Here is a 72089-nt window from a genome sequence, read left to right as displayed (position 1 = left end):
ATTAATCCTTAAATCAAATTATCCTACTAAATTAAGTTAATTAACTCTAAATAATAATTACCACAACTAATTAAATACCAAATTATAAGAAAAACTACAAAATTCGAAGCTAAAAAATTAAAAAATGCAAAAATGAGTTATTTTTTTTTGATTTTTCCATTTTTGTAAAACATTAATTTACTAATTAATCTCAAAAAATGTAAAATTAACTCCTAAATGCAATGCGTGATATTTTTGCTATTTTTCATGATTTAAATAAAATTAAGTATGCGCACAAAATGTAAACAAACACGAAAATTGAGCAATTAATTCCTAAAACCTAAATAATAAAAAGAAAATTCCTAATTTTGGCGATTCTGTAGGAGTAATTCATGCGAGGCAAAAATTACATTCTCACAGCCCGCCCGGTCTCTGATTCTCATACTTTACCTGTTGACAATTTAAACACCGAGCTACAAACCCAACTATGTCTTTCTTCATTTTTCTCCACCAATAATGCTGCCTCAAATCTTGGTACATCTTTGTGGCACCCGGATGAATAGAATACCGCGAACTGTGGGCTTCTTCAAGAATCAATTCACGTAACCCATCTATATTTGGAACACAAATTCGACCTTGCATCATCAATACCCCATCATCTGCGATAGTAACATCTTTGGTATCATCGTGCTGAACTGTGTCCTTTAAGACAAGTAAATGTGGATCAACATACTGGCGCTCTCTAATGCGGTCATATAAAGAAGACCGAGAAACCACACAAGCTAGAACCCGACTGGGCTCCGAAACATCTAATCTCACAAACTGATTGGCCAAGGCTTGAACCTCCAGTGCTAATGGCCTCTCTGCTACTGGTAGATACGCTAAACTACCCAAACTCTCTGCCTTTCAACTCAATGCATCGGCCACCATATTGGCCTTCCCCGGATGATACAAAATGGTGATATCATAATATTTAAGTAACTCTAACCACCTCTGCTGTCGCAAATTAAGATCCTTCTATTTGAATAGATGTTGTAGACTCCGATGGTCAGTATAGACCTCACAATGGACACTGTACAAATAATGCCTCCAAAATTTAAGGCATGAACAATAACTACTAATTCGAGGTCGTGAACAGGATAATTCTTCTCATGCACTTTCAGCTGTCTGGATGCGTAGGCAATCACCCTACCATCTTGCATCAACACCGCTCCAAGAAAAAACGCGATGCATCACAATACACAGTATAAGAACTGGTACCTGTAGGCAAAACCAATACTGGAGCAGTAGTCAAAGTTGTCTTGAGCTTTTGGAAGCTCTCCTCACACTCCTCGGACCATCTGAACGGAGCACCCTTCTGGGTCAACCTGTTCATAGGTGCATCAATAGAAGAGAAACCCTGTACAAATCGGCGATAATACCCTGCCAAGCCAAGAAAACTCTGAATCTCTGTAGCTGAGGATAGCCTAAGCCAACTCTGAACTACCTCTATCTTCTTCAGATCCACCTTGATTCCTTCACTAGACACTAGGTGTCCCAAGAATGCCATAGAACTAAGCTAGAACTCACACTTAGAGAATTTGGCATAAAGTTTCTCCTCCCTTAGCCTCTGTAATACAATACCCAAGTGTTGTGCATGTTCCTCCTGGCTATGTGAGTACACCAGGGTATCATCAATAAATACCACGACAAATGAATCAAGATATGGCTGAAATACACTATTCATTAAGTGCATAAATGTTGCTGGGGCATTAGTCAACCCAAAAGACATTACAAGAAATTCATAGTGACCATAACGGGTCCTGAATGTCGTCTTTAGAATATTCGAATCATGAATTTTCAACTGATGATAGCCAGACCGCAAATCAATTTTTAAAAATACCTTGGCACCCTGTAGCTGATCAAATAGGTCATCAATATGAGGCAATGGGTACCTGTTCTTCACTGTAACCTTGTTCAGCTGTTGATAATCAATACACATGCACATTGAGCCATCTTTTTTCCTTATAAACAAGACTGGAGCACCCCACGGTGATATACTGGGCTGAATGAAACCCTTATCAAGCAACTCTTGTAGTTGTTCTTTTAATTCTGCTGGGGCCATACAATATGGTGGAATAGAAACGGGCTAAGTGCCCGGTATCAAATCAATACAAAATCAATATCTCTGTCTGGTGGCATACCCGGCAAATCTGTAGGAAACATATTCGGGAAGTCTCGCACTATCGGTACAGAATTAATAGTAGGAGTATCTGCATCAACATCTCTTACAAAAGCCAAATATGATAGACACCCCTTCCCAACCATTCTATGGGCCTTTAAGTAAGAAATTACTCTACTGGGAACATATTCTAGAGAACTTTTCCACTCGACCTTGGGAAATCCTGGCATATCTAGTGTCACAGTTTTTGCGTGACAGTCCAGGATCGCATGACATGGAGACAACCAATCCATACCCAAAATCACATCAAAATCAACCACACTGAGCGATAGGAGATCAACTCTGGTCTCCAGTTCCCCAATAGTTACCATGCACGACTGATACACATGGTCCACAATAATAGTATCACCCACCGGTGTAGATACACGAACAAATAAAGTTAAGGACTCATGGGGCATATCCAGATAACGAGCAAAATATGATGAAACATATGAGTACGTGGAACCAGGGTCAAATAATATAGAAGCTTCCCCGTGGCACACTGAGACAATACCTGTGATCACTGCATCTGAAGCAATGGCATCTGGTCTGGCAGGAAGGGCATAGAATCGGGCCTGACCTCCACCTGATCGGTCTCCCCCTCTAGAGCGATTTCGATGCTTTTGCAACTGGCTGACCGCACAGTTAAAAGGCCGACAAGGATTCTTGATGATGTGCTGGTACAAGTGGGGATATTTGCATTCCCTGTAGACTTTGTTATTCAGGACTGCCAGGTAGATGAGAAGATACTCATTAGTCTACGGAGGTCATTCTTAGCCACTAGAAGAGCATTGATTGATTGTGAAACTGGGGAATTAAAAATCAGGTTGAGCGATGAAGACAACGTTCAACAATCCATGAGGAGACCCAGTGAATATGCTAATTGCTTCTTAGTGGAGGCAGTAGATGTGATCCTCCATGAAGATGATGAGATCCTGACTTCTAAAGATCCATTGGGGGATTGCTTGACAAATTTAGAGGAGATAGATGGTGAAGGGTTGGCAAAGTGGGTCATGACACTCGAAGGCCAAGGATTCTGGAAGAGGGAGCCTCAGTTCGAGTCCCTTGAGTTATAAAAGAGGGCTACACCACCAGCAAAACCATCAGTAGAGGAACCACCCAAACTGGAGCTGAAACCGCTTCCAGCTCACCTTAGGTATGCTTTCTTAGGGCCTAATTCTACTTTACCTGTTATTATATTATCCGGTTTGCTAGCTGTGCAAATAGAGCAACTCCTACAAGTGTTACAAGAATGTAAGACTACCATTGGTTGGACCATGGCAGACATAAAGGGTATCGGCCCAGCTTTTTGTATGCACAAGATTCTCTTGGAAGAAGGTCACAAACCTTTCAGAGAACATCAATGAAGGTTGAACCCAAATATGAAAGAGGTGGTGAAGAAGGAAGTGATCAAATGGTTAGATACGGGTATCATCTTCCCCATCTCTGACAGCAATTGGGTCAGCCCTGTTTAGTGTGTGCCGAAAAAGGGAGGAATGACGGTCGTTCAAAATGAGATTAACAAGTTGATCTCAACTCGTACAGTAACGGGATGGCGCATTCGTATGGATTACTGGAAATTGAACACAGCTACTCGGAAGGACCATTTTCCCTTGCCATTCATTGACCAAATGTTGGACAAGTTGGCTGGGCGATCTCACTTCTATTTCTTAGATGGATATTCGGGGTACAACTAGATCTCAATAGCCCCCGAAGTCAGAGAGAAAACATCATTCAACTGTTCGTATGGCATCTTTTCCTTTCGGAGAATGCCTTTTGGGCTTTGTAATGCACCAGCGACATTTCAACGGTGTATGTTAGCCATTTTCACGGACACGGTTGAAGACATTATGGAGGTATTTATGGATAATTTCTCCATGGTGGGGGATTTATTTGAGGACTATCTACACAACTTAAGAAGAGTGCTCAGAAGATGCGTGGAGACAAATTTAGTGCTGAATTGGGAGAAGTGCCATTTTATGGTACAAGAAGGGATAGTCTTGGGGCATCGAGTGTCCAGTAAAGGAATCGAGGTTGACCATGCTAAGGTTTACGTTATTGAGAAGTTGCCACCGCCTACTTCAGTCAAGGCAGTGAGAAGTTTCCATGGGCACGCTGGGTTCTACAGGCGATTCATAAAAGATTTCTCTAAGATTGCTAACCCTTTATGTAAACTCCTTGAAAAGGATTAGCCCTTTGTGTTTTCTAATAATTGCAGGTTGGCATTTGAGGAGCTGAAGAAGATATTGGTGACTGCACCCATCATTGTTGCACCCAATTGGGAGCAACCGTCCGAGCTCATGTGCGACGCAAGTGACTATACTATAGGAGCAGTCTTGGGGCAGCAAAAGGATAAACTGATGCACCCAATTTATTATGCAAGCAGAATGCTAAGCGGTGCACAACTCAATTACACTGTGACAGAAAAAGAGATGCTGGCTGTCGTTTTTGCATTCGACAAATTTAGGTCATACTTGATTGGTTCAAAAGTTATTGTTTACACTGACCATGCAGCAATTAGGTACCTGATAGAAAAGAAGATGTCAAAGCCATGCTTGATTCGCTGGGTTCGTTTGCTACAAGAATTCGATCTGGAAATCGGGGACAGAGAACCAAGTAGCTGACCACCTCTCGAGATTGGAAGGAGATGAAAGGAAGGTAGAGGTTGAGGATATAATAGAGATATTCCCGGATGAACAGTTACTAGCAGTGACAATGGAGGAGATGTCGTGGTATGCTGATATTGCTAATTATTTTCAAGTGGTATACCTTATGAACTCTCCTCAATTCAAAAGAAAAAGTTCTTTCGCGATTGTCAGTTTTATTATTAGGATGAACCTCTACTGTTTGAAATATGTGTAGATAACATGATCCGGAGGTGTATCCCCGAGAAAGATCAACATTCCATTTTGCAGGCTTGCCATGCTTCACCATATGGTGGACATTTTGGAGGAATTAGGACATCAACTAAGGTGTTGGAATCGGGGTTGTATTGGCCAACTCTATTCAAGGATACCCATGCTTGGGTCAAAAGTTGCGATGAATACCAAAGGACAGGCAACATATCTCGCCGACACGAGATGCCAATGACCAAAATTCAAGAGGTGGACGTTTTTGACATGTGGGGGATCAACTTTATGGGGCCATTTTGTCAGCGCGTATGGTAACAAATATATATTGGTAGAGGTTGACTATGTCTCCAAGTGGGTCAAAGTGGTGGCTCTCCCAACCAATGATGCAAAAGGGTTAGCAGGCTTTCTAAAGAAAAACATCTTCACACGTTTTGACACCCCGAGAGCTATAATCAGTGATGGTGGAACCCATTTTTGCAATAGAGCGTTCGCATGGCTGTTGGAGAAGTATGGATTTCGTCATAAAGTGACCACCCCTTACCACCCACAGTCGAGCGAGCAAGCTGACCTGTCCAACAGGGAAATTGAAAGTGTCCTTACAAAAATAGTGAATGCGACAAGGACTGATTGGGCGAAGAAGCTGGATGATGCATTGTGGGCGTACCGCACAACCTTCAAAACTCTAATTGGTATGTCACCATACAAGTTGGTGTTTGGGAAGGCATGCCACCTTTCGGTAGAGCTCGAGCGTAAAGCACTTTGGGCATTGCGGCAGTTTAACTTGGATATAGAGACAGCAGGCACCGGCAGAGTCATTGGGTTATATGAGCTCGAGAAATTCAGGTTCCAGGCATTTGAGAGTGCTAGATTATACAAAGAGATGATGAAACTACTGCATGATAAGCACATCTTGGATCAGAACTTCAAATTCAGAGATCTAGTGTTGTTATACAACTCGAGATTGAGATTGTTCTCGGGTAAGTTGAAGTCCCGATGGTCAGGACCCTTCAGAGTGGTGCAAATGTTCTTAAGTGGAGCTGTAATGATTGAATCAGAAGATGGGACGAATAGGTTCACAGTGAATGGGCAAAGGTTGAAATATTACCTTGGAATGGCAGAAGAGAAAGGGGATAGAAAGATAATAATGTCGGAAGAGCCCCAGTACACGAATGAGGAGTGATGATCCGAGCCTGCATCGTACCACAACGTTAAATCAAGCGTTGTATGGGAGGCAACCCATGAATGTTTTCTTTTTGTTTTCTTGTGTAATCTTAATGAAAAAAATCCTCGTGACCGCGACCACGGTCAATGATGAGTATTCTACCTCCCAGTTGCTCGACCCACCGTGACCGCGGTAAAACGAAAACATTCTGCCTCGAGGTATTTCACTCACTGCGGCCGCGGTGGAACCGCGGTCGACTGCGGCAATTCGCTGAGTTTCATCGCCCATGTAAGTAAAATTTCATTTTTTTATTTTCTTTATTTTCTTTTCTTTTCTAATTTTTGTTTTTCCCCCCTTTTAATTTCATTAAAACACTCGCCCCCCTCACTTTCCCCATCTTCTCTCTCTCTCTCTAAGAACCCTAAGTCTTCCTCCTCTCTTCTTCTTCTTCTTCTTCATTTCTCTCACAACCCCACCCATCTCCCCCAACCTCTATTCTTCTCACTCTCTACTTGTCCCAGGTATGGAATGCTTCTCTCTCTCTTCTCTAGTATTTTTGTTGTAGTTTTTATGTTAGTTCAATGTTTTAATTGTGTAGTATTTTTAGTAGATTTTTCTTTTGATTTTCCTGTTTGCTTTTTAATGGGTTATGTGCACAATGTTGTAGAGAGGTGTGTACTTGTGGGTGTTAGACTAATTGTTGTGGGGTGAAATGGTGAAGTACAAATTGTTGATTTGGGGGATGAATTGATGTATCCATGAGGGCTAATGTTTTTGGATAGTGCCCTGCTCATAAGGTGTTTGTGGAATTGCCCCAATGGAGTTCTAAGGGCTAATATGACCATGGTAGTGGTGAAGTCTGAGTAACTACCCATGGTTCACACAACTCACACCCTCACTAATAGGAGATTCTGTGTTTGGCAGGTACAATGCATCTATCTAGGAAGAGACGCAACACAGGGTCCTCCGCTAGTGGACCGGGCAGTTCTTCGAGAGCTCGGGGTCAAGCTAGTGCGGAGCAGTTTGATCATGCTAGGTTTGTCTCCAAACCTGCCGAGGACAGGTATAATGGCAAGGCATTAAAGAAATTGTTATAGGAGGTGCATATTGACCGGGAAGCTTTGCAAGTAGAATGCCCAAATATCTTTGCTGAGTTGAGGAGGTGTCAGCTGGACATCTTCTTTATTGTTGTTTTAAAGGCTAAATAATAACAAAATGCTCTAATTGGTTTTCTTTTGCTTCGCAGGGACTAATCCAAGTTAGGAAGATCCCATGGTGTGTTTTGGAGTCAAGAAGGTGGATGAAAGGCCAATCAAGAAGAACCCGAGCGAAAATAAGCAAGAAAGAGGCAAAGAGGACTGGGCTTGAAGCCACAGCGGCCGCGGCTGGACCGCGGTAGGCTAAGGAAGCGAGGTAGAATGTTTGTCTCTCACCGCGGTCGCGCCGCGTTCCTACCGCGATCGCGGTAGACTGTGTAGCTGCCCAGAACTTTTGGGACCAAAGTGTAAATCGGGGAAAACTTATTCCAAACCCTTATAAACTCAAGAAGCTCGCCCAAGAAAGTTTTAAGCTTGTTTTTAGACTAATTTGGATTCAAGAACAAGTGTGAGAAGAGCAACCAAACATTAGAGTTTTTCTATCTTCTCATTATTATTGCAAATGTACATCATGAATACTTTTGTAGTTTTATCTTGCTATGTTATGAGTAGCTAAACATTTGATTTAGGGTTGATGGAATCAATTGTTGGATGAAGTTTTGACTCAACTTTGTTATAATCGAGACGGGTTTATTATATGATTGTTCAACTATGTTTTGTATGTGAATAATTGAATGAGCCCTTGATTAATCGTGTCTAATTGCTTTGTGTTGCTTGAGAAAGAATACTAGGTTAGACTACTGTTGAACAACACCACTTTTGGGTAATTGAAGAGATTCATTACTTGAACTTAAAAGTGGGGTGAGAGATAACAAAACTTTGGTGGGATAATTCAGAGTTGCATAAATTATCAGCTGGAGTAGTTCGAGAGAATGCTCTAGTAAATTATCGTAGTTGATCGAGAGATAATTGCGATAACCCATAGCTCATAATCCTCATAGAGTATTACGGCGAGATTATAGCAAGAGAGTTAAGACTTAAGCTAGCAATTGGGAAAATCAATACCCTAGACCTTTTTACCATTGAATTATCTTTGATTCAGTATATTGTTAGTTTTAATATCATTTTGAAGTAGTTAAACAAAAACCCAATATTTATTGATAAAAATCTTGCATCTGTAAATCATTTGGGCTAATAGCATCACCAAGAGTTGTAATAGATAGGTTAGTTCCCTGAGGATTCGACTCCGAACTTAAAAATCGGATTATATTTGCAACGACTGCTTTGTCTTTTATAAGGCATAGTTGGGCGTGATCACTTTTAAATCGGATGTTCATATAGTATTCTCTCTTCTTGTGGAGCGGGCTGAACGCCTCGGCAGTATAATAGATTCATCTATGGTTGGTGTCGCTCGACCTTCGGCAATGTACACATTATTCTGGATCGGACCATACAAACTCGACATAAATCATGCGTGTTAATGCTTGGAGCCCGAATACACTTGATATTATTTTTATGAATTGAGAGGTTAAAATTTATTTATTAGCCCAAAATTTATGTGGAGTTAATATGTGTTAGTTGAAGACTTTTGGAATTTACTATCATCTAAAGTATCATTTAATCACCGCTTGCTATTGTGTTATTATTATTATTCACATATTCCATGCCTATTTAACATTCCTGTATTTTATTGTTGGTCTACAGTAAGTGTCGATGTCGACGCCTCGTCACTACTTCTTCGAGGTTAGACTGGATACATACTGAATACATATTGTTAATGTACTCATGCTATACTTCTACACTAATCGTGCAGGATCTGAGGCAAGTGCATCTGGCAGTCATTCCGGCGTGCACCCCCGTTACCCAGAGGCTTAGTAGTGAGCTGCTTTTTTGAGTTCGTTCTGCAACACCCGGAGTCTCTCTTTTGTATTTACTTTCTGTCTACTCTATTCCCGACAGTAGCTTAGTGTTTTGTATATTATACTAGTTGTTCATATACTTATGACACCGGGTCTTGAAAGCATGCTAGTAGACATTTGATGGTTTTGGGGTATTTATATCACTATACTTGCTCCTTTATGAGCTTTTGCTTACTTTACTCAATTTTACACTTCGCATTTGCTTAATAAATACAAATAAACTATTTTGAAATTATTAAAAAGAATAAATACATGGCTAGTTCATACATTGGCTTGCCTAGCGGTGACGTTGGGCGCCATCACGGCCTATAAGAGAAATTGGGTCATGACAACACGGTATTAGAGCACTAGGTTCACGTAGGTCTCACAAGTTATGAGAAGGCCTAATAGAGTCTTGCGGATTGGTGCAGAGATGTCCGTACTTATCTTTGAGAGGCTATAGGGTATTAGGAAACTACTCCTTTTTCATCTCCTATTGTTTAGTTGATGTTATGCTAAGTATCTTTCTCTTATTCTCTCACAGACGGTGAGAACGCGCTCGGCAAATGTACCCGACCATGGAGGAGCTGCTCCCCCTGTTGCTAGAGGCAGAGGCCGATGGAGGGTTCCAGCTCGTTGTAGTGGACGAGGATGTCCTAGAGTTGCTCTAGCTGTGCAACCAGTAGATCCAATGGAGGATCCTGCTATTGAGGAGCAGGGTGAGGTGCCTGCAAGCGGAGCTAGCCCCAATTGATTTCATGTCCGCACCAGGATTCCAGGAGGTCATGGGTTGTATGCTGCGGTTCATGGATTCTATGACTCAAGCTAGTTTATTTCTAGGAGACCTAGCCACATCTCAAGAGGGGACGGGGAACACAGACCCCTCCCGCTCAGGCTCCAGGGCATGCAGCTGCTGTATATCATACCCCGGATGCACTACCCGTGGGCGGAGCTCAACGAGTTGCAACAACTATACTTGAGCCCAGACCAGTGTGGCCTGTGATAACTAGGGATTTTAATGCATTTTATACTCCTTCTTGCTTATGCTTTGATTAGAAATTCATACAAAATAGTCCCAAAAGGCTCACAAGTTGTGCTTGATTGCAGGTTTGATCAACAAAGTGACAATATGTCAAAGATCAGCTCAAAAAGGAGTGAAACTTGCACAAGTCCCAATACAAGACAAAGCTCAGGCAAAAGACGCCCAGTGCGGCCGCACTACATTCTATGCGGTCCGCACTGTGAGGTTCAGAGTGCATGATTTTCAAGGCACAAAGGCAATGCAACCACACTAGGATTTGTGCGGTCCGCACTGAAGGCAATGTGGTTGCACTCAATTTTGTGCGGTCCGCAGAACCCAAGATCAGAGAAGTGCCAGTTTCAAGGATTCAAGTCAATGCGGTCCGCATTCCATTTTGTGCGGACCACACTAGAAGCCTCTGCGACTGTAGTCCATTTTCTGCGGTCTACAGTGCCTGTGTTCAGAGAGTCAGATCTTCAGATTCATAGCCCTAGTGCGGCCGCACACCATTTTGTGCGGTCCGCACTAACCCCGTAGGGGCAATTTTGTCCAGAATTTTCAGCTTAGTATAAATAGCTTCTTTTCCCCTTTTTTAGGGTATCAGATATTATAATTAAGCAGCTGCACTCGTGGGTTCGAGATTCTTAGCTATTTTGGGCAATTTTATCTACTTTTCATCATTGAATCTTGTTATTTAGTTTAGCAATTAATTAACATGAGTTGTTCTTCATCTATTTCTTGTTTTTCTTCTTTAATTACGAGTAACTAAACCCATAAGCTAGGGTTGTGGCTCACCCTAGTGTGGGTAATTGATGGGTCTTGTATTTTAGGGCTAAATTGACTATGGGTGTTTGATATTTGGGCCTATTTCATGGTTAATTTCTGAATCAGTGGTTGCAAACACTAGTTTGTGTTTAGTTGACTTGGGTTCTTCTTGAGAAAGAGAGCCTAAGTCTCCGAAATTGGTCCAACAAGGAATTGAGGCGTACTCAAGAGATTGATAGCCCCAATTAAAGGGTTAAACCTCGAGAGAGTAATACCCGACTTGAACCCTAGTTGCTTGTGCAAATTTGCATGCCCAATTGGTCTTGAGAAAGTCAATTCGGGCAAAATCACTCGAACCACCGAGAGGTGTAGAGTGGGTAAAATAGTGCAACGGTTATATCATACTCCCCAATCATGTCAAATGTGCCTTAGACTCAAGTACCCGTCAATTGACCACCTAGGCGGAAGTCACTACCCTAGTGCCTTTTAAATCATTTGAACAACCCGTAACATTAACTCTTAGCTTAATTTAGTTGCATTTACCATTTGTAGTTTGATAATAGTAGAAGTAAAAAGAAAACCCCAAAAATGATTAGAAGTGTAATTTGGAATACATACGCAATCTTAAACTAGATAGATACTCGATTTTAAATTCTAGCTCTTTGTGGAAATCGATTATAACCCAAAATCAGGTAAAAGCTGCTCCGACCCTCTCTCGCTACTCAATAGTAGTGCGGAGTAGGCTGCGATCACCTTTTTGGCGCCGTTTCCGGGGAGCTAACGGCTTTAGCTATCTATTTAGTTAGTTTTGTGTATTGTTCTTCTTTCCTTCTTTGTTACTTACTTGTTTGTGTCATAACTCATGTACCAAATGGCAGCGAACAACGCTAATAACCCTCTTCGAAACGTGATTGTGGGGGATGAGGAAGATGATGTCGGGGAAGATGAGGTGCCTCTTGTACCTCAAGGACAACGTAGAGGCCGCAATGCCAATGCTAATCCGAATGGTGATATTCCAGACCCTCCTCTGCCACCTCCAAGAGTGTCACCCAGAGTACTTCCGAACCAGGGCTCCCAGAGTACTTTCGGGCGGGCAATTTTCAGATAACCAATGTGATGTTGACCTTACTTGAGCAGCGTGGGTATTTCACGGGCACTTCAAATCAAAATGCCTACAAACATCTCAAGGGGTTCATGGACACATGCTAGGGGAGCAAGCAGACGAATGTGTCCGAGGATGCTCTTAGGTTGAGACTTTTCCCATTCTCACTTCGGGGGAGGCATTAGATTGGCTCGAGCGACTTCCCAGCCATTCCATCACAACTCTGAATAACTTGGCGGATAAATTTATTGCTAAATTTTTCTCGCCGGGGCATATGGCGGCGTTGCGTGATATGATATTGGCTTTCAAGCAAGAGCCCACGGAACCTTTGCATGAGATTTGGGAGCGGTATATAACGATGGTGAAAGAATGCCCCAACAATGATATGACCAATGCTATGATCCAACAAACCTTCTACCGGGGCATTAGCACCACAAACCAATGCATAGTGAACCAACTTACCGGGGTCAATTTTATGAAGCTATCATATGATGAGGCATGTGATGTACCTGACGAGATGGCTGACACTTCTTCCGCATGGCAAAGTAGAGCCAATGTGCCTTAAGGTGACCCCACAGTTATTCATTTGCACAAGGAACTACATGATCATGGGCAAGCTATAGCTGAGCTTACAACTACTATGAACCAATTGGCAAAGGCACAGTTGCAACAAGTTCAAAATCCTCGCCAAGTGAATGCCATGGAGGGTGTTAATATGCTTGTCAACAAAAAAAGGCAAAGAAGGCAACAAAACCAAGGGAATTCTGAGCAATTTGATGATGAATGTGATGGGTTTCAAAATGATGGTTATGATGAACAAAGTGAAGAGGTTCAATATGTGAACAATTATTAAGGCTAACAGGGCAACTCTTCCAACCAACAATAGTGGAGACCTCAAGGTAATTGGGGAAATCAACAACAAAACAGTGGTAATTGGGGGAACAACAACCAAAACAACAACTGGGGTAATTAGAACAACAATCAAAGCAACCAAGGGAATTGGAATGGTAATAACAATAACCAAGGTGGATGGAACAATGGAAATCAAGGAAACCAGGGGCAAGGCTTTCAAAGGCCCCTAATGTACCAACAACCGAACAATCCACCCCCATTTCCATCTCAAGGTCCTAGTTCTTCTGGCAATGATATGGGTCGAATTGAAATGATGTTCGAGCAGATGATGAAGAAGAATGCGTATTCTTATGCACAGTTGGCTTCCCATAATACCTTTATCAGAAATTTAGAGGTGCAATTAGGCCAAATCTCTCAGTCTTTAAATACTCGCCCGAAGGGTGCTCTACCAAGTGATACGGTAGTGAACCCGAAGGGTGGAAACAATCATATGATGGCGGTTACAACAAGAAGTGGGAGAGGCGGTGATGTGAATGCCTCTAAGAAAAAGCAAGTTTTGGGTGATGATGTTGAGTTGCAAGAAGAAGAAGCCCCTTTGGAAGTTGAAGATGTGGTTGATGAAAATGTGAACAATGAAGTGAGGATTGATATTCAAGATCGAGGTGGAAACTCAAAATGACGTGAACCCGTCTAGGGAACACGTAATAGACATGCCAGAGCCGGTTGTGCCTAAAGCCAAGGCACCTTTGCCAAGGACACCTCCACCTTATCCTCAAAGGCTCAAGAAGCAAAAGAATGATAATCAGTTTAAGAAGTTCATTGACATGATGAAGAGCTTGTTCATTAATGTCCCTTTGGTGGAGGCTCTTGAACAAATGCCGGGCTATGCAAAATTCATGAAAGACTTGGTCACAAAGAAGCGTTCTATGGATTGTGAAACTATAAAGATGACTCATCAAGTTAGTGCTATAGTGCATTCAATGGCCCCGAAGCTTGAAGATCCTGGTGCCTTCACCATTCCTTGCACCATTGGGAGTGTGGATTTTGCCAAGGCTCTATGTGATTTGGGAGCTAGTATCAATTTGATGCCCTACTCAGTTTTCAAAACTTTGGGTATTGGACAACCTAGGCTGACTTTCATGAGGTTACAAATGGCGGATAGATCGATGAAGAGATCTTTGGGTATTATTGATGATGTGCTTGTCCGTGTGGAAAAATTTATCTTGCCAGCTGACTTTGTGATCTTGGACTGCGAAGTGGACTACGAAGTTCCAATCATATTGGGAAGACCTTTCCTAGCTACGGGGAAGGCATTGGTAGATGTGGAAGCAGGGGAACTCACCTTCCGGGTGGGTGATAAAAAGGTGGTTTTTCATATGTGCAAGTCTATGAAGCAGCCCAACAGTACCGAGGTGTGCTCTTTTGTTGACCTCGTCACAACAGTGATAATTGATGACACCAGCGCAATAATCAATGTGGAGGATCCATTGGAGTCCGTATTGTTGAATCTTGATGTCAATGAGGATGCAAGCCGAGTGGAGTGTGTGAATGATTTATATGGAATGAGCTCTTATTCTTATGAGCCTAGGAAATTGTCTTTGGATCTCGAGAATAGAAAGACTCCACCAACCAAACCGTCAATTGAGGAACCTCCGGTATTGGAGTTGAAACCACTTCCTCCACACCTCAAGTATGAGTTCTTAGGCTCAAATTCTACTTTGCCAGTTATTCTTTCTTCTTGCCTTACTAACATGCAGATTGATGCCACATTGGCAGTGCTTCAAAAGTGGAAAAAGGCAATTGGATGGACTTTAGCTGATATTCGGGGAATAAGCCCTGCATTCTGTATGCACAAGATTATTCTAGAAGATGATGCAAAGCCCTACTTGGAGCATCAAAGGAGGTTGAACAAGGCAATGCAAGAAGTTGTGAAAAAGGAGGTGATCAAGTGGTTGGATGCCGGAGTTGTGTACCCCATCTCTGATAGCTCTTGAACTTCACCAGTGCAATGTCTACTGAAGAAGGGTGGCATGACCGTGGTGACAAATTTTAAAAATGAGTTGATTCCAACAAGAATAGTTACCGGTTGGAGGATATGCATGGACTACCGCAAGTTGAATAAAGTGACCCCCAAGGATCACTTTCCTTTGCCATTTTTGGATCAGATGTTAGATCGACTTGCTAGGCGTGCCTTCTATTGCTTCTTGGATGGGTATTCTGGATACAACCAAATCTTGATTGCTCCAGAAGATCAGGAGAAGACCACATTCACTTGTCTGTATGGCACATTTGCTTTCTCTAGGATGCCTTTTAGGTTGCGTAATGCACCGGCTACATTTCAGCGGTGTATGATGATCATTTTCACCAATATGGTAGAAGACTTTTTGGAGGTGTTTATGGATGATTTTAGTGTTGTGGGGATTCATTTGATAAGTGCTTGAAGAATCTTGATAGGGTGTTAGCCCGTTGTGAAGAAACCAATCTTGTCCTCAATTGGGAGAAATGCCACTTTATGGTGAAAGAAGGAATAGTTCTTGGGCATAAAATTTCGAAGCATGACATTGAGGTGGATAAAGCAAAGATAGAAGTGATTTCAAGGCTCCCTCCCCTACATCCGTCAAGGAAGTCCGAAGTTTTCTTGGGCATGCGGGGTTCTACCGGAGATTTATCAAAAACTTTTCAAAGGTAGTGAATCCTTTGTGCAAGTTGTTGGAAAAATATGCTAAGTTTGTGTTTGATGAAAAGTGTATACAAGCCTTTGAACTTCTCAAGCATAAGTTGACCACCACTCCTATCATTACCGCGCCTAATTGGAGCTTGCCCTTTGAGCTCATGTGTGATGCAAGAGATATTGCGGTTGGTGTGGTTTTGGGTCAAAGAGTGAACAAAATGTTTCATCCGGTGTATTATGCGAGCAAGAAAATGAATGATGCTCAAGTGAACTACACAGTGACCGATAAAGAACTTTTGGCTATTGTGTTTGTTATGGAAAAATTCCAGTTGTATCTTATGGGTGCTAAGGTTATTATTCATACCGACCATGCCGCACTTCGGTACTTGATGACGAAGAAGGACTCCAAAGCTAGACTGATGCGATGGGTCTTGTTACTTCAAGATTTTGATTTGGAGATTGTGGACCGAAAGGGTAGTGAGAACCAAGTAGTGGACCACTTGTCCCGCTTGGAGGAGGAGGGGAGGCCTCGTGATGGCCTAGAGATCAATGATTCATTTTCCGACGAACAACTCCTTTCGATGTCGATGAATGATATGCCATGGTTTGCTAATATTGCTAATTTCCCTGTGACTGGTATAATCCCGTGTGATCTCTCTTCTAACCAAAGGAAGAAGCTCAAGCGGGATAGTTTGGACTTCTATTGGGATGATCCATACTTGTTCAAGATTTGCACGGATGGTGTGATCCGAAGGTGTGTCCCGGAGGAGGAGAAATTGAGTATCTTGGAGGCTTGTCATTCCTCTCCCTATGGTGGCCATCATGGCAGGGCTAGGACGACTTCTAAAGTTATTAGTTGTGGGTTTTATTGGCCAACTTTGTTCAAAGATTCGGGTGATTTGGTGAAGAGATGCGACGAATGCCAAAGAGCGGGTGGAATTTCGAAGAAAGATGAGATGCCTCTCAATACCATCCTTGAGGTTGATATTTTTGATGTATGGGGCATTGATTTCATGGGCCCATTTGTTAGCTCTTGTGGGAACACTTACATTCTTGTGGCTGTTGACTATGTTTCAAAGTGGGTTAAAGTCGTGGCTTTGCCTAACAATGAGGCCCGGGTGTTATTGCATTTCTGAAGAAAAGCATTTTTACAAGGTTTGGTACTCCTCGTGCAATCATAAATGATGGGGTCTCATTTTTGCAATAGAGCTTTTGATACTTTGCTTTCAAAGTATGGTGTCAATCACAAAGTTTCTACTCCCTATCACCCTCAAGCAAGTGGTCAAGTTGAAGTCTCCAACAAGGAAATCAAAAGCATATTGTCAAAGACGGTCAATGCAAATAGGACCGATTGGTCAAAGAAGTTGGATGACGCTCTATGGGCTTATAGGTTTGCTTACAAGACTCTGATTGGTATGTTTCCATATTAGTTGGTGTTTGGGAAAGCTTTCCATATACCAGTTGAGTTAGAGCACAAGGCCATGTGGGCTTTGAGAAAGCTAAATCTCAAGTGGGATGTTGCAGCCAATCTTCGTGTGGAGCAGCTCAATGAACTTGATGAATTCAGATTCCATGCCTACTCCAGTTCGTCCTTGTATAAGGACAAAATGAAGTACCTTCATGACAAATATGCTCGGGGAAAAGATTTCAAAGTAGGTGATTTGGTTCTCTTGTTCAACTCCCGATTACGTTTGTTTCTGGGAAAGCTCAAGTCCAAATGGAGTGGACCTTTTAAAGTGGTGTGTGTGACCCCGTTTGGTGCTCTTGATTTAAAGAACAAAAATGGTGAAGTCTTAAGAGTTAATGGGCACTGGTGGCACTTCTTTATCTCAAATGATGTGATGGTAACATGCGTCGTGCCGCGACATTAAATCAGGCACTTCTTAGGAGGCAACCCATGTGTTTTTCTTCCTGTTTTTCTTTGATTTTCATTGTAGGATAGGATTTGTTTTTGGGCTAACTGGTTGTGAGATGTTACAGGATTGTGTTGGTGTAGTGCAGTACATAGTGGAAAAAAGTGCCAGGTCTCTGAAGTTGTTAGTGCGGCCGCACTACATTTAGTGCGGACCGCACTAGTGAAGGGTAATATATCGACCTCTCTGAAGTTTGCCATTGCAGCCGCACTACATTTTGTGCGGCCTGCCACTACGGCCATAGTCCATTTTGTGCGGACCGCAGTGGGTTACTTGGTCGAACTTGGCAAAAGCAGTATAGTGCGGACCGCGGTCCATTTTGTGCGGTCCGCACTGGTTGGTGAAACTGGGCCCCAGGTCCTTTTCTATAAATAGGGCCTGAGGCCCTCCTGTTCAAACTTTCGATCTCTTTACTCTCATACTAATACAAACACTGTTCATCACCTCCATTTGCTCGTAATTAATTGTTGGAACTGATTGACTTCATTTCATCTCACATCTGGTACCATTACTTGCCTTTTAATTGTTCAATTTTGTTAATTTCTTTTAATTTTAGTTCTTCTTGCTTCCCTCTCTATGTTTCCCGTAGTTTTTCGTCAATTGATTAGGTTAGGGTTGTAAAATTTCTTGATTAGAGTAGGCTCCTGTAGTTAAAAATAGTGGGATATCACTTAGGGGCATTGTTTAGGTGTTAATTATGCTTAAAATCAAAAATCCGTTAAGCCCTAAGTTAGTGCCACTTCTGGACACTTAGTGCGGACTGCAGTCGATTCTGTGTGGACCGCATTGATGAAACTTCTGAAAGCTGAACTTTGGTCAGTGCGGCCGCATTACATTTTGTGCAGACTGAACTAGCCCCAGTGCGGCAGCACTACATTTTATGCGGTCCGCCCTACCTAGATACAAAGGGTGGGTAGTTTTATTACCACCCCTGTGCGGACCGCATGGCCATTTTGTGCGGTCCGCACTGACCCGTGTACGGCCGCACTACATATTGTGTGGTCCGCACTGGGTACCTTCTGCAACATGTCTGCAACTCTTTTCTTCTGTGTACAATTCTGTTTCTTGCCTACCGAGTAGGGGAAAAAAATGGTTAGACTCACTCCCCAAGCTAGGCAAAACATCAAAAATATGCGGAAGGTGATAAAAGTTGCTAATAGAGCCATTGACATGTTGGGGAGTGAGTACGAGCCCTTCTGGGAGATATCTTCGAACTCTGTGCCAAAATACATCCCTGACTAGCCGGAGAGGCATAGAGTGAGAGATACACCTCCAATATCCCCCATTGCCCAAGCATCAGTGAACATCTCTTCTGGGTCGTCTGAGGGCTCAGGTGATGGTAGTGGGAAATACTCCACCTCTCCCACAACTTCATTATCTGGAGAGGGTGCAGTAGGTGATGAAGAGGAAGTAGGGGGGACGAAGAAGTGGGAGAAGGAGGTGAACCACAAGTGGGGGGTATTGCCCGAACTAGGAAGCCGGAGGTGTGGCAGGACTAATTTGTTAGTGAGGTAGTGTACCACAAGTTCCGGGAATGGTGGCCGGTGAGAAAGTTAATCCCGGAACGAAATTTTATTGACAGAGACTTGCTACCTCACAACCCCAAGTGAGGAGGCAGTTTAGGATAAGAGTGGGCTGGGAACGTTTTTTAGATGAGTGTGTGGATGCCAACGAACACTTGGTCAAGGAATTTTACAGCAACGTAACCCACATCAAAAAGCGCTCCAAAGTGACCAAGGTTCGAAATCTGAAGGTGTTGTTCGACGGGAAGACAATCAATGACTATCTTGGGTTTAATGAGGAAGATGAGACCCTATACATGGCAAAGATGGAAATGGGCGAGGAGGTTCGTCCCTGGCTAGCACAGTACCTGGCAATCCCAGGTACCACCCCCGATTGGTTGACTGCTGGATTCAAGATCTTGAGACAGAGTTTGAACTTTGAGGCACGGGGGTGGGAGACCTTTGTATGTAGCAGGTTGGACCCCACGACACATGTCAACTCCCTCCCTCTCCACCGAGCTGTGTTAGTGGCTTCTATTATGGCGGGGTACCCCATCAATGTGGGGAATGTAATGTCGCAGATTATTACTATTGTGGGTGCCAAGCATGGCAGAAACTATCCGTTCCCCAGTTACCTCACTATGTACTTCCGGGATTTGAAGGTGGAAAAGAGGCCCTTCGACATCAAAGTCAAAGCGAAGACCCCTTTTTCCTGGTACAACATGCAGGGGGATGATAACCCCAAGAGCAAGAACTTCAAGAGTACAGTTACTGCTCCAACTGGCCAGTCTGAAGAGCCAGTTGTGGTAGTGACTCCAGTTGAGCCTGCTTCTACTTCCACTGTTGCCCCTCCTGGTCCACCCAGCTTAGTGGACCCAGAGATTCCATCTTCCCGGGCCTATCCTATTACTGCCCACCAACTGAGCTAGGAACTTCTGAGTATCAACAACTGGATACAGACTGCCTCATCCAAGTTATACATCCTGACTACCACGGTAGAGGCTCAGTCGGTACCTCCAGCCCCACAGGTTTCCCAGTCGATAGAGGATGCTTTGAAAGAGATTTTATACAACCAGAAGAAAATCCTCGACACTTAGAAGGTGCTCACAAATGACGTTGCTTCACACAGCCAGTCTCTCAAGGAGCTTGCTAAGGAGCACAAGAAATTGAGGAAGACGCGGGCTTCCAAGGAGTCCGTGAAGGCGCTGAGGATTGATGTTGACCGGTTGAAGGCAGACCAGCTACCTTTGGACTTATTGCTCGATGATCCTATGCTAGCAGCTCATCCCCAGTCAGAGCAGTCACAGAGGCCTCCCAAGAGGAAGAGGATGATTCCTAGAGCGGATGATGCAGTCATCCAGTTGGCCGACCCACCGGAGGCTTCCTCCAGTCAGCCTCAGGATGCACTTCAGGAGCCTGTCCAGGTCCAGGCCCAAGTCCTAGCAGCACAGCAGCAGGACACCGGGAACCAGTTTGAGGTTCCCGAGCACAGTAAGGACCCTGGGACCACTTAGGAGCCTATGCAGACAGACAGGCCATAGGGAGTCCCTATATCCTTTTTCCTTTCTCTTTTGATGCTTTATTTGGTTTAGTTGGCATTGGGGACAATGCCAGCTTTCATTTGAGGGGGTAGGCCCTACTTTTTATTCATTCGGATGATTGTATATATATTTGATACTTTTTTATACTTTCTTGATTTTCACCTTTGGGTTATATATAATTTTAACATTTCATACATTTATCGCACTTTTATTTTACTTTGGGTCTGTATATAAAGTTATGTTACATTGTACATATTCATCCCATCTATTGTATATTCAAATCCCCTCTTGTATATATTCATTCTACTTTCCGCAAATTTTTCGTTCTTAGCTTCTTATTTGTGATTCGTAGCTTCTTGTTTCTCAAATTTGCAATAAGCCTTTGGTTTTCTTAATGCCACGGTTCTTTCCAAAGGTGGAGTGTTGTGTGAACCGGGTGGCTCTTCCCAATGATGGATGGTGACAACCTTCTTAAGGGTTTGAGTCCGTTTTTCTTTTCGGTTTTAGTAGTTAGTAGTTAAGAGTGCCTCAAGCAAAGCTTCACTTGGGCCTAGCATATTTGCCTTTGATCTTATGGTCAAAAACAAAATGTTGCATTTAGGATGGTGAAAGTAGTGACCTTGAGACTCTTGTGTTGACTGATAATCATCAAGTGATTTTTCGAGACCATTGTATGCTCAAATCTTATCTAAGGTCATTGTGGGCCCCCGACTTTGTGTCTTTAACAATCACATAGCTTGTGTGGTGAGTAATCGTATTGCAAGTCCATGTCCCGAGCCATTGGTCTAGAACTTGCCCTGAATGTTTGTTGAGGCGAAATCCTAAGTGAATTTTGACTTGAGACATGATTATAGGCTCTCCTTGCTCATAATGATAGCTTGAACACTTCCATAACCTACCAATGATAAGATTAGAAGCCTCTGCAGCCGCAGTCCATTCTCTGTGGTCCGCAGTGCCTGAGTTCAGAGAGTCAGATCTTCAGATTCAGAGCCCTAGTGCGGCCGCACACCATTTTGTGCGGTCCGCACTAACCCCACAGGGTCAATTTTGTCCAGAATTTTCAGCTTAGTATAAATAGCTTCTTTTCCCATTTTTTAGGGTATCAGATATTATAATTAAGCAGCTGCACTCGTGGGTTCGAGATTCTTAGCTATTTTGGGCAATTTTATCTACTTTTCATCATTGAATCTTGTTATTTAGCTTAGCAATTAATTAATATGAGTTGTTCTTCATCTATTTCTTGCTTTTCTTCTTTAATTATAAGTAGCTAGACCCATAATCTAGGGTTGTGGCTCAACCCTAGTGTGGGTAATTGATGGGTCTTGTATTTTAGGGCTAAATTGACTATGGATGTTTGATATTTGGGCCTATTTCATGGTTAATTTCTAAATCAGTGGTTGCAAATACTAGTTTGTCTTTAGTTGACTTGGGTTCTTCTTGAGAAAGAGAGCCTAAGTCTCCGAAATTGGTCCAACAAGGAATTGGGGCGTACTCAAGGGATTGATAGCCCCAATTAAAGGGTTAAACCTCGAGAGAGTAATACCCGACTTGAACCCTAGTTGCTTGTGCAAATTTGCATACCTAATTGGTCTTGAGAAAGTCAATTCGGGCAAAATCACTCGAACCACCGAGAGGTGTAGAGTGGGTAAAATAGTGCAACGGTTATATCATACTCCCTAATCATGTCAAATGTGCTTTAGATTCAAGTACCCATCAATTAACCACCTATGCGGAAGTCACTACCCTAGTGCCTTTTAAATCATTTGAACAACCCGTAGCATTAACTCTTAGCTTAATTTAGTTACATTTACCATTTGTAGTTTGATAATAGTAGAAGTAAAATGAAAACCCCAAAAATGATTAGAAGTGTAATTTGGAATACATACGCAATCCTAAACTAGATAGATACTCGATTCCAAATTCTAGCTCTCTGTGGAAATCGATCCCGACCCAAAATTGGGTAAACGCTGCTCTGACCCTCTCTCGCTACTCAATAGTAGTGCGGAGTAGGCTGCGATCAGCCTGCGAGCTGCAGATGCTATTGGACAGATGGACTAGGATATATCCTCTTGTCTTTGGAGGTGAGCGACATGAGGACCCCATGAACTTTATTGATCATTGCAAGGACAGACTGCACAACATGAGGATATTGGAGTCCCACGAGGTGGACTTTACCACCTTTCAGCTGGAGGGCAAGGCCCGTAAATGGTGGCAGTCCTATCTTCTCGGCATGCCAGAAGGTTCTCCTCCCTTGTCTTAGGACTAGTTCACAAGCCTCTTCCTGGATAGATATATTCCACCCTCTCAAAGGGAAGAGTCACGATTTCATTTTGAGCAGCTCCAGTAGGGCCAGATGTCGATGACCGACTATGAGGCGAGATTCTCTGAGTTGTCTCGCCATGCAATTATGATACTTCCTACTAATGCAAAGAGAGTGTGGAGGTTTGTTGCAGGTTTGCACTCTGGTATCTAGGCCACTATGGCCTGAAAGGTTGAGATGGGGACTTCGTACGAGCTAGTTGTGGAGATAGCTCGGAGGATCGAGGGTGTTTGTCAGTGGAGTCGAGAGTAGGTGATGAGGGATAAACGGTTTCGATATTCTGGAGGGTTTAGTGGTGCTCCGGCCAGGGGCAAAGGCCAGTTTCTGAAGGGTCGGTCTAGCAGGCCCATATATCCAGCACCGTCGCCTCCTCAGGGTGCTCTAGTGTGGCCCTATTTTAGCGCCATTCTAGAGAGATCTTATCGTCTACTAGCTATTCAGGGTTCCTCCAGTGGGCCTTAGGCCATCAGGGTCAGACTTCAGGTCAGCAGTCCCGTACCGAGAGGTTATTTCAAGTGCGGGGATCTTGTTTATGTGAGTAGGTTCTTCCCCAGGCTTCGGGGTAAGGCATTACAATAGGGTCAACAACCTATAATACAGCATCAGCTACCACACCAGTCGTCCGGCCGCCCAGAGGCGGAAGGAAGGTAGATAGGGTCCGTCCTAGAGGTGGAGGCTAGTTAGGTGGCGCTCCAGCTAGGTTCTATACTTTTCCAGCCAGACTAGATATAGTGGCCTTAGATACCGTGATCACATGTATTATTTCTATCTGCGGTAGGGATGTTTTAATACTATTTGCTCTAGGGTCTACATATTCATATGTTTCATCTCTGTTTGCTCATTTTCTGGGCATTCCTCGTGAGTCCTTGGTTACTCCTATGTATGTGTCCACGCTAGTGGGTTATTCTGTTATTGTGGATCAGATCTATCAGTCCTATATCATGACTTTCTGTAGTTATGAGACTAAAGCAGATCTTCTATTTCTCGATATGACCAACTTTGAGGTCATCCGGGGCATGGACTGGCTGTCTCCATATCATGCCGTCCTTGATTGTCATGCCAAGACTGTTACCTTGGCGATGCCAGAGTTGCCTAGATTAGAGTGGAAGGGTTTGTCTATCTGTGCATCTAGTCGGGTTATCTCTTTTCTGAAGGCTCGACACATGGTCGAGAAGGGTTGTTTGGCTTATCTAGATTATGTTCGGAATACTACTACAGAGACTCCGACCATTGATTCAATGCCCGTGGTCCGGGAGTTCTCCGATGTATTTCCTTCTGATCTACCAGGCATGCCACCAGATCGTGATATCAATTTTTGTATTGATTTGTCTATAGATACCCAGCCTATCTCTATTCCACCGTACTGCATGGCTCCGAAAGAGTTGAATTAGCTTAAGGAGTGGCTAGCAAAGGGATTTGTCAGACCGAGTGTGTTGCCTTTGGGATGCACCGGTGTTGTTCGTGAAGAAGAAAGATGGGACTATGCGGATGTGCATTGATTACCGCCAGTTGAACAAAGTTACCATTAAGAACAAGTACCCGCTGCCGCGTATTGAAAGCCCAAAAGGCATCACGTTATGCAATATGTGCCAAAGTATGTTATGAAGGAAGTTTTTTCCTGGTCCTCCGAGTTCATCCTAATTTGATTGTTCCTAGAGTAAGCATCTTGAAATCTTATTATCTCATGTCCAACCGTAGCATCAATAATTTAATCAATGTTTGGAAATGAGAGCGAGTCTTTAGGGCATGCCTTGTTTAAATCCTTATAGTATCCATACATCTTAAATTTGTTATTCTTTTTGGGTACTATGAATACGTTAGCTAACCATTCCAGATATTACTTTACCTTCTGGATCAAACCTATATTAATTAGTCGGGTTACCTCCTCTTTAAAAAACATGTTCTTGGCCTTGGCTATTGGGCGTTTCTTTTGCCTTACCATTTGGAAGTTTGGATCTAGACTCATCTTGTGAACCGCCACCTCCAATGGGATACATGTCATATCCAAATGCAATCAAGCAAAGCGTTCTACGTTAGCTTTGAGAAAATTAACAAATCCTAACTTAAGTTCAGCATTTAAACTTGTTCCTAAATTGAACTTCCTTTCCAGAAACTTATCGAACAAAGCCACTTGCTCAAGTTCCTTTGCAGTTGACTTAGTCGCGTCCGTCTTTCTGGTACCAGAAAATATCTCGGAACCTGATAGGATTCCGATGACTCTCCGCCCTTATCTTCTTTATTCGGAAAGGGAGAAGGCATTGGTTTCTGTAATTGCTATTTATTAGACTCTTTTCCCTTGCTACTGGAAATGGTCACTAAATTCATCTCCTTCGCTGCCAGTTGGTCTCCTCTTATTTTCTTGATTCCTTCCGACGTTGGAAATTTCAACAATTGGTGATATGCTTAGAGCACACCCTTTGTCTCGTGTATCATGATCTTTCGAGGATTATATTGTAACCCATATCACTATCCACCACTTCGAATAGAGTGGTATTCGTTACTCCTTCAGCGTGTGTGGGCAGCAAATCCTCTCCTCGCGTTGTCACGATTCTCAAGTTGAAGCCACCTAGGAGTTTTGTCGCCGGAATAATGTTCATGGTCAGCTTCACTTGCTCCAGAACTCTCCATTGGATGATGTTGTCTGAACTTCCTGGATCAACCAAAACATGTTTAATTTTGAAATCTAAAACATTAAGTGAGATTACCAAAGCATCATTGTGGGGTAAAACGAGTCCGTCAGCATCTTCCTCCTTAAAGGTGATGTAATCCTATGCGACTTCTCGGAGTCTCTTGTTGTGAGTCACCGATATCTTCATTTTCTTCGTTGCTTAAAAGGTTACACCGTTGACTTCGTTTCCACTGAAGATCATGTTGATAGTCATCTAAGACGACCCTTCTGTTACCTTCGAAGGCTCTACATTGTCCCAGCTTCGGCCGTAGTTGTAATTGGCTCACATAAAAATTCCCTGAGATACCCATTGTTTAATAATATCACCACCTCTTCACGAAGATAGCGACAGTCCCTAGTTCTATGATCGTGGGTCCCATGGTATTCACAATATAAAGTGGGATCCCTCTAGCTAGGATCTGATTGGATTGGTTGCGGGAACCGTGCTTATTTTATATTCCTCATTGCTGATACTAACTCTACCAAGTTGATGTTAAAGTTGTAATCTAACCACCTAGGGTACGTGGAGTCTTGAGCCCATGTCACCTCCTTCTCCTGTAACGACCTGCTATTCCGACCATGATCGACTCTTCTATTAGAAGCAAACCTATTCGATGACTGGAACCCTTTGCTGCTACGCCTATCAGTTCTTTAGTATGGAATAAGGCTGGCAAGTGGGTCGGGCTTGGTCCTAAATGGGCTTAGTGGGTCGGTCCTAAGTGGGCTCGGGCTTCATGGGTCGGTCCTAAGTGGTCCTGGGCTTCACGGGCTTTTTGTAGGAACCAGGCCGGGATCGGGACCATGAACTAATGGTCCCGGGCCTAAGTGGTCCCAATGGATAATTTTTTTTAAGTTATATAGAAGTTAGAAAAGAATATGGTAATAAAATATCTAAGGCAATGCGTTATAATTTTATTATAGTATTAACAAAACATGGCAATATCTTTCTTAGTCTTCCTCCCCCCTATGGAATGAGTACAATAAGGTGCTAATACCACCATTGAGAAGAAAAAGTAACTAATCAACATGTGCCAAAATACAAGTTACATATTAATTTACATGGTATCTCTTACAATCTTCATAAATCCATTAAGGTCTGGAGGAATTTCTGTTGGTGGTGGAGGAAAAGAAACTTGGTCATCACCGCTTCCGGGCGAAGCAGAATCCTCCGCAAGTTCAACTAGCATTTCTTCATAAGCTTCGTCTACCTCTAGTTGTGATTCAGCAAGTCCAAAACTTCTTCTTTCCGAATGGATCCAATCTCTGAAAAGTACTGATTTTTCCAAGTTCTCCCTCATAGACGCTCTATAATCACCGAGTTCAAGTCTTGCTTGAGTGAAAGCGCTCTCCAATGCCACTTTTGAAGCTTGAATAGTTAAAATGTCTCGGGCCATCCTTGAAAGAATTGGAAAGTATTTTTCTTTGTTCTTCCACCATTTCAAAATATTAAAGGAGCCGTCGGGATTTACTTCCTTAATTCCCTGTGACAAATAAACTTCAAGCACATTTAGTTGTGAAAAATCACTAGTACTAGAACCTTGAGAATCCCTTAACCTGGTCCAAGTACTAAGTGCTCTTACTCTCGCAGTTCTTTTAAATGATTGAGAATCAGAAGAAGGAGTTGGAACATTTGGCCTAGCCTGATCAAATGCAACTTGATAAACATTATAAATAGTTTGAGAATTTATTTTAATTGAGACTATTGCTTCCGGAAGTTGAGACAACTCCTCTTCTTCAAGTGCTAAACCATTAGGATTTAACAAAGCAGCAACACCATAAATAGGGGGAATAGGGAAAAAATATTTTTTACACTTTTTTCTCATAGAATCAATAGCAAGTTCATAAATTTTCCCACCCTCTGAAAAATGAGCAAACAAATTTGCAAGTTATGCAATATAAACTAAACAGTTAGAAATAGTAAGATAGTATTGCCCAAAATCATTTGTAGCAATATGAAATTTTTCTAAAAAATCTACAAGCATTTTAACATTAGCCTAATTCGCATTTGTAAGGTGCTCATCATCATCACGTACATGAGCATTAAGCGTTGAGTTTATGGGTTTCTTGTAATGACCTGACCGGTCGTTTCATGAGTTATCGCTCTGTTTCTCTTATTTCTGCTTATTATTGCCTTGTTCAGTTGTATTTTTTATTATCGGGTTGGTTGGCTCAGGTTCGGAGAGGTTTTGGTAAGGTTTGAGACACTTAGTCTCTTTCGAGGAAGCTTAAGTTGGAATAGTCAATCGGATGTTGACTTATGTGTTAAAGGGCTCGAATGTGAGTTCTGATGGTTCGGATAGCTTCGGGAGGTGATTTGGGACTTAGAAGCATGATCGGAATGTGTTTTGGAGGTACGGAGTAGTTTAGGCTTGAATTGGCAAAATTGAAATTTTGGCGTTTTCTGGTTGATAGATGAGATTTTGATATAGGGGTCGGAATGGAATTCCGGAAGTTATAGTAGATCCTTTGTGTCATTTGGGATGTGTGTGCAAAATTTCAGGTCATTCGGACGTGGTTTGATAGACTTTCTGATTGAAAACGGAATTTGGAAGTTTTTGGAATTCTTAGGCTTGAATCCAATGCGAATTTGGTGTTTTGAGCGCTCCGAAGGTTGGAACAAGTTTGAATGATGTTATGAGATATATTGGCATGCTTGGTTGAGGTCCCGAGGGCCTCGGGTGAGTTTCGGGTGGTTAATCGGACCAAATGCATAGTTGAGAAGTTGCGTATTTTTGGATTCAGCTGTTTCAGGCTTTTGGTCTTTGCATTAGCGAGTGGTCCCTCGCGTTCGTGAAGGGTTGAGATGTGAGGTAGGATTGTTGGACTTCGCGTTTGCGAAGGGCTGGGGTCTTTGAGCTACGTGTTAGCAATAAGGGAGCCGCGTTCGCGGTGGGTTGTGGAGCTGAGCCTTCGCGCTCGCGAGAGGGGATCCGCATTTTCGAAGAAGGAAAATGTGGTCAACGTCAGGTTGTGCTTCGCGAACGCGAGGCCTTGATCGCGTTCGTGAAGAAGGATTTAAATGTCTGGGCAGAATGTTTTAAAAGCTCATTTCCGCAATTTTTAGCCTAAGTTCCTCCATTTTTGGGCGATTTTGAAGCTTTTTGAAGAGGATTGAAGTGGGAATCAAGGAGTAACACTTGGAGGTAAGATTTATGGACTTAATACTCAATCCTAATGTGATTTCTACCTAATTAATCATGGAAATTGTTAAATTTAAGCATAAGTATTGAAGAACTAGGGCTTGTAATTGGAGACCTAGAATTTGGGATTTGAGGGGTCATTTGTGGTTGGATTTTGGTGATTTTGATATGAATGAACTCGGGGAGTGATAAGGAGTCTATTGGTGTAATACTTATCAGAATCCGAGACGTGGGCCCGAGGGTCGGGTTTGGCAAATTTTGGGATTTGTGTTGTAATTTGATTTCTATCGAGTGGGCTTTGTTCCCTTAGCATATTTTGATGGTTTTGTACTGATTTTGGTTAGATTTGGAGCACTCGGAAGCCGATTCGAGAGGCAAGGGCATCGCGGGCTAGAGTTTGGACCGAATTGAGGTGAGTAATGATTGAAAATATTGTCCTGGGGGTCTTTTACCCCTGATTTCACATCGTTGTGCTATGTTGAGGTGACACACACGCTAGATGATGAGCGTAGGGTTGTGCACCATTGGGATTGTGACTTAGTCCATTCCGAATGATTGTTTTACCGCGTATTTGATTGAAAACTGTTTGCCATCATCATGTTTTGGGCTGAATGCCATATTTGGGCCTCGTGCTGACTGTTTAGGACCCTTAGGGGATTTTTACTACTATTCCTCACTGTTTTGACTTTATACTTGTACTCAGTCATGCTATATTCTATTGTTTTTATAACTCAGCCATGTTTACTCTGTTTTGACATCTTAAATGATATTTTGAGCTGATCATCATATTTTACTGTGCCCGAGTGGCTTTTAGAGATTTCTGACTGAGTAGGGCTGAGGGCCTGTGTTGTGAGGATTATTATGGGATCGGGCTGCACATCGCAGCAGTATTGTATTGATTATGATTATGAGGTTGAAGGCCTAAGTTGTACGCCATAAGGTGGCTTGATATGAGGCCGAGAGCCTATTGATTATGCTATGAGATGGCTTGATATTGCGCTTGGGCCGTAAGGGGCCCCTCCAGGAGTCTGTACACCCCCAGTGAGCACGAGTACCTAGTGAGATATGTGATATAGCCCGAGGGGCTGGTGTTGTTCCAGGTTATTGCCCGAGTGGCTGATTCCGTTGACATTGTGACCGAGGGGCGGATTTTATGTATTTATCTTTTCTAGTTGCTTTTCATTTACTTGTTTAACTGTTAAAAAGATGTTTTAAAAAAGCTTATACTGAACTAAGATGTTTTTATAAGATTTTACAGTTTTATTGCATTTTTATTGGTTTTACACTGCCTCTTTATAGCATGTTATTGTGTTTTACGTGATTTCTTATTGCTTAGTCTTCATTTACCATTATTACTCTCTGAGTTGGAGTACTCACTTTACTCCCTGTACCCTGTGTGCAGATTCAGGAGCTTCAGGTCAGGCCAGTGAGGGTTGATTGCTCCCAACAGGCCATTCAGAGTCCACTAGGTAGATGTTCGGCATTCGTAGCCCAGTGTTTCTCCCTCCTATCTTACTTTCTGTTTCTAGTTCTGTAATAGACTGTATAAACTCTTTCAGACTCTTAGACACATGTTTAGATGCTCATGACTGGTGACACCCCGATGTCGGGCTGTGTTGGTTTTCCATAAATTGTACTAGTTCACTTTTATTTTGGGCTTATTAGCATATTAATGACTTAAATTGTGTTATTATAATTGTTTAAAATGAATTGGGTGTTGTGTCAGCTGGCCTCGTCTTCACAAGAGGCACCATTACGACCGAGTCTGGGTTTAGGGTCGTGACATTTCTATATTCATATGCAATAACTAAACTTTCATACATGTAATTCCATCTAGTTGGACAAGCTTTAGGAATTTTCTTTCTCTTAGGCCAAATTCATTGCATATTTTAAAATATTCTCTAAGTCTACTTCTACGGTTTGAGTAAAAAAGTCAGTTAAGAGCCATTTTAACCTTTTCAATTTCAATATTTAAAATTCTCATACCATCACCCACAATTAAATGGTAAATATGACGAATACATCTAACATGAAAAATGTTACTAAATGCAGGACTTAGTGTAGTGGTAAGCAAGACTACAACATTTGTGTTACTAGTAGCATTATCCATTGAAACTAACATGATTTTATCAATAATGCAAAAATAACTACAAATATCCATAACTGTGCCAGCAATAAACTGCCCTGTATAACGTGAATTAATTATTCTATAAGCAATAATGCACTTTTGCATTATCCACTCCTCATCAATCCAATGACTGGTAACAGTAAGGTAATCACATTCATTACCACTGCTACCAATATCATTTGTAATAGCAATACGATAATTTATATGAGTAAATAAATAGCGCGAATATTGTTCATATTCATGTTTATATTTATAAATATCGCTCTTTACGGTTGTGCGAGGAAAACCTTTATAAGTAGGATTCCAAATTTTTCTAATATAATGCACAAAGTGAGGGTTAGAAGAAAAATTATAAGGGTAAGCACATAACAGTAACCATTTTTGCCAATTCTTCCCGATCTTTTTTTGGATCATAATATGAAATACCACCGGTAACCGTATTAATTTTCGGTTGAAATTGATTAGATCCGGTACTAGGGTCAACCTGACTAGGAGTAGGTACACTTATCCCCTCGGCCAAGGCTTTCATACTAAAATATTTGGCTTTATCTTGAGGGTGTATCAATATGTGTCTTTTCAAAGATCCCGTCCCCCCTCCCCTCCCCCGACCGTCAACATATTTAAAAGCTAATTCCTTGCCACAAGTTTTACACTTAACCTTGTTTTGTGGAATTAGTTGAGTAAAAAAAGGCCAAACAATAGATATTTTTGTCCGGTTGGGACGTTGTCAAGAAAAAGTAGGGATAATAATAGGAGAGTCAGACGGGGCATCATTTGGATTACCATTAGTTGGGTTAACTTCAGGAGAAGGACTAGTGGGTGTATCGTCATTCGGTTACGTTTCATCAAAATCTATTTCTTCATCATCATTTTCATCAATAGTTGGATTACCATAAAGAGCATTCATATATTCATGGTTTAATTGTTCACCAGCTCCAACATTATGCAAAAATTGACTCTAAGTAAATTGTAATAAACTATTATCACTATCAAGAATAGCAGGTATAGGACGGTTATGGGGTTTGGGTCGGGGAGCCAAGGGAAGTGGAGGAGGAATAGATTGGCCACTAGAATCACCACTCTTGGATTTTTCCTTATTTTTACTAAATTTGTTTTAAGGAATATGCCATCTTAATTAATCAAGCAATGCAAAGTAAATAAAACAAACAAAACTATAATATTAAAACTTAAGAGTTGGAACGAGTTTACTGAATTGACGAACAACTTGTTGAAAATTAATTATCGGTGAAAATTTGAAGGCTTCAATTCACCAACTTTACAAATTTTCACAAATTATAACAATAAAGTAAGCAATTATAGAAAAAAAATAGAGAGAGATTGGTGATTTTGTGAGAAAAATGAAAGAATAAGGGGATATTTATAGTTGAAATAAGGAAAAAGTGTAATTATAAAAAGTTTGGGGTTAAAACAAAGTTGGGAGGGAGGGGGAGGTTAAATGGTTGTTTTGTAAATAGCCAACGACTATTTTGGCAGAGAAAACGAATATAATTTAAATGCCCTAAATGGTAGTTTTTTTTATTTAAAAAATGGCCGTTGGGACTGTTTGGGACCGCTAAGACCGGTCCGGTCCCGGTCTCGCGGGCCTCAAGCAATGGACTGGCTCACTTGCCAGGCCCACCTATCCCAGTCCCGGTCTTAAAATGGTTAGGACTGTTTAGGCCCACTACCCATATAGGCCGCAGTCCTGGGCCGATCCCGGTCCTGAACCGGCCACTTGCCAGCCTTAGTACGACAGAAAAACAACCTCTTGACGACCGCCGATCCGCATCAAAATCATTTTTTAATTTGTTCTTGTTTTTGTCTCGGCCCCATCCCTTGGTTAACACCGAAGACATAAGTTTATTGTCTTCCATCCTGATTTTCGACTCATAACGGTTATGGACATCTGCCCAAGTGGTTTCCTGAAATGCGAGCAGGCTCTCTTCAGTTTCCTAGAGGCATCAGAACTCAGCAGATTGAGACCCTTTGTGAATGCCTCCGCTGCCCACTCATTTGGAGCTGCCGACAACATCATTCTTTCTTTTTGGAATCAGATCACAAATTCCCGCAACAGTTGGATTCGCCTTGCGTAATCCTGAATATATCCGCCTTTCTGGCCTAAACCTTCCTTGCCCTAGCATGTGCTTTAATGAACGAGTCTGCAAGTATCTTAAAAGAGTTAATTGAATGCTCGGGTAAGAAAGAATACTATGTCAAGGCCTCCTTCGTGAGGGTTTCACCGAACATCTTTAACAAGATCGGTTCGATCTCATGTTGAGCCAAATCGTTCCCTTTCACAGCCATAGTGTAGGTTGTGATGCGTTCGACTTAAATGGCAATTACGTGTATTTTTTCGAATATGAGCGTTTTAGTACTAGTGATGCGCCTGGAATCTGATCCATCCGATCGTGAAACTCCTTCGCATTCTGATCCATTTGTTCGATCATTTCTCTCTTAAATCTCATGAGCTTGGTTTTAACGAGATCATTCCCGTTGTTATTACTAGATCTGCTGCCGGTCCCTCTTTCTTCATCAAACCCGACTTCACCCTTCGGGGTGTTGTTATGGACTCTCTAAGATGTTTGATTTGCAGAAACCTAGGAGGAATCGGGACCCTTCCGTTTGCATTATTGGAGGCGCCTGACAATGCTTATTATAACTACGTCATCACCTGATCGTGCCTTGAGAGGTGATTCATGATTGCTTTCTGCTGTTCTCTCAGGAGTTTAACTATTTCCACGACATATTCCTCCTCCGGATAATCAGGAGTAGCTTCCAGCACATGCCAAGGGTACTGACCTTCTCAAACCAAGGTCTCACTGATTGAGTCATCAAGATAATTCTTCGTGTGCCTCAATATTGTGTGTGTTGTTGACATTATTAGCTGTCATATATGGTTCTTACCGAGGAAAGAATAAAAACAAGTTAGAATTAAACAAATGAATCAAAGCAATTGCGCAACTGTCTATCTGGTTCTTACAGTTAAATTTATTACGTGATTTATAAACAATCGAATTGATTTGATTCAAAAAATAATAAAGAGATAAGATTAATATTAATATTAGTAATTGAAATTGAAGAAGATAACAATCCAGGCTCCGAACGCAGTGTCTTCCAGAGCAAAAGTGAAAATAACGATAAAGTGCAAATAAAATTGTTAAAATGAGAGCAAAAGTAGTAAAATAAAGCTTTTGTATGCAGAAAGTTTTCTGTCCTTACAATGGTTGCTGAGCCTGCTATTTATAACTTTACCTAAGGAAACATGATCCTATGATCATGCTCCTGTTAAATGAAAATAAAAGGTCATTGATGAATGCGTAATGGTAAGCCATGAATGCAAATATTCTCTGCAACGGTCGTTCATTTAATATTAGTAGATATTCCCTCATTGAATTCTATCCGATGAAAAACCTTTGACCTTCTCCCGTCGACTACGCTCCTTCGGAATTTACTCGATATTGATGACATTCGTTATATCTGGTATTAATTATTCCCTGACTTTTCCTTTGTCTATCTTCGATTCCACATGTCACGTTACTATTTGACCATCCGTTATAAACTAATTTTATCCCATACAATTGTACACCTACAAGTTAACTTATGAGATTCACTTCTCCTTAGAGTTTATAAAGTTCGACAAAACTCTTGTTTAGCATTTATAGAGTTCGACTAAATGCTTAGTCATCTCTTGTTTAAAACAAAACATGTTCGTTAAATTAACAGCCTAATTATTGGGATCAAAATAACAAGGCGTCATGCGAAAACTAACAAAGAGAACTTTGATGACAATAAATCAGGCGTAAAAGAATATACTAAATTAGACATAATAATTTATTATGGTTTGGTCAATCAACCTACATATGATTCATCACTAAAATAAAAAGAGAAAATAAATTATTTGATAGAATAGTTTCCCATAAACAAAACTCTCTAAAAGACTATATTGTGGAGGTTGTCTTATTATTGTTGTGAGGAGGAATCTTCAATTTATAGAAGTATAAAACTTCTCTTGCAAGAAAAGGATAAGACATATGAATGAGATTTATTCCTTTTAGGAGATTTTTTTCCTTACTTCAAGAAAAAGAGTTCTAATAGATTAGAAATTCAGGGTAAAACCCTAACAATTCTCCTATTAGACTGAATTTTCTGGCAATACTTGTTCCGCCTTGTTTACATGCACAATCTTCATAACTGCCGCTTGCCATGATTAAAAATAGGTATAAGTTGAAAAATCTTAGTATTAGTTGAAAGAAGCCTAAGAATAGACTAAAAGGACCCCACACATTAAGAATTAACATGAGTTAAAACTAATATTAATTAAGAAGCTCATGCGTTAAAAAGAAACATGAGTAAAACTGACACCAGAGCCCGTAAACATGGGTTAAAAAAGAATTTATTTTTAAAGTTGCAGCAACATAAATGTTGAATATATGGTTGAAACTTGAAAGTTTGTCTTCACACATAGGGTACTCTGGATAAATGTTTTTGGGATAAAAGTCTTCATTATCATCAAATTGGTTGCAACTTGATTTGAACCCACCTAAATCTATCTTCGGCCTTCTTCAACCTGGCTCTGATATAGAAATGTATTTTTTATGTCTTTGCTGGAACTTGAGCCATGATCTCCACGTACTTTATTGATGAAAAAGTTATACTGCAGAAATCAGATAAAAATAATTATATTATGTAATTTTATGCATGCATATATAAATAATTATGAATCTCCTTAACATAAGAGAAATACATATCCAATTTCTAAGTGTGATACTTTCGATTTTTTTGAATATTCATGTAATTTATGCTCTACTACTACCCTTGTGTCCCGTAATAACTTATTCTTTGGTCCAACTCATGTGACAAAGTTGTATAGACATAAAGGTTAAGGAAGAAAATAAAAACTTTTGAAACTTATAATATTTGTGTGAGTATAAAATTTTTGAAACTTGTGATTTTAAACATGTGTTATAATATTTACATGACTATAAAAACTTCTTATTAAAGATAGAATGTAAAGTTTAAATTAAATTATTTAAATAGTTATATTATTTTTAAATGGACTAAAGAAATATTGTCACATAAATTTAAATCAAGGGAGGGAAGCAATCCAGAGCGCTGTTGCTTCATCTCATTTATCAACTTCAGAAATTGCGCGATTTGCACAAGTACGATTATTTAGGCTCATCATTTACAATTTAAACCTGTCAAAAAAAAGTTCACAGAAAATAGCCTCGAGCGAGAATTTTAAAGCACACTACCGGGCTTTTAAAACAAGCTGTCAAAATTTGCCATAATTTGAACTACGTAGTCAAAATTTTGAAGCAAACTGCTAGAATTTTGGAGTATGGTGCCAGAATTTTAAAGCATGCTGCCAGAATTTTTATTGCGATTGAAAAATCAGGTAATCGTCAGAATTTATGGTGCATCAAAATTTTGACATGGGCCTATGTTTAAATTTTCTTTTTTAGCAAGATCAAAATATAAACGATGGTTTTAAAAAGTTCCATCCATCATAATTCTTGTCAACAATAATCTTATTGGGCCATCTTTTTTAACGAACAATTAGAAAAATTATTTAAATAGCTGCTTATCTAATTGCTTAAACTAAAAATAGTCGACGAATATAATATATATGTAATTTATGAATAATACGTGTATAATTAAATATAATTAATATATGATTTATATATACCGAAAAAAAGTAAATAGTGAAATTGGCTGGCTATTTGTATAAAGATTTTCATCTATTATTGGGCTTTACAACTCATGGACTTACCACGCAGCCCAAGACATTGCCGTCCACTCCTTGTCTTCCTCATCTTCCCAGTCGCTCGAGGTCACGGTTTTGTCCGCCATTTTCAAACATCTTTTTTCCTCTAAGCAATTTCTAATCCTAAAACCCCATAAACCCTAAACTTAAAAAATTTCCATTTTTATTCATGGGGTCAATAAATTTCAACCCGTTCAATAACAACTGGTTCAACAAACCATCAACACCATTTCAACCGATTAATCTTTTAACCCACTTTAATTCCCTTAAACCCCAGCAACATTCCCCACCTTTTGCAGCCATTTCAAACCCATTTTCAAGAAAACACAAAAAAACAGCTCCAGAACAACCGGGTCATTACCGGAGAATGCTGGACCAGTTCTACTGGGAATGCGAAACCCGACCTGATTTAAGGCACGCGCCCGAAGTGGAGAAGATTCTGAACGAGGACCCAATTTTCGAGAAGAAGGAGAACCCGACTGAAGAAGAGATTGAGGAGAATGACAAGTGGTGGGCTGAGTTTAAGGAAAGCCCAGTGGTCCAGTTCTTGGCCCAAGCTGAAGAGATTGCGGATAAGCTTAATGAGCTTGAGCTGAAAGAGAATTCTGCTCCTTTTAGAAGTGAAGATAAGAAATTGTGGCAGGTATTAAAAAAAAGTTCTTTTTATTGTTTGGTAGCAAAATATCAAGGTTTTTGATATATGTCATGAATCCTTTTTAGTCTATTTAGAGATTTGTAGAAAATGTCCAGAATTCGTAGTGTTCGAGAATCCAATTATTAAAGTATTGGAATGAAACACGTCCAGAAATAGATATTGAAGATTCATTATTCATATAGTGGACCAGAATTTGCTCAGGATTCAGATGCCAACCAGCTTTGGATATTTAGTTGGAGAACTTGTTTATCAGTAGTAAGGAAGAATTTTTTTTTTTTTTGTTTTTTGTTTTTTGGTGATAAGGTAGTAAGGAAGAAATCAGTAAAATAGGGCATGAAACTTAATTTGATGGACACAATTTCGTTACTAGGAATTTTTCAAAAACTTAAATTCATTTAACATTCAAATTTGAAGTTTGATGTATTTTTTTTGTTTATGAAATCAGTTTTTAAGCAGCTAACTCTGATTTCTGTCAGCACTACTAATATGATGTAAATGCCCTATTAGCATCTTGAACCTCGTTCAGATACTGTAACATAAAATGGGACATGGTATAGTTTGTGAGTTGCCTATTTGCAATTTAGCTTTATAAGTGACAGTCTTTTCTTGTCTCTAAAGATAACTTATGTAGGAATGAAGTTCCTTTCTATGATAAGTTTTAAAAAATGTCTTTCTTAGTAAGTCATAATTCATAAGTGTGTAAAAGTTTAAGTTGTAACTGCAGTGGTTTTTGAAGATGATCATGAGTGTGATTGTTGGATAATACCCGGAATTTTTTAACTGTGTATTTTCAGTCTGTTTCAAGAATTCCCCAACTGAGTGGAGTTTTCTTTGATTTATGTGAAGGCAGTGCCAAATGTGATTGGATTGGATGGGAGGCCAATTCCCAGAAAAGCCATAAAGACAAAGAAGGAATCAAATGATAAGTTTTGGGATTTTGCAAGGCAGTTCTATTTTGGGCTTTGGGGATTTCGTCAACGACCATACCCACCTGGGAAGCCCATTGATGCTGCACAGGCTATTGGTTACAAAAAGCTTGAAAAGCGATATTATGATTGTAAGTTTGCTTAAATTCATTATATATAGTTAATATGCGCGAGATTCTGTTATTCTTTCAGTTAATTAAAATATTGTGCTCACTTCTCCTGTACACCTTGAACTGCTTAGGATTCTGGCTCCATAAATTATGGATTATAGGACAATCAGTAAGAGCCTAGGTTGTTGGATTATTTTTAAAAATTTTTTAATTTTATTTTTAAATTTCAATCTTGAATCAAGCTGCTGGCACTGCTTTTCTTGTGGATTTATATAGTCATCTTGATGTACATTCTGCTTCTGTTGATGCTTGCATTTTTCGAGTAATGTATATTGTTGTCTGTGTTTGATTTCTTCGGACAATATGCATCTGAAGAAATAATTTTCTTTGACTTTCATTTGCAACTGATGACAAAAACAAGGACTTCACTTCTGAGTGTAAGAAAGTAAGAAACTGATGCAAAGAATTTTATTCAAATTCGTACTGGTTGGCGAAGTGAAACTAAAACCTAAGAGCTGATGACATGTATTAGTTTGATAGTTAAATAGTAGTAAATAACCCTAATCCCATATGTATTAGGAGTAGGATATGTATTATATATATAAGGCTCATTGTATCATTGTAAAATTAATCAATAGTATTTTTTCCCGTGTATTCTCACATGGTATCAGAGCTTTAGTGAGAAACCTATCGTTGTGCATCATTCCAGCGACTTTCGGGAAGAAAGACCTCGTCGCCGTGAAATTTTCCGGCGACTTAGAAGGCTGTCCGTAATCACATCATTTTTTGTTGGTGTGTGCAAAAAAAACCAACACACCACAAGACTCCTCAGGCTCCGGGGACCAAACCCCAGTCAACCCCACCGGAAAACACACGTCCATGCGCCCTCACGCGCCGGAAAAGGAAGAAATTTTCCGGCGAGATCTGACCCACGCGCCGACGTGTGAGCCCTGTTCCAGCCAGATTTTGAAAAACCTAGTTGGACTGTCGGATCGCATAGTAATTCCGAGTCTATCCATGCCTTTTTCTTTTTGTTCCAATCACTTTGAGATTTTTCGGCAACTACCCTGACTTTCCGGCGGCTACAGTGATTTTTTTGACGAAACTTCTTTTGGACGGATTACTTAGGAGATTATTCTGAGTCTTTTTTTATTCAAGTTTAAATCAAAATCCGACCATCATATTTTTCCGGCACAACATTATAATGGCATTCATATCAAAAGTCTTAGACTCACAATCCGTTGAGTCCAATGCATTGAATCCAATCCAGATGGTTTCTCTACCGGATTATATTGAGTTCCTTCAGTACAAAGCACGTAAACAAACATCTTCAGGATTAACCTCCGTTATTCCAACAGATAGTAGCGTGACTTGTGTCTCCCAATCTTCAACCTCTGAGTCTTGGGTCATTGATTCAGGTGCATTTGATCATATTTCTGGTAACAAATCTCTTTCCACTAGTATTTTATATTCTCAATCTCTTCCAACAGTCACAATGACCAATGGGTCTCAAGCCATGGCAACTGCAATATGTCAAGCAAGTCCACTTTCTTCCTTACCTTTAGACTCAGTTCTTTATGTTCCTGGTAGTTCTTTTAATCTCATAGCCGTTAGTCGCTCAGCCAAATCACTTAAATCTGCTGTTTTATTTCTTGATGACCTTGTTTTTATACAGGAACGCAGTACAGGGCGGATCATTGGTACCAGACGTGAATCAGATGGACTTTATTACCTTATCCTTGCAAAATCACTTGGACTCGCATCTTGTCTTCCTCCAATAACTTGTCCCGTTACTGATTCACCAGATTTATTACATAAACGGTTTGGACATCCCAATTTGTCAAAACTTCAGAAAATAGTACCTGGCTTATCTCACTTGTTCACTCTATAGTGTGAGTCATGTTAGCTCGATAAGCATACCCGCTCCCATTTCCCGCGGTGTCTTGATAATCGAGCAGAGTCACTTTTTACTTTAGTCCATTCAGATGTTTGGGGTCCTAGTCGGGTCAGTTCTACCTTGTGATTCCGCTACTTTGTCAGTTTGATTGATGATTATTCCAGGTGCACTTGGATATTTTTGATGAAAAATCGATCTGAGTTGTTTTTTATTTTCTAGACCTTCCACGCTGAAATTCAAAATCAATTTGGGGTTTCTATCCGCATATTTTGTAGTGATAATGCCCTAGAGTATTTGTCTTCCCCATTTCAGCAGTTTGTGAACTCCCATGGGATTATTCATCAAATATCTTTTCCGTACACATCCCAACAAAATGGGGTAGCTGAAAGAAAGAATAGACATCTTATTAAAACTGCTCGTACCCTACTCATACAATCTCATGTTCCGCTGCGTTTTTGGGGGATGCAGTTCTTACATCTTGTTATCTTATTAATCGTATGCCATCTTCAGCTATCCAAAATCATGTTCCATTCTCTGTCCTGTTTCCCCACTTACCTTTGTTCTCTCTTCCACCCCATATCTTTGGGAGTACGTACTTTGTTCATGACCTTACTCCAGGAAAAGATAAGTTAGCTCCTTGTGCTCTTAAGTGCATATTTCTGGGTTACTTGAGAACGCAAAAGGAATATCGATGTTATTCTCCTGACCTTCAGCGATTTCTTATGTCTGCTGAAGTTACCTTCTTTGAAACCCAATCATACTTCACAGGTCCAGTTAATCATTTAGATATTTCTGAGGTGCTATCAGTTCCTTTTTTTAGAGATTCAGTCCCTATCTCCCATTCATCTTCCTCCATAGCTCCACCATCTACAGCTCCAGTTGCAGCTCTACCACCTATAGCTCCAGTGCCACCACCGAGTCCAGTGCCACCACCTAGTCCAGTTCCACCAACTATAGCTCCAGTGCCACCACCTAGTCCAGTTCAACCTTCTACAGCTCCACCACTGTTGACTTATCATCGTCGTACGCGCCCAGCATCAGGCCCAGCTGATTCACGTCCTGCACCTGACCCTGCTAATACTGCGGACTTGTCTCATCTTAATCAACCGATTGCACTACGAAAAAGTATACGGTCCACACTTAATCCTAATCCTCATTATGTCGGTTTAAGTTACCATCGTCTGTCATCATCCCATTGTGCATTTGTGTCATCTTTGTCGTCTGTTTCCATCCCTAAGTCTACAGGTGAAGCAATGTCTCATCCTGGATGGCGACAAGCTATGATTAACGAGATGTCTGCTTTACATACGAGTGGTACTTGGGAGCTTGTCCCTCTTCCTTCGGGTAAATCGACTGTTGGTTGTCGTTGGGTGTATGCAGTCAAAGTTGGTCCAGATGGCCAGGTTGATCGACTTAAGGATCGTCTTGTTGCTAAAGGGTATACTCAGATATTTGGACTCGATTACAGTGATACTTTCTCTCCCGTGGCTAAAATTGCATCAATCCGCCTTTTTCTATCCATGGTTGTTCGTTATTGGCCTTTCTATCAGTTGGACGTTAAGAATGCTTTTCTTCACGGTGACCTTGAGGATGAGGTTTATATAGAGCAACCACCTGGTTTTGTTGCTCAGGGGGAGTCTAGTGGCCTTGTATGTCGGTTGCGCCGGTCCCTCTATGGTCTAAAGCAGTTTCCTCGAGCCTGGTTTGGTAAGTTCAACACAGTTATTCAAGAGTTTGGCATGACTCGTAGTAAAGCTGATCACTCTGTATTTTATCGACATTCTGCTTCAAATCTCTGTGTTTATCTGGTCGTTTATGTTATTACCGGCAATGATCAGGATGATATTTGTTAGTTGAAGCAACATCTCTTTCAACACTTTCAGACTAAGAATCTGGGCAGATTAAAGTATTTTCTGGGTATTGAGGTCGCTCAGTCTAGTTCAGGTATTGTGATCTCACAACGGAAGTATGCCTTAGTTATTCTTGAGGAGACAGGAATGACAGGTTGTAGACCTATTGACACTCCGATGGATCCGAATGCTAAACTTCTGCCAGGATAGGGGGAGCCTCTTAGCGATCCTGCAAGATATAGGTGGTTGGTTGGTAAATTAAATTACCTCACAGTGACTAGACCTGACATTTCCTTTCCTGTGAGTGTTGTGAGTCAGTTTATGGATTCTCCCTGTGATAGTCATTGGGATGCAGTTGTCCGCATTCTTCGGTATATAAAATCAGCTCCAGGCAAATGCTTATTGTTTGAGGATCGAGGCTATGAGCAGATCGTTGGATACTCAGATATTGATTGGACAGGATCACCTTCTGATAGACATTCTACGTCTGGATATTGTGTCTTAGTAGGAGGAAATTTGGTGTTTTGGAAGAGCAAGAAACAGAATGTGGTTGCTCGGTCTAGTGCAGAAGCAGAATATCGAGCAATGGCTATGGCGACATGTGAGCTAATTTGGATCAAACAGTTGCTCAAGGAGTTGAAATTTGGTGAGATTAGTCAGATGAGACTTGTGTGTGATAATCAAGCTGCTCTTCATATTGCGTCAAATCCAGTGTTCCATGAGAGAACTAAACACATCGAGATTGACTGTCACTTTGTTCCAGTAAGTTTTTGTGCTTAGCAGATCTTCGACTGTTATGCTTATTCCTTAGTGTCACTTTTTTCTCTAGACTGAAGTTGAAGGGAACATTTAGTTATTCTTGGAGCCTGACATTTAACATTTGTGATGTTAGAATAGTTATGTAAATTGTAAATAACCCTAATCCCATATGTATTAGGAGTAGGACATGTATTATATATATAGGGCTCATTGTATCATTGTAAAACTAATCAATAATATTTTCTCCCGTGCATTCTCACAACATGTACTTGGTGCATCATCACTATGCTGGCATGATTGGTTTCCTTGCGACACATCATACAAAATATTTACAGCCAGAGTGTTACGTGAATTTGGTGATTAATCAGTATGCTGTCGTCGTCATTTTCCTTCCAACACATCATAGTTTGTAGCCTTGCCTTGTCAATTCACTAATGCAGCTGTTAGAGTTGAATGCCACTTTAATTCTAGTTTCTCCACCAATTTTACCAAATTGATATCTGTATTTGTTATTCTCTAAACCATGTTCTATGATCATAGCATGATTTATGGTAATATTTGATTTGAAGCTAAATAGCTGGCTCTTTAGCGATCTGATACTTTGTGGTGTTTTTTTAAAGTAATCTGGTGCTATTGTGGTGTTTCAAATAGATTCTATCGGACATTTTATTGTTTTGTTTCATTCTTATTTTTCAACGGCTGACTGTTGTCATAATGCTTGAACTCAGTTATTATGAGGAGCGGTGGGTGGTTTTACAAGGATCGATTAGGTCGTTCAAGGGGACCAATGGAATTAATACAGCTTAAGACTGCTTGGGGTGCTGGAATCATTGATAAGCATACTTTCATTTGGGGTGAGGATATGGATGAATGGGCTCCCATTGGAATGGTTTATGGTCTGGAAAAAGCAATTGCCACTTGGGAAGGTTTGTCTTTGCAAGAAATGCACAACTTGTCAAGATTAGTCTGCACATTAGTTGGTTTTTCAAACTTAAATTTCATCAGAAAATAGAGGTCTTCTAATATCCCTGGCATTCTGAAGCATATGGTCATTCAGTAAATCATATATTACTCCCAGCAAGCATCGTAAAATTATGAGGTCTTCGTCTTCAGTTGTTTATATCACATGCTAGGTTACTTTTGTTCTTGTTCTGTAGTTGTAGATTTTGGTCTGTTTTCTCTCAGTCTGTGGCGGTTGAGGTCCATGTTGCCATATGATAAATCCTGGCATTTATTTGGCTGAAGTGCAGTTAGATTAGGTGCTGCTGCTACTGCTTTCCTTCACAAACTACAGAAAGGTATACCTCCTTGGGTTCCTCTCAAAGGACATGAGCCGAAGACATATAAGCAGATGCAAGAAGAAGCTTATGAGAGTAAAAGGCGTGATTTGGCTGTTTTAGAAGCAAATGATGGTGTATGGCCTGGTGTAAGGACTCCGAGTCATGCATTGTTTCTTTGGGCTAGTGGCTCAGAGCTGACATCAATTTTGGAGGCTGACCACATGCCAAACAAATACATTCCAAAGGATCTTAGGTATGTAGAGTCATTTCATTTTGCAACATTTGTGATCTTATTAGAAGTTATAACCAAAGAATTTGAGAACGTTTACTTGTGGTGTGCTTGGTCAAAATGTTACTTGTGGTGTAGAGTAGTACGCAATTCTGTAAGTTAACCAAAAATAAAAAAAAGAAAGAAACAAGCGCTGAACCTCACATGAAATTGTGATTTTTTTTTGTGAGAGTACATCAAATTTTGAATTTGTTGAAGCAGGGTAGAAGGTGGGATTGTTCGTGATGGTTTTATACCTGTAAAAAGTGTAATTATCAGACCGCCCTTGTAGTTTGGGATGATTTCACTTATTGTAAGGCACTGTCAGTTATAATGTAGATTTCGGTTCGTGGTCCATAATGACCATCACGTCTGTCATTTCATGGAAAGTGTTGCACTGGGTTGAACCATACTTAGGCATTCACACACAACATTTAGATTCCTTTCGCAGAGTCGTTGCTCTGGGTTGATGCATATGTAATTACTAAGTTGGTCAGTAGGTATGTTAGAATTTAGATCATTTGATCTTGCATTCACTACTTTGTCATTGATATATGCATATCAGAAACATTATGGATTTCTGTTCTATATTTCACTATTATAACTTAATGAGTCTCAGTTGCATCAACTTCTAGAATCTTTTTACGAAAGATTTGGGCGGGGTTGATTCATATCTGATAGCTTAGCTGGTCATCTACGTGAAACAGGAAAGAATTGGAGAAGGTTATCCCTGGATTGAGGCCATGGGAGGTTCTAAGTGTTGAACAAGCCATGGATCAAATAACATATGGTGGTGAATGGTACCGCGAGCCTCTTGGTACATACACAACGGGCCCTCCTTATATTGCTGATTGGAACAAGGATGTCATGGTACGTGCTTGGTACCTATTAATAACAGAGCTTCTTTCTTCTCACGTTGGTTGCTAAATTTAACTGTCTTTTCGTGATTTTGTGGTGTGTATTATTACAAGTTAGTTCCTCTATATTACTAATTTACTACTATTCGGTGCATTATGTCATACTGGGTTCGTGTGATTGTGATCTCCTAGTTTGAGATTAGAACTAGACATGTTTGATGTACCTTTAGGAAAGCTTTCTGCCCATTTCACACAGGTTATTTTATGGCGCAAGCCCCCTATATTCAGTTGTTAAATTGATCTTCAAATTGGTTTGCTAAAAAGGTTCACATATTGACAGTTTCTGCATTTGACATGCAGAGATTGTTTGAGATATTCCACGACCTCAGTGTCCAAGTGTACAACAAGATGGAGAGGACAGTTCCCGGTTTCCGTAAAGTAATGGAGAACGTCGAAATTGATTCTGCTGCTAGAGAAACCAAAAGGGAGCAGAAGAGGGCTGCTCAGAAGAGAGCTGAGGAGGAAATTGCATTGTTTGGTCGAGTACGAAGTGATGATGAGTAACATAGCTACTTGACTACACTTTGAACTCAAAAGAACTTTTCTTCTCTTTTCTGTAAATCAAACTTCAGATGTCCCTGTACATTGATGGTTAGGATCTGATACTGGAGGATGCAATTTAGGACATGCAACGTTATGAGAGTGTTTTTGTAGTTTGGCGATGAGTTAGTAACTTTTCCAGTCCGAGCACTTGATACATACAGGTTGCAAATTGCAACACAGAGATTTTCATTCAACCGAGTCCACTTCTTTTAAGTTTTTAATGACTCAAGTCTTAAATGTATCCGAGAATGCTTTTCTAAGAGTAATTCGAAGATGTATTCGACTATCAATATAAGGGAAAAATATTCTCTTGTTTCATTTTCTACTAGAAATATTGCATACTCAGGCATGTAAAAGTAAAGAGGGTAATTGGCTTAAAAGTAGGAGTAAAATGTACTGGAAAGATGTAACTCTGTTGTATATGAATATCTACGATTGAGGTAAGAAAGTACAGAAATTTGGTTCTCAAATTTCTGCCACATGATCGAGTCTTTCTTATGTTGTACAAAATACTGCACGTTAGTACCAAACTGAAAGTAATATGCGCAAATAGTTTGGTGTTAATATTAGATAGCTATTGTTGGACAGGAAATTGTCAAAAAATTGCTGGTGCCTTCTACTTGCATTGTGGTCCCAACTAATTTGAATTTTTGCTGGGTAAGTTTGCTAAAGGGTGACGGAATTTTATCCATCCAGTCACTGATCTAATTAATACTAAATACTGCACGTTAGTACCAAACTGAAAGTAATATGCGCAAATAGTTTGGTGTTAATATTAGATAGCTATTGTTGGACAGGAAATTGTCAAAAAATTGCTGGTGCCTTCTACTTGCATTGTGGTCCCAACTAATTTGAATTTTTGCTGGGTAAGTTTGCTAAAGGGGAAGTGCCCCCTAACATTCGTAGGGTTCAAACTGAAACCTCTAATTAATGGTGACGGAATTTTATCCATCCAGTCACTGATTTAATTAATGGTAAAGGGATTTTATCCATCGAATCACGGATCGTGAAAATTAGAGCTATAAGATAATTTTGTAACAAAAGTATGAAGCCAGGTTTTTTATTGGCTTTGCGACATTGCATGGCAAGATATCATTTGTTGCTTATCCCAACAAAATGCTGCACCGTTTCCTCCAATAAGTAATACTGTAGATTTAGCTTTGCTGCCACACGAAAGCCAGTCTTTGACCTATAGTAAGCTGGATATATCCGAAATAGAATTTATTTGCGAATCTAGTAGGCGACATAATTAAATATTTTCTCTGATAAGTTAAGATATCATATCTAATATTACGATTAATTTAAATTCGTGCTAGTAAAGTTATTTAAAAGGGCATACTTTTTACCATTTTTTTTTAATTCTCAAGACTCTCAATATAATACCTCTTGTTAAAGATAGAGTATTTCATCAATCCCACCATTATTCCAAGGTGATTAAAATGTCAATAATGAAGACTTTTAGTGGATGAATAAACGTGTCATATGCTTTAACACTATAATCTACTTCTTTAAAGTCTTTGTATCTGCATTTATCTCTTTTGTGCTTTTGACAAGAGGGGTTGCTCTGATGGTAAGCAATCCCCACTTCCAACCGAGAGGTTGTGAGTTCGAGTCTCTCCAAGAGCAAGGTGAGAAGTTCTTGGAGGGAAGGATGCCGGGGGTCTATTTGGAAACAGTCTCTCTATCCTAGGGTAGGGGTAAGGTCTGCGTACACACTACCCTCCCCAGACCCCACTAAGTGGAATTATACTGGGTTGTTGTTGTTGCGTTTTTTAAGGATAAAATCTTACTCTAATGAGCAATATGATTATGTTAAAGAAATTGTTAACAACAAATAAAAGAGAATGAAAACCAACTTTATTAACGAGGGCCATTGAATTTAAATGGCAGCTCTCTGTTTCACATTTATCCATCAAAAATTTATGAGTTTAAGTTATATATACGTATAACTTTTTATGTATTATTAAGTCATTCGAAGGATATTTATAATCTTAAAAAATAACAAAGTTATCTGTTATAATGGATAAAGATAACTTAATACTGTAAAAAAAATATTTAGCCTAATTGTGTAATCACCTTACCTGTTGGCCTTTCCAAAAATAAATCAAAGCATTGTTACCTTTCCAATTTTAAATTGACATCAGAACCGACTTTTGCAGAAATAGTATGGGGGTGAGAGACAATCCAAGGAACTTTCACATGTATTTCACTCATTGGGTGTTGAAATACAAAGACCAAAGCAGAACGAAGTCCTCAAAATACGTGGACGATTTCCATACCGAATATCCTATAAAAACGACATTTGTCCATCTTTATCACCACTATTTCTGTCCCATCTTAAGAAAAAAAGTGGCTAAAATATCCTGAAAGTGCTGCAAATGGAAGATAGTTTGACTGATATTCCAAACTTGAACTTCTCTAGCTCTGGAGATGAAGAAGTTGAAGAACAAATTCAAGAAAATGTTGGAGAAATCAGTGAAGAGAGAAAAGAAAGCAAAGAAGGTGGGGTTATTAATAATTTCATTTCCAACTTAATGAGCCCTAGAGCAGGGGATGCTAGCAACAAAGGAAAAAATAATTTCTTAGATGAGGATAATAAGAAAGAAGATATAATTTCTGAGCAAAGTGATAATAATGGAAGTGGAAGTGGAGGGATAATCAACAATTTCATCTCCAATATTTTTCATCCAACTGAAAATATAAATGCTGTTGAGATCAACCAAGAAAACAGCAGTGGAGAAGGACAAAAAGGTGGGGTGGTTCAAGAAAATGAAACTGCAAGTGTTTTAGATAATATTGTTTCCCACTTGCCAACTCCCCTTGCAGGTATGTTCATGTTTTCATCTCAGTTTTTGCTCTTGTTTAATTTTAAAGAATTGTCATCTAAAAGATAATTAAGCGTAATTATGTAACTTCGAGAATAAGGCAAGCAACCTGCTATAACAAGTTATTTTAGACTGAAATGAGTATTTTGTTTTGTTTTGTTTGAGAACAGATGATGCAGTTCCGGCAACAGATGAGGCTTCAATACTGATTCATTCAATTGTTCATGACTAGGGGAGATATAGTGTTTCATTCGTATGGAGAAGAATGTATATACGTTTTTACTTTTTGTGTAAGTTTTAAATTTTAATCTGCAATCTCATTGATAATTGTGGTTGTTTAGTGCTGAGAATTAGATCAGAAATGAGTCAAGGACTGCTCCTTTGTCGTTTTTATTTTGTTCTATATAGCGTCAACATTAATTTACCCAGTTACTGTTTTTCCCCGCAACAATCTATATAGGTTGCAAGACCTAGGGGTGGGCATAAAATCTTGAAAAAATAAATTCCGAATCGAACCGAATTAATTCGGTATTTCGGTTTCGGTTTTTTTGATATTTCGATCTAATTCGATATTGCATTTTTGGTATTTCGGTACGGTTTTCGGTATTAAAATTTTGAAATTTCGCTATACCGAAATACCGAAATTTTTAAAGCTTTTTTTTGGACCCTGCCCAGCCCCAAGCCCAATTTTATAATTCCCAATTTCCTGTCGCCCCACCCCTACCCCAAGCCCAATTTCCCAAGCCCACACTCTAATTTCTTAGACTTCTTCATGGCTATTCCTACTCCTGCTTTCTTTTAAGACAAGACAGTAAAGAACATTAAAAGGTAAGTTTTGATTCTGGCTTTTTAGGGTATAGCGGTGCAAATGAACATAATAAAACCTTATACCATGAAATAGTAGTTGCCCGTTATGACTTCCTCTACCTATATCAAAACCCCAATTATCTTCTACTTTTTCAATTTTCATACTCTTTGTAATTTTCCTATTTACCAGAACTTTTTAATATCTTCGTCTGAAATTAGGAGTTCTCTTCACTGTGAGATTATTAGCAAATTCTTTTGTTTATTAAAGCTAATCGTAGTTGTGAGCACGTGATTTTTGCCCTAAGCTAATTATTCCCAAAAAATTCAAACAAAATAATTTCTTTATTTTTACAATTTTTGTGAATTTTGGTGTCACTTTCTGATAGTTGTTTGCATTTTATTTGTTCATGTTAATTCATATAAAAATACAAAAATATGCATTTAGGATATAAGTTCATATTTTAGGATTAAGTAGGGGTTAATTTGTTTTGGAACAAAATATAAAAATCACAAAAATAGTCCACTTTGCATTTTAATCGTTTTAATTGTGAATTCGCCGTGAAATAGGTTTTAAATAATTTTAGAATTTAATTAATTTAGTTTTGACATCTATTAGGATTTTTATTTTTAATTGTGCATCCTTATAAAATTAGGGAAAAATAAAACAAAAATACAAAATAAAAATGAGTAAAAGAATTAAAAAGAAAAAAAGGGAATAAATAAAAGAGGGCTGCTCACAATTGGGCCATTTCAATTAAATTCACCCAGCCCAAAAGAAAAAAAAAACCAAACACACCCCAGAAACTGACCCAGGCCCAATCCCCTACCCGGTCCATTTCAGTGCCCCAAAACGACCCCGTTTAGTGCACGATAGATCCTGGCCGTCGAGGTTATCAGATCTAACGGCCAGGAACTCACCCCTCGTTACTATATAAGTGTCCGAAGATAACCACCCCTCTCAGACCCCCCATCTATCTCTAACCTAAACCCTAAAAACCAGCCGCCCCCATATCCTTTCGTCGGAGCTCGCCGGCGGCGACGACGCCAACTACGCCAATGACCACCAAAATAACACCCCAAACTCCCCTTTTCACCCTCTTTCCAAATATGCAAATGGCTTCCCTCGAATCCACCCAGAAAGCTTCGAATATCCATTTTAAATTTTTCGGCCAAGTCGCAACCTTGTCCAAACCGGTCCAAATTAACACCCCAGTACCCTCCCTTCCTCCTCTACCCAACCCCCATGGACTGTTGTCTCGAATGTAGCCGGACAGGCTCGAATATTAGTTTTTACTTCTCCGGCCAAAACCCTAAAACGACCAAAGCACATGCAATTGACATCAAAGGATCCCTGGGCCTTCCTCGTGAGGATTTGAGTGTCATTAAATCCAAACGTCATCAGAATTGGCCGAGGTTTGGGAAATATCAACTGGCCGGAGTTTTCTTTTCATCAGTAAGTTTCTCTCTTCGTTGTATTTTCGAATTGTCCTCTCTTCTTGACGATTTTGCTTCATTAAATGATCTAGGTTGGTGTTATCCGTCTAGGGTTAGTAATTGAAGTTTTCTTATTTGATTGTTGTTCGAGTTCTGTTAAAAGTTAATTTTTCCATTAGTATAAGAATTAGTTCTTCTTCAGTGTTTAGTTTAGTTTAAATGTTGATGTTTCGTTTCTTCAAGTTGATTGATGTTGCTTTAAATTTCATGTACAATTGGAGTCTGTGATGATAGGTTTAATTCTCGTTTTAGTTAGTTAATTTTTTTACTTTGATTTAGTTGCTAAGAATAGTTCATTTAATAGGTTTAACTTCATATTTGGCTTAATATGTCTAGCTAATTTGATTTAGGTGTTTATCTGCTTATGAACATCTGATTTAGAGTTTGTTTAATTAACCATGGTTAAGGGGGTATTGGTCAGCAGCATAAATCTGTTCTTTAATTGTTTAAATTGTTTCAATCTGGTTTCATATTGGTTTTGGTTGTTAATTAGCTTGTCTGTTGATTGGTAATAGGTCAGTGATTACTTGAGTTTAGGATGTGTGATTGAGTTTGTTTAGCTAGACCACGGTTGTTTGGTTAAGTTAACAGGGCTGGGGTAGGTTAATGATTTCAAGGTTAAGTTAAGAGTAATTGGGGTAATTCAAGGGTAGTGAATTTTACAAGTGGATGAATAATAACTCTCTAGAACATTCTATATGGGGTCCAAAACAGATTTTCAGGAAGTTTTAGAGTATTAGCGTGAGCAACAAGTTAGGAAATGAGGGAGTAACCAGATAAAGAGTAAAATAAAAGAGGGACTAATTTGATAAATTTAGGATCTGAGGGTTGCCCTCATTGGGGCCTATAAATGGCAGCCTATCTGCCTTAATTAGGAGAGTTTTGGAACCCCAAAAATTCCCCCAAAAAACATTCTCTCAACTCTTCAGATCTGAAATAAAAATTCAAAAGTCAAAAAGCCAAAAAAAATAGAAAATGATAAAAAAAACTGTGTTGTTCAAGTCCTCTTAGTTTAATTTCGAGTCCTGGGGGTTAATTTGCATTTTCCTAGTTAGTTGCTAGCTAGTGGAAATTTCAGAAAGGTTTTCTGTTTGATTAAATATATATTTTTTGGTTTCGATCAGTTCATTTTGGTCATTACTGGATGCTGAATTGCTGAGATGCTTTCCTGATTTCTGTGAAACTATTTTGGTTCAAAATCACTCGATTGTTGCTGTGTTTGACCGGTTGAATTCTAGTAATTGTTGGTTGCTGCTGATTTCTCCTTGTTTCTGTCTGATTCAATTCCAGGTACACTTTCAAGCCTGTTTTGATGTAATCTCACCAAACGAAAATGGAAACGAAATCACCACTTGATACTTGTTGAAGTTTGCTGTGTGTTGTTAGTTCAATTTGCTGCAATTAGTTTAGGATTTCGTTTTGGATAAACTCCTTATTGTAGCTTATTTGTAGTGGACTGTTAAGCTATTCATGTATAATGGACTGATCGAACTATTAGATTTGTAATTATTCATTAGCCCTATCAGATTAATTTCACTTTGAATAGACATGATTTGAAATCAAAAGATAATTGAAACAGGAGAAAGGATGTTGAAATTTGTAGGCCTCGTTTGTTCTATTAACTGGAGACTGGACTGTATTTAGACTAATTTGGACTATTGTGATCATCCGTTGGCATTAGTCCATTAACTAGCTTAGGGATTTTGTGTTTTGAGAGTTATAGTTATTTTAGTTCATGTGTTTGAGCTAGCCTCAATAGTTTATTGTTGAGATTTGGTTTGGAAATTTGAGTTGGTAATTGAGTTGCCATTACTGTTGCTAAGGTCGAATTTATAGGATACTCATAATTGGAAATTTCAAACTGAGTAGTAACGTTGATTAGAACCACTTGAATCAATCTGAGAGTGTTTCGTTGCCTTTGTGCTATTGTGCCCAATTTGTTCACCTCTGGTAATGAATCCACTAGTAACGTATAAAGTAATTGTCCAGTGCTTCATTGATTCAAGTAAACATGGTCTTTTCTTGCTTTAAATGGTTGAACACTTCGACTAATTGGAGGGCTTTCGGTGAGTGTTACTCAACTCGCATTACAACTGGGTTTGGGCCTCTGTGCCTTCATGGACAACCTTCACTGGTCCAGATTGGAGGACCTAAATAACTGAAAATAGCTGCTTCTATTCATTTACAATACTATTTTGAATATTTTATGTTACAGATTAGGGCCCTTTTCTTCATTTTTAGAGACAAATAAAGTAGAAAATGTAGTCATTTTAGGATTGCCTTGTAAATAAAATATGAGATGAGCCTCGCCAAATGTAATGCAGATTGCGGGGCCCTCAATAAATTTTATATTAAAACACTTAGAACTCGGGATGGGCCGTTTAGTAAATTTGACGGCCTTCCCCAAAGACAATAACGCATTAGCCTCTTTAAGCGCGATTTTAATAAAATTATCTTCCTAAACTCGGGTGCGCATTTATGTGACCCAAATCCGAATCTCAACGAAGTCGAAATATGTCAACAACCATGGGTGCATTGATGTGACGTGGTTCGAGGCGTATTTTCACGACGCTGCAATTCTCGTTAAAATAATAATAATAATAATGCGATTTAAAATTAAAAAACACATAAGCTAGAACATGTTTTGAAATCAGATAAAATCAAAAACAACAATTGAGCGACCGTGCTAGAACCACGGAACCCGGGAATGCCTAACACCTTCTCCCGGATTAACAGAATTCCTTACTCGGATTTCTGATTCACGGACTGTTAACAGAGTCATAGTTTTCCTCGGTTCGGGATGCAACCGGTGACTTGGGACACAATTAATCTCCCAAGTGGCGACTCTGAATAATTAATAATTAAATCTCGTTCCGATTGTCCTTTAATTGGAAAAACTCCTTTATGCCCTTGCGGGTGTAGGTGAAAAAGGAGGTGTGACAGCTTTGGCGACTCTGCTGGGGACTCGAACCCAGAATCTCTGGTTCAGGGTTTAAGAATTCGAGTTTAGAATAATTATTGTGTTGGCTTTATCTGATCGCCTTACATGTTGCATGCTAACTGTGCTACATGCTTTACCGCTTTGATATTATCTGAACTGTATATAAGCTGTGCCGAAACCCTTCTCTTCTCGCCTCCGGGGATGTGTTTACTGGTTGAGACTCCCTATTCTGTTAGTGTCATACCCTGAAATAAAAAGAGGCTCGGATAAGTTGCAAAGCCGGACGATCTCGCGGGTCCCCGGTACGCTGCCCCTTCATCGACTCGAGTTGTCCACTCGAGTGCACTGTTTAGAACACATACCCAGGTTTTGAACTTAGAATAACTTGACTTCATGCCGGATCCCTAGTAGGAGAGCTTAATTGCATCACGTTGGATTTGACTTAGGGGACTCAACACAGGGGTTGGGTCCGTCTAGGGCTAGCAACCTGAATTGAAAAGACCATCCTGATGCATGCTACTTGTTCTGTACATATATTTGTTTCGAACCAACATGTTGACCGGCTTTTGAATCTCGGGAATGTTGGAAAATTGAGAAAAAGAGGAAAAGAGAAAAGGAGAGAAATAACAGTTAGGGGATTAATTGATTATTTTAGAAAAACCAATGACCAAATACTGTCGAAACTCTGCCGAAATTTTGAGAAAATGGAAAAAGGAAAATGTCTTATTTTTAATAGTTTGTTTTACTAAAAAGCAAAGGAAAAATATAAAAAGAGTCTTTTATTTTTGGAAAGTTGTTCGTTGAAAAAGAAAGGAAAAAGAGTCTTTGTTTTAGTTTGGAAAAATAGGTTGTTTATTGTTTGTTGAAAATGAAAAGGAGAAAGAGAGTTGTTATTTTGTCTTGTTTTCAAAAATAGAAAAAGAAAAATAGTTTGTCTTGCCATGGAAAATAAAAGAAAGAGCCTTGTTTTCAAAATATAGTTAGTTTCTTTGCCCAAACTACGTAGGTTTGATTCTCACAGGGCGTGAGATACGTAGGCAACCCTCATCGGGTCCAACCTCCCCTTTGCAAAAATAGCCAAAAATATTTAAGTTTAAATTTTGGAATGAATAAGTTAGGTGATGCCGTTTTCGTCAAAAACAGCCGAACGTTCCCGAAATGGACGTCGGAAGGCTGACTTTGCATAACGGCCACCTTTGGTCAATTTTGATTTTTGACTGGTTGACTCTCACAGCCTTAAAATCTTCGTCCTTGGGAGTGCTGGAAGGCCGTGTTCGAAAACCGAGTCTTTCATTTTATATTTGGAAAAGGAAATAGTTAATTTTGCTTTGAGTCAAATAAAAGTTTTGTTTTTGCTTAAATCACTTTAATAAATGTGCAGGATGAGCACGATGCAAAACGAAGCTTTCGCAATAATGAATAAAATCCCTTTCGAGTTGCGGCTATGGTGGGACGATTTAGGCAAAGAAGGATAAGACGAAGTCAAGAAATATCTGAAAGGTCTTACGGGTTTATTGGAAATCAAGCCTCGGGGTGATATTATAAGAGCGTTGGTCACCTGCTGGGACCCTGCGCACAATGTCTTCCAGTTCTCAGATTTTGAGCTCACCCCAACTCTGGAGGAAATAGCCGGGTACATCGGCAATGCTGATGTTCCATTAAGAGAAAAATATCTGGTTGCTCCAAGAGCCATCACGGTGCATCGGTTTTTAGATTCATTGAAGATACCTAGGACAGTCCATAATCCAGATTTGGCAAAAGGCTTCTGCACTCTGCGCTTCATATACGACAGGTACGGCCACGTGGGAGGGTTTAACAGGACAGACATCAAGCTATGCAATAAAAATAACCGTCAAAAATGGGATGAGCACAGACGGGTGGCTTTCATGATAACCTTTTTGGGCCTCTTGGTGTTCCCAATGAAAGATGAGAATATTGATATAAAAGTAGTCGGGATCGTCAGTACCTTGCTTACTCAGGACGAAAGCACTCTTGCGCCTATGATCGCGTCTGACATTTTTCGAGCTCTCACTGCCTGCAAAGCCGGGGGCAACTTTTTTGAGGGGTGTAACTTGTTGCTACAAATGTGGATGACCGAGCATCTATGCCACCGTTCCCAGCTCTTGAGTTATGGTTCGTCTGACAAAACCTGTATAGGAGAGTTTTACACAAGGATTGACGGGGTTAGTCTGCCTGAAGGAGTAACAGCGTGGATATCATACTTTCGTACTCTCACGGACAGCCAGATACAGTGGACGTTGGGATGGTTGCCTGTTGAAGAAATCATATATATGCCAACAGCTAGGTCGCATTTTCTTTTGATGGGACTTAAGAGCATCCAGCCCTATGCTCCATGTCGGATTCTGAGACAACTCGGGAGATGCCAAACAGTGCCACGGGAGGAAGATCTTAGTGCTCAAGTAATTGAGATTAGCCCTGACGGACAGTTTCCCGAAGCAAAAGTCTGCGGGATTTGGAATGAATGTCAATATCTACAAGCAGATACTTGTGTGCAGGATCGGGCCAAAGGTGAAATGTCGCCAGAATACCTCGCATGGTACAGAAGAGAACTTGAGCATCAGAGGCCAGCTAAAATACCCCACATCCAGGATTTCACTGAATCATCACAAGGACAATGGGGTTGGTTAGCAAAAGAAGAAGGCTATCAGGTTGAAATCGGCAAGCTGAAACAACAGATTGGAGCTCTGAAATTTGAGAACAGTGTGCAAGTTGCTGCTGATCAGGGAGAAAAGAATAGGTTGGCCCAAGAAAACGAGGCGCTTAGGGCCCAAATCCAGCAAATGAGGATAGCTGCCAATAACCAACAAAGGAGCCGGTCGGACGAGCGGTTGATAAAGGGGTTGAAAAAGGAAATTAGTGAGTGCCGGGATGAGCTGAAAAAATCCGAAGGCACCATAGCGGGACTCCGGGCACAGTGGATAAAAAGAACAGAAGAACGCACCTATTACATGCAACAATTGGAGAAGGATTATGAAAAGACCATTGCTAGTCTGAAAAGAAAAGTGGTCACCCTTGAGGATAAAGCAGCTAAGCAAGCTAAAGCTTTTAAGACCGAAAGTGGACACTGCTATGATTTACTGGCCCGAATGGAAGTAGAAATACAGCAGCTGCAGGATCAACATCTTCAGGATTCTCATGTGTTGGAGGCTCGCAATAATCAAGTAAGGCGATTGCTTATAGAAAAGGGTCGAACAAGAGACAGGATTGAGACCATTGCCCATGCCATCCTTAGGAGATGTCAGGCATGTGAATACATGACTCGCACTACCTTCTTCTCAGCAGTGATGATTTACGTCAAGCAAACCATGTATGAGCTGGAGAAACTTGAAAGGGATTTGGCACCTAAGCCCGCGACGAGGCCGAACGATGCCCCGCAAGCACCCACTTTTGAAGCACTAATGTATTCATAGATCGAGTCTGTATTTTCCATTTTAGAGTTTGTTGTTTGTCAGTCTGTTTTCTTTTTGCGTCCCAGTGTGCTAGTATGTTCGTAGTCTGTATTTGAGTTTAGTTGGAGTCTGTTATTTTCCATTTCAAAATGTTTAGTTTGTAATAGAATGTTGTGGTAATGAAAAACTTGAAAATTCCCAAAAATTTGTTCATTTATTTTGGCACTTATTTTCACGAACTACGCCTGGTCTGATTCGTGCGGGGTCACGATACGTAGGCAATCTCCATAGGATTCGACCATAACCAAATGAAAAGAGGAAGAAAGAAGAAAAACAAGAGAGGATGGAAAAGAATAAGAAAAGAGAAGAGCGGAAAAACAAGAAAGGAATAGAATAAAGGAGGAAGGAAAGGAAAAAGAAAAAAAGGAGAAAAGAGAGAGGGAAAATAAAGAGAAAAGAAAACAAAAATAAAAGAGAAATCTTACAGTTGGAACTAAGGAAATGCCGGGATGACGCATGCGGTCGAGCAAATGCATAATAGAAATGGTTAACTATATAGATGCATTCATGCCCAATGTGCGGTTATCCAATCTGTTAAAGACTAATCGCTAACGGAATTGTTGTCTAAATGTGTGAGTCTAGGCAGGTGGTTAGTTGTTTGGCATTCTGGCAACCCATCCATACAACACCCGGTCTAAAGATAAAGTGAATATGACTGGCCCGGAATCTGATACGAGTATCGCTGACCCATCGAAAGAAGTAGAAGAAATGGACGTTCATGCAATGAGGGAGGAAATGTATAAGCTGAAGCAACAGATGGCTGAAATGTACCAAGCCTAGGCGAAGGGGTATCCACCACTAGTTTATCCCGCTAACCCCGCTTATATCCCACCATTGGCTCAGCCTCAGGAGCCACCCACTGTGAATTCATCTCCAGCATTTCCCCTCTACCAACAATGTGAAGGCACCACTTCTCATACATCACAGTCTCCTCCATCCAAACAAGTCTCATACCCTCCTCCACCAACCACTCCCGTTTTTGTGGCACCTCCGCCTGCTACCCTACACCGATCCCCCAGTGAACCTCTGTTCCAGACGCATGACAACCAGTATTATCCCCCTGAGCCTACCTTCAAAGTTCCAGAACCCTAATCTTATACCCCTCATCTTGATCTCACGGCAGGCACCGAGAAGCCGCCCAAAAACCCTGAGCAGGAGGAGATGATCAGAAAGGTCAAAAGCCTGGAGCAATCATTCCGAGACATGAGGGGGTTAGGGGGCCAAGTAAGTGTGGCCTATAAAGATTTATGTCCGTTCCCAGATGTTCAGTTACCGGCCGGGTTCAAGATGCCTAAGTTTGATTTGTACGACGGGCATGGCGACCCAGTAGCACATTTAAGGGGATTCTATAGCAAGATGAGAGGAGCAGGAGGGAGAGATGAATTGCTAATTTCAGCCAAAGTTTGAGCGGATCTGAGTTGGAATGGTATAGTAGACAAGACCATAGCAGGTGGTACACCTGGGACGACTTGACCCAAGCCTTCGCCTGTCAGTTTCAATACAATCTTGAAATCATCCCAGATCGACTGTCATTGACAAAGATCGAGAAAAAGCCCGGTGAGAGCTTTCGAGAATATGGGTTCCGTTGGAGAGAGCAAGCGGCGAGGGTTGACCCCCCGATGAAAGAGAGTGAAATGGTTGATTATTTCTTGCAGGCTTTGGAGCCCACCTATTTTGGTCATTTGGTGTCAGCAGTGGGCAAGTCCTTTAATGAAGTCGTGAAAATGGGAGGCATGGTTGAGGAGGGACTCAAATCTAATAAGATCATGAGTTATTCAGCAATCAAAACAACCACCCAAGCCATTCAAAACGACAATGGGGGTGTGTTTGGGAAGAAGAAGAAGAAAGAAGAGGTTGCAACTGTCGAATCCGGAGCATGGTCCAGGTCTAGAAGCCTTTCACCCTATTACAACCAACCCAGACCCCACCACCCAAATTATCCGTATACCCCATATGGCCCTCCTCAACACTATTATCCACCACCAGAGCCACTCTTTTCCATCCACCATGCACAAACTTATACCCAGCCTCCGGCTCACGCGTAATGGCTTGCGCCGACTACCCAAAACACATGCCCAGCTCCTCAAAACACATATCCACACCCGAGGGCTTATAGGCCAGGATCCGGCTTCCGCCCAAACCAGGCTTTCAGAAATGAGAGAATGCAGAAACAGAAAACATTCACTCCGCTGGGAGAATCCTATACCACTCTTTTCCACAAACTGAGACAGTTAGGCCTGTTGAACCCGGTTGAGGCCAAAATGGCAAATCCCCTTCCTAAAAGTCTGGACCATTCAGTGTGCTGTGAGTATTGTTCAGGGGCTCCTGGACATGATACTGAGAAATGTTGGAGATTGAAAACTGCTGTACAAGAGCTAATTGACACAAACAAGATCGAGGTTCAGGCCCCGGAGGTACCCAATATTAACCAGAACCCGTTGCCAGCGCATCATGAGGCCAACATGATTGAACTGATACATAAGGGAGCAGAGCTTAAGAAGCCCTCACAGACAGTCATGATGATCCGTTCTAGTGAAGCCAAAGTGAATGAAAAGTCAGCTAGTGTGAAACCCGCGGTTCAGCTGAAAGGAATAGACAAGAAGCCAGTTGTGGTGATGGGGAAAGGATCATCCGTTGTTGCGAAGAAACCAGAGCCGATCAAGGTAGTAGTTCGGGGAGTATCAAGCACACTTGCGACAATCGTGAAGGGGGATCACATAGGACCAGTTGTTATAAAGCCAGTAACCCAGTTACCAGTAATTGACAGTAAAGCCGTTTCGTGGAAGTATGAACAGGTAGTTATGACCTACAAGGGGAAGGAAATCAAAAAGGAAATCTGTGAAACACAATGTTTAACTCACTCGGGACGTTGTTTTGCCCCTGAAGAGTTGAGAAAGGCCAGGGCTCCCAAGGAAAATCCGGTGCCAGTTAAGAAAGCTATTACGGAGGAAGAGGCAGAAGAGTTCTTGAAAAAGATGAAAGTGCAAGATTATTCTATTGTTGAGCAGCTAAGGAAAACGCCAGCCCAAATCTCATTGCTTTCATTGCTTATCCACTCGGATGAACATCGCCGGGCTCTGATGAAGATATTGAACGAAGCTCATGTCCCTGATAAAATTTCAGTGAATCATTTGGAAACAATCGCGAATAAAATCTTTGAGGTAAACAGAGTGACATTTTCTGATGATGAATTGCCCGTGGAGGGTACAGAACATAATAGAGCTCTTTATTTGACCGTGAAATATGAAGACTCGGTAGTCACTCGAGTACTAGTTGATAATGGGTCCAGTGCCAATATCTGTCCTTTGTCTACATTGAACAAGTTGAAGGTTGATGATGACAGAATTCATAAGAATAGCATCTGCGTTCGGGGGTTTGATGGTGGTGGTACAGACACAGTGGGTGACATCATACTTGAATTGACAATTGGTCCGGTCGAGTTCACCATGGAGTTTCAGGTGTTAGACGTGGCGGTGTCTTATAATCTTCTGTTGGGGCGACCATGGATCCACGCTACCAAAGCGGTGCCTTCTACACTACATCAGATGGTCAAATTCGAGTGGTATAGACAAGAGATCGTAGTACATGGGGAAGACAACATGAGTATTGTAAGTGATGCCATAGTACCCTTCATAGAGACTGATGATGATAAGGGGCCGTGGGTTTACCAGGTTTTCGATACATTCTCGGTAGAAAAGGTTCCTGAAGGGAAAAGCGTCCCGATCCCCAGAATAACGGCTGCAACTGTCATGGTAGCCTCTGAAATGTTGAAAAACGGGTTTGTACCAGGCAAAAGGTTGGGTGCTGATTTGCAAGGTATTGTTCAGCCAGTTTATTTTGCCCAAGAATCTGGATAACTTTGGGCTGGGGTTCAAGCCTACGGCGGCGGATGTGAGACGAGCCCGCAAGATGAAGAAAAGAGGCTGGGTTCTTCCCAAACCAATTTCACGTCTGTCCAGGTCCTTCGTCAGGCCAAGTATCGGGAAGCAATTATTGGCAAAAGTGTCTGGTCCACTGATTGGGGCGGATGGGAACTTGGAGAACGGTCTTGAAAGGGTATTTGCTGAGGTAAACATGTTTGAGGCCTGGGAAGGATCATGCAAAGCAGATATACAGTACATCGGGCCACGTGCTAATGTCAACAACTGGGAAGCCACTCCTCTTCCATCTCGGAGGGAGTCGCGGTAGTGGGTTTTGTTTTCCTTTTGTTCACCTGGATTATTCTAGGGTTTGTAATTCAGTTACTATGTTCCGTCCGTTTGGATGAGTTAAAACCCTGTTATCTTTACATTCAATGAAATGCAAGTCCTTTTCTTTCTTAATTCCTAATTTTGTTTCTATTTCTTTCTTTTCTTTTCTATACAGTTCTTTTTATGCTAATATCAATGACATGACATGCATGAGGAATCTTTGGCCCAGTTTTAAAAGCCAATCTAACTCAGAAATAATAGTGCAAGAAATCGAGTATGACGATGAGGTGGAATATGATGATGACGAGGCCTATGAGGAAGTTAGTAAAGAATTAAGTCACTTTGAAGAAAAACCCAAACCTAACCTAAATGACACCGAAGCAGTTAATCTAGGGGACCAAGACAATGTTCGTGAAACTAAAATAAGTGTTCATCTGGAGCCACAGCTCAAGGAGGGGATAGTCAAAGCATTGTTTGAGTACAAGGATATTTTTGCATGGTCGTATGATGATATGCCGGGGCTAAGTACTGATTTAGTGGTTCACAAATTGCCCACTGACCCGACATTCCCTCCTGTCAAGCAGAAACTGAGAAAGTTCAAAACGGGTATAAGTGTAAAGATCAAAGAAGAGATCACCAAGCAGTTCGATGCGAAGGTCATTCGGGTTACACGGTATCCCACTTGGTTAGATAATGTTGTGCCTGTGCCGAAGAAAGATGGCAAGACCAGGGTGTGTGTCGATTATCGGGATCTTAACAAGGCAAGTCCAAAAGACAATTTTCCGCTGCCAAACATCCACATATTGATTGATAATTGTGCCAAACATGAAATTGGTTCCTTTGTTGATTGTTACGCGGGTTATCATCAGATTTTAATGGACGAGGAAGATGCAGAAAAGACGGCATTCGTCACGCCATGGGGAACATACTGTTATCAGGTCATGCTGTTTGGTTTGAAAAATGCTGGGGCAACTTATATGAGGGCAATGACAACAATATTCCATGATATGATACACAAGGAAATCGAGGTGTATGTGGACGATGTGATTGTAAAGTCTAGACAGCAATCTGACCATGTCAGGGATCTGAGAAAGTTCTTCCAAAGGCTTCGCAGGTACAATCTCAAGCTTAATCCTGCAAAATGCACGTTCGGGGTGCCGTCTGGAAAGTTGTTGGGGTTCATAGTCAGCCGCTGGGGTATTGAACTGGATCCATCAAAAATCAAGGCCATCCATGAATTGCCACCTCCGAGGAAGAAGACCGAGGTGATGAGTTTGCTGGGGAGATTGAATTATATCAGCAGGTTCATCGCCCAGCTCACGACAACTTGTGAGCCTATCTTTAAGCTGTTAAAGAAAGACGCTTCGATCAAGTGGACAAATGAATGTCAGGAGGTATTTGATAAGATAAAGGGGTATTTGTCAAATCCACCCGTGTTGGTTCCGCCAGAACCAGGGTGACCTTTGATTCTATATTTAACCGTATTGGAAAATTCGTTCGGCTGTGTATTGGGTCAACATGATATCACTGGAAGGAAGGAGAAGGCCATCTATTACCTCAGCAAGAAGTTCACAACCTACGAGGTTAAGTATACTCATCTTGAAAGGACGTGTTGCGCCCTAACTTGGGTGGCACAGAAGATGAAATACTATTTGTCATCTTATACTACTTACCTCATATCTCGTTTGGATCCGTTAAAGTATATCTTTCAGAAGCCTATGCCCACAGGGAGGCTTGCAAAGTGGCATATCCTGCTCACAGAGTTTGACATTGTCTACGTGACTCAGACTGCGATGAAAGCACAGGCCTTGGCGGACCATCTGGCCAAGAATCTGGTTGATTAAAATTATGAACCTTTGAAGACTTATTTCCCTGATGAAGAGGTGATGCATGTCGAAGAGTTGGAACAAGTCGAGAAGCCAGGATGGAAACGTTTCTTTGACGGGGCTGCAAACATGAAAGGCGTGGGAATAGGAGCGGTGCTTATTTCTGAAACAGGGCAACATTACCCTGTTATAGCTCAGCTTCATTTTTATTGTACGAACAACATGGAAGAATATGAGGCATGTATCTTGGGGTTGAGATTAGCTGTAGATATGGGTGTCCAGGAAGTCTTGGTCAGGGGTGACTCGGACCTACTGGTACACCAAATTCAAGGAAAATGGGAAACACGGGACTTAAAGCTTATACCGTACCGACAATGTTTGCATGAGCTTTGTCAGTGGTTTCAGTCAATAGAATTCAAGCACATTCCAAGGATTCATAATGAAGTGGCTGATGCATTGGCTACTCTGGCATCGATGTTACACCATCCAGATAAGACTTATGTGGACCCTTTGTAGATTCAGGTCCGCGATCAGCACACTTATTGTAATGTGGTAGAAGAGGAACTTGACGGTGAGCCATGGTTTCATGACATCAAGGAATATATCAGGATGGGTGTGTATCTGATACATGCCACAGGTGATCAGAAACGAACAATTCGACGGTTGGCTAGCGGGTTTTTCCTTAGTGGAGGAGTGTTGTACAAAAGAACTCCAGACCTCAGGTTGTTGAGATGCACTGATGCGAGACAGGCCACATCTATCATGATTGAGGTACATTCCGGAGTTTGTGGACCTCATATGAGCGGGTACGTTCTAGCAAAGAAGATTCTCAGAGCAGGTTATTACTGGCTCACTATGGAGCGGGATTGCATTAGATTTGTGCGTAAATGTCATCAGTGCCAAGTGCATGGAGATTTGATTCATTCTCCACCATCCGAATTACATACAATGTCTGCACCATGGCCCTTTGTTGCTTGGGGCATGGATGTCATTGGGCCAATTGAGCCAGCAGTATCAAACGGACACAGGTTTATTCTGGTGGCCATTGATTATTTCACCAAGTGGGTTGAAGCGAAAACTTTCAAATCCGTAACCAAGAAAGCAGTGGTTAATTTTGTGCACTCAAATATCATCTGTCGGTTTGGCATTTCGAAGGTAATCATCACGGACAATGGCGCTAATCTCAATAGTCATTTGATGAAGGAGACATGTGAGCAGTTCAAGATTACTCATCATCATTCTACTCCATACCGCCCTAAGGCAAATGGTGCGGTTGAGGCATCCAATAAGAATATAAAGAAAATACTCCAGAAAATGGTGGAAGGATCTAGACAGTGGCATGAAAAGCTGCCTTTCGCATTGTTGGGATACCGCACCACTGTTCGTACTTCGGTGGGGGAGACTCCTTACTCTTTGGTGTATGGTATAGAAGCAGTGATACCCGCATAAGTGGAAATCCCGTCTCTTCGAATCATTGCGGAGGCTGAGATCGATGATGATGAATGGGTGAAAAGCCACCTTGAGCAGTTGAGTTTGATTGACGAGAAGAGATTGGCATCAGTGTGTCATGGTCAGTTATACTAGCAAAGAATGGTAAGAGCGTACAACAAGAAAGTGCGTCCGAGGAAGTTTGAAGTAGGACAGTTAGTGCTGAGACGTATTTTGCCTCATTGGGTTGAAGCAAAGGGAAGGTTTGCCCCGAACTGGCAGGGGCCATTTGTCGTAACCAGAGTGTTGTCTAATGGTGCATTATATCTGACAGATGTGGAAGGAAAATGTGTAGAAATGGCCATCAATTCCGATGCGGTCAAGAGATACTATGTATGATTTCTTTATTTTGATTGTACTTGTTTGTATTTGGCATATTTTAAAGATTGAAATTACGAAGACATTTTGTTCTGCTATCTAAACACTTTTACCCCTTATCATCCCCTTTGAGCCTTAATTATTTTCTTTCATATCCCTCTTTCGGAATCAATGTCACCATTAAGAAACGTGAGTGCAGAAGAAAGAAAATGAAAATAAGAGGAAAAGAAAGAAAAGTGAAAAAGAAGGAAACAAAGAAGGAAAAGAAAAGAAGAGGAAAATTGAAAGTGAAAAGAAGAAAGAAAAGAAAGGGAAAAGAAAAGAGAATGAAGAAAAGAAAAGAAAAGAAGAGCGGAAAAAACAACAACAACGTAGTCTCTATGACATGAACTACGTTTGACTTGATCCCGAAAGGGTACGTAGGCAGCCTCTCTGAGGTTCAGTTATACCAAAATAAAATCCAAAAGTCCCCAAGCAAGAAACTGGGGCAGAAGTTGTGGTTGTTGTAAGAAATTTATTTTCGAAAGTTGTAATTTTAACCCATTTTGAAATTATTTTGAGCCTTTCATACCCTTTCTTTCTAGCCCCATCCAAAGCCCACATTACGGTCCAAAGAAAGACCTTCTGATCAGTCTTTGAGAAATGACAAGTCAAGCAGGTAAAGGTAATTCATGTCTGGGGCAACACTCTGGTTCAAGCAAGAAAAACAAAAGATAAAAATGAGAGAGTCTTATTGGTGAAAACCTGCACAAGCACCATAAGGCGACGGGAGTTGAGAGAAAGAATAAATGAGAGAGTCTTATTGGTGAAAACCCTCGCAGGCACCTTGAGATGAAAGTGAGTTGAGAAATGATTAATGGAGAAAGGTCTGTTGGTGGAAAATTGTTTTGAGGCACCACAGGACGAACAAGGCTAAGGTTTGGATAAAGTAATCAAGTGATGGAAATTCTGGGGCAACAAAGGGTGGCGATCAAGAGTTGGTTAGTTGGACAGATTGGGCCGATTAGTTCGAAATGCATGTCATGACGATTGGTACCGGTTGTTCCGGTCAGATAAGTTTCGTTCCCCTTTTTTTTTTAGCTGTCATCCAGTTTTGGATTCTTCTTATCCTTAACTCGTAAACTCATTGCATTTTATTTTCTTGGGGGGTTTTATCTGTCTAAAATGTTTCAATGTCAATTTTGTTCAAAGCAAGTGGAAAGGGATTTCAAAACTCACTACCAGATTCCGAAAAGTGTAAAGCGCGATGTGGTCAGCGCATGTCAAAAACAATGTGATGAAAGGTGGAATATAGGGAATCACCGGAAGTGTCACCGGTGGAATGATTGGGAAATGTCGTGGGAAGTGCAAAAGTTCAGAAAAAGGGTCAGAGGTGTGAAACAACAACATGGGTACAGAACACTCAGTTTGTCAAAGTCAGGGGTTTGGAAGTCAGGAAGAAAGGCAAGCGATTCAAGGCCAGTTCGGGAAGCCAGTCGGAACAAAACAATGCAGCAGAAAGATCTCCAACAAGAATGCCACCAACTAACCACCATTTTTGAACTGACAAATTTTCCTTGATTAAAACAGGGGCAGAAAAGTTCGTTTGTTTCAGAGGAACCCTCCGTGGAGAAAGGCAATCAACAAGCAGGTTCAATTTTTGATTTTCAGGGCCCTCCTGGAAAATGGGACCTAGTTTAAAGTTCAAAAATAGCATAATCTAGCATAAATGTATCCCAAAAGAATATAAGTTAGCTTAGAAGTCGAGAAAGGATTCAAGTAGGAGTTTCCGGGACCCTCCTGAATAATGGGACTTAGCTTTAAGATTTCAATTAGATAACAACATTTAGCGTAAACTCTGTTGTAGGGTAGTATAATTCAGACATGAAAGTTGTCACCCTTAAGATAAAATTTGACCTTTGATTTTCAGGACCCTCCTGGATAATGGGGAGTAGTTTAAAGATTCTCTTAGATAGCAAGATTTAGCAGAAGTCACACCTGTAGAAGATATAACTTAGATTTAAAATTGTCGTTCAGTTAAGAGTTGTTAGGACCCCCTCTGCATAATGGGACATAGCTTTCAAATTCTTAGTAATATTTGGTAATATGATTCAGTTTTACAATCACATCTGTCCTCATCCACCAAACTGGGGCAGAAAATTTTCTTTGTTTTGTCCATTCGAAGTCAGGAGCCCGCCTGGATAGCATGGGAACATATTTTGAGTTCGGAAGTCAGGAGCCCGCCTGGATAGCAGGGAATACGTTTCAAGTCTAGCAGTCAGGAGCTCGCCTGGAGAGCAGGGAATACATTGCAAGTCAGTAGTCAGGAGCCCGCCTAAAAAGCAGGGAATACATACCAAGTGTGGAAGACAGGAGCCCGCCTGGATAGCATGGGAATACATTTCAAGTGTAGAAGTCAGGAGCCCGCCTGGATAACATGGGAATACATTCAAGCTTGGAAGTCTGGAGCCCGCCTGAAGAATAGGAGAATTCATTTCGAGCTTTGAAGTCGGGAGCTCGCCCGTACAACAAGGGAATACATTCAAGTTCAGCAATTTGAAGAAATGAACAACACCTCAGTTTGTAGTTTGCAATGGAAACAAGGGATTTTACCAAGAAAACACAAGACAACAAGGCAACGAGGAAGTACAACAACAAGTTTGAAGAATTTAGATAGGATTTTGTAAATCATAGGTCATAGTTTAGTTTAGCTTCTTTTATTTTGACATGGTGTAATAAGGAAGGTCAGCAAGCAGTAGCAGCAGCAATCGCAGTTGAAATCATAGCTCCTGGTAGTCCCAGCTACCAGACACTCCCGAACTACACTGACCTGATTCTTGTTTAGCCCAGGATATGTAGGCAACCTCTGAAGCAGGGTGCGGTCAACTTTTTCAAAAAAATGCTTCACATGGAATATGCGAACGGGCAAAAATCGCTCGTTTCCACTCACTTATCTTTGCACGAAAACTCTTCGCGTTTCCGGGAAAAGAGGGGAAGCTGTGAGCACGTGATTTTTTCCCTAATCTAATTATTCCCAAAAAATTCAAACAAAACAATTTCTTTATTTTTACAATTTTTGTGAATTTTGGTGTCACTTTCTGATAGTTGTTTGCATTTTATTTGTGCATGTTAATTCATATGAAAATACAAAAATATACATTTAGGATATAAGTTCATATTTTAGGATTAAGTAGGGGTTAATTTGTTTTGGAACAAAATATAAAAATCACAAAAATAGTCCACTTTGCATTTTAATCGTTTTAATTGTGAATTCACCGTGAAATAGGTTTTAAATAATTTTAGAATTTAATTAATTTAGCTTTGACATCTATTAGGATTTTTATTTTTAATTGTGCATCCTTATAAAATTAGGGAAAAATAAAACAAAAATACAAAATGAAAATGACTAAAAGAATTAAAAGAAAAAAAAAGGAATAAATAAAAGAGGGCTGCTCACAATTGGGCCATTTCAATTAAATTCACCCAGCCCAAAAGAAAAAAAAACAAAACCAAACACACCCCAGAAACTGACCCAGGCCCAATCCCCTATCCGGTCCATTTCAGTGCCCCAAAACGACCCCGTTTAGTGCACGATAGATCCTGGCCGTCTATTGATTGGTAATAGGTCAGTGGTTACTTGAGTTTAGGATGTGTGATTAAGTTTGTTTAGCTAGACCACGGCTGTTTGGTTAAGTTAACAGGGTTGGGGTAGGTTAATGATTTCAAGGTTAAGTTAAGGGTAATTGGGGTAATTCAAGGGTAGGAAATCTTACAAGTGGATGAATAATAACTCTCTAGAACATTCTATATGGGGTCCTAAACAGATTTTCAGGAAGTTTTAGAGTATTAGCTTGAGCAATAAGTTAGGAAATGAGGGAGTAACCAGATAAAGAGTAAAATAAAAGAGGGACTAATTTGATAAATTTGGGATCTGAGGGTTGCCCTCATTGGGGCCTATAAATGGCAGCCTATCTTCCTTAATTGGGAGAGTTTTGGAACCCAAAAATTCCCCCAAAAAGCATTCTCTCAACTCTTCAGATCTGAAATAGATATTCAAAAGTCAAAAAGCCAAAAACAATAGAAAATGATAAAAAAAACTGTGCTGTTCAAGTCCTCTTAGTTTAATTTCGAGTCCTGGGGGGTTAATTTGCATTTTCCTAGTTAGTTGCTAGCCAGTGGAAATTTCAGAAAGGTTTTTTGTTTGATTTCATATAGTTTTTTTGGTTTCGATCAGTTCATTTTGGTCATTACTGGATGCTGAATTGCTGAGATGCTTTCCTGATTTCTGTGAAACTATTTTGGTTCAAAATCACTCGATTGTTGTTGTGTTTGACCGGTTGAATTCTAGTAATTGTTGGTTGCTGCTGATTTCTCCTTGTTTCTGTCTGATTCAATTCCAGGTACACTTTCAAGCCTGTTTTGATGTAATCTCACCAAACGAAAATGGAAACGAAATCACCACTTGATACTTGTTGAAGTTTGCTGTGTGTTGTTAGTTCAATTTGCTGCAATTAGTTTAGGATCTCATTTTGGATAAACTCCTTATTTTAGCTTATTTGTAGTGGACTGTTAAGCTATTCATGTATAATGGGCTGATCGAACTATCAAATTTGTAATTATTCATTAGCCCTATCAGATTAATTTCATTTCGAATAGACATGATTTGAAATCAAAAGATAATTGAAACAGGAGAAAGGATGTTGAGATTTGTAGGCCTCGTTTGTTCTATTAACTGGAGACTGGATTGTATTTAGACTAATTTGGACTATTGTGATCATCAGTTGGCATTAGTCCATTAACTAGCTTAGGGATTTTGTGTTTTGAGAGTTATAGTTATTTTAGTTCATGTGTTTGAGCTAGCCTCAATAGTTTATTGTTGAGATTTGGTTTGGAAATTTGAGTTGGTAATTGAGTTGCCATTACTGTTGCTAAGGTCGAATTTATAGGATACTCATAATTGGAAATTTCAAACTGAGTAGTAACGTTGATTAGAACCACTTGAATCAATCTGAGAGTGTTTCGTTGCCTTTGTGCTATTGTGCCCAATTTGTTCACCTCTGGTAATGAATCCACTAGTAACGTGTAAAGTAATTATCCAGTGCTTCATTGATTCAAGTAAACATGGGCTTTTCTTATTTTAAATGGCTGAACACTTCGACTAATTGGAGGGCTTTCGGTGAGTGTTACTCAACTCGCATTATGACTGGGTTTGGGACTCTGTGCCTTCATAGACAACCTTCATTGGTCCAAATTGGAGGACCTAAATAACTGAAAATAGCTGCTTCTATTCATTTACAATACTATTTTGAATATTTTATGTTACAGATTAAGGCCCTTTTCTTCATTTTTAGAGACAAATAAAGTAAAAAATGTAGTCATTTTAGGATTTCCTTGTAAATAAAATATGAGATGAGCCTCGCCAAATGTAAAGTAGATTGAGGGGCCCTCAATAAATTTTATATTAAAATACTTAGAACTCGGGATGGGCCGTTTAGTGAATTTCACGGCCTTCCCCAAAGACAATAACGCATTAGCCTCTTTAAGCGCGATTTTAATAAAATTATCTTCCTAAACTCGGGTGCGCATTTATGTGATCCAAATCCGAATCTCAACGAAGTCGAAATATGTCAACAACCACGGGTGCATTGATGTGACGTGGTTCGAGACGTATTTTCACGACGCTGCAATTCTCGTTAAAATAATAATAAAGCGATTTAAAATTAAAAAGCACATAAGCTAGAAAATGTTTTGAAATCAGATAAAATCAAAAACAACAATTGAGCGACCGTGCTAGAACCACGGAACCCGGGAATGCCTAACACCTTCTCCCGGATTAACAGAATTCCTTACTCGGATTTCTGGTTCGCGGACTGTTAACAGAGTCATAGTTTTCCTTGGTTCGTGATGCAACCGGTGACTTGGGACACCATTAATCTCCCAAGTGGCGACTCTGAATAATTAATAATTAAATCTCGTTCTGATTGTCCTTTAATTGGAAAAACTCCTTTATGCCCTTGCGGGTGTAGGTGAAAAAGGAGGTGTGACAGTAGTGTACATCCAGATTACTGTCTGTTAAGAGCAAACTTAATTTAGATTTGGTTTGATCCTAGAAATGTTGGTTTCCTTCAATATGTGACGCTTTATACTTCACATAATATGTACTATTATTGTTGTTACTCTATCCGTCTCAATTTTTGTGTCAGTCTTTCTATTTTAGAACATTCAAAAATGTTTGACACCATTATATATATACAGCTTTCCAACTTTCAAGAATTTGAATATATTAGACTCGGCTTAATTCCCAAATAGGCACTAACATTATGCTTAAACCGAAATCGTACCGAACCAAAATAATAAATACCGAATCGTTTCGAAATAATTTGGTACGGTATTTGGTATGTACAATTGATAAACCGAATATCGAAATACCGAACCAAATTTTTTAAATACCGAATCGAAATACCGAATGCCCACCCCTAGCAAGACCCTTTGGTCATTTGGTTACCGAAATTAGAATTCTAATCTCAATATTTGGGATTTATCTCTTGATTGATTTTTGAAGAGAATGTGAATTCCAAAACAATGTTTCTTCTGTATCTCGTGTGTATACAATAAGCCTCCTTTTATTCAGAGAAAGCCAACTCGAGTAATTATCTTAAGTCTATTGTTTAGTTTAAAAGTATACTTTTTCTTTACCCAATACACATAAACGTGTATTTGGCACTTGCAGACAACAATATAAAAAACATAAAAGCTAGTTACTTTTGTTTGTCCCTAGCTACTTTATTGTCCATTATCTTGGGACCAACACTCTCCCCCCCCCCAAGTTGGAGGGGGAAGAAATCACCCCCAAGTTGCCCAAGAGATTATGATGACGAGGTCCTGGGAGTGATTTTGTGAAGAGATCCGCCAGTTGAGACGAAGATCGAACAAAAGAGAGGAAAATCAAACCAGACAAGAACTATTGT

The 72089-nt window shown here is 40.4% G+C and overlaps 3 protein-coding genes across 4 annotated transcripts; all 3 read left to right on the top strand.

The window, feature by feature from the left end:
- Window positions 1-4894: 4894 nt before the first annotated feature.
- On the top strand, window positions 4895-6211 carry LOC142165092 (uncharacterized). The gene is made up of 2 exons (XM_075223722.1): window positions 4895-4942; window positions 5582-6211. The coding sequence occupies exons 1-2, from the start codon at window positions 4895-4897 to the stop codon at window positions 6209-6211; spliced, it is 678 nt and encodes a 225-aa protein (XP_075079823.1).
- A 30355-nt stretch (window positions 6212-36566) lies between these two features.
- LOC107824360 (protein TIC 56, chloroplastic-like) lies at window positions 36567-46097 on the top strand. Its single transcript, XM_016651107.2, has 6 exons — window positions 36567-37221; window positions 38080-38290; window positions 43504-43701; window positions 44026-44308; window positions 45031-45193; window positions 45541-46097. The coding sequence occupies exons 1-6, from the start codon at window positions 36748-36750 to the stop codon at window positions 45742-45744; spliced, it is 1533 nt and encodes a 510-aa protein (XP_016506593.1). The 5' UTR covers window positions 36567-36747; the 3' UTR covers window positions 45745-46097.
- Window positions 46098-48043: 1946 nt separating this feature from the next.
- LOC107824352 (uncharacterized) lies at window positions 48044-52378 on the top strand. 2 transcript variants are annotated; one of them, XR_012695928.1, is made up of 3 exons: window positions 48044-48609; window positions 48779-48898; window positions 52200-52378. XR_012695928.1 is itself a non-coding variant. In XM_016651100.2 (2 exons), the coding sequence occupies exons 1-2, from the start codon at window positions 48162-48164 to the stop codon at window positions 48838-48840; spliced, it is 510 nt and encodes a 169-aa protein (XP_016506586.1). In that variant the 5' UTR covers window positions 48045-48161; the 3' UTR covers window positions 48841-49040. The 2 variants fall into 2 exon arrangements, 1 of the variants encoding a protein (XP_016506586.1); XM_016651100.2 differs by lacking the exon at window positions 52200-52378 and having other exon boundaries at window positions 48045-48609; window positions 48779-49040.
- The last annotated feature ends 19711 nt before the right edge of the window (window positions 52379-72089 follow it).

The sequence above is a fragment of the Nicotiana tabacum genome, chromosome 10, assembly GCF_000715075.1.
Source record: "Nicotiana tabacum cultivar K326 chromosome 10, ASM71507v2, whole genome shotgun sequence".
Classification (NCBI taxonomy): domain Eukaryota; kingdom Viridiplantae; phylum Streptophyta; class Magnoliopsida; order Solanales; family Solanaceae; genus Nicotiana; species Nicotiana tabacum.
This window is presented reverse-complemented; position numbering and strand designations above follow the sequence as displayed.

Coding starts and splice junctions, on each gene's coding strand:
- LOC142165092 (XM_075223722.1), top strand. CDS start 4,895: ATGGAGGAGATGTCGTGGTATGCTGATATTGCTAATTATTTTCAAGTG. Junction 4,943..5,581: donor TTGCTAATTATTTTCAAGTG/GTATACCTTATG, acceptor TACCACCCACAG/TCGAGCGAGCAAGCTGACCT.
- LOC107824352 (XM_016651100.2), top strand. CDS start 48,162: ATGGAAGATAGTTTGACTGATATTCCAAACTTGAACTTCTCTAGCTCT. Junction 48,610..48,778: donor CTTGCCAACTCCCCTTGCAG/GTATGTTCATGT, acceptor GTTTGAGAACAG/ATGATGCAGTTCCGGCAACA.
- LOC107824360 (XM_016651107.2), top strand. CDS start 36,748: ATGGGGTCAATAAATTTCAACCCGTTCAATAACAACTGGTTCAACAAA. Junction 38,291..43,503: donor TGAAAAGCGATATTATGATT/GTAAGTTTGCTT, acceptor GCTTGAACTCAG/TTATTATGAGGAGCGGTGGG. Junction 43,702..44,025: donor AGCAATTGCCACTTGGGAAG/GTTTGTCTTTGC, acceptor GCTGAAGTGCAG/TTAGATTAGGTGCTGCTGCT.